We start from the raw sequence: 72089 nt of genomic DNA, 5'->3' as shown, positions 1-72089 counted from the left end.
CCCCAGGGTCTGGTCGACTGTCAATGAAGATCAGCAACAAAGAGGATGGCAGTTCGAAGAATGGTTCGAAGGTGGCGGGTGCAAGTTCAATTCAGGGTAATGACACATTCAGCTAGGGCTCTGCAGCAGCAAAGAGGTTCAAATATGCACTTCAGTGGTTTTAAGAGTGGGTGAGTGCCAAATGCAGCTCCGGAAGGTCCTGATGGTTGCATGTGGACGAATGGGCTTGAATAAACAGAATTGGTTCGATGGCAGAACACAGAGATTCTGGATGCCTGACTCTTGGGGTGTTGTGAGTCCTACTCCATGGACTCAAGGATACGATGTAGTACTTTTTCTCAGGCTTTTACACACATAGGAGACTGGTCCACAGTTGAAGATTACCCTCAACACGATGAGTATCTGTATACCAAAGTGGCTAGCTTAGAGGAAGCTATTGTCCAAACAGCAATTCAACCCCAATGATCCCTGGGGATAGTTAGGGTATAGAGCTTGCCTGGACACATAGCCTTTATCTCCCTGGCGACGGATTTTAGAGAGATCAACTATGCCAACTGAGGTCCAATGAAGTTGTGTGGGAGTGAGGGGCCAACAGGCCCCTAGTTGCCGTCACTTCTCAGTACAAAACTCGGACCAAGTGCCTCCAGTAGTGGGTACGCCCCTCGCCCTTATGCGATGTTAACTTTGGGTTACATTCGCGTAGATGGGACCACTGAGCAGGACACAGGGCATCCATTTTTGTACACCCCTTTCGACTCCATCTTGGTGACCAGGCCTCACTGCAAAATGTCTCTCTCTCTCCCTTTCCCCGCCGCAGCAGGTCGGAGCACACAGCCCCCACCCTCGTTCCCACTCTCACTGGAAAACTCTGCAGCTCCATTCTCACGCTGAAGCCGGAGATGCTAGCAACAAATAATAAATGTAACTCATCTCTTTTCCTCTGAGATCGCTGTCCTGCATGTGAACTACCATGAGCTAAGCACATAGCTCGTCCATCTCCACAAAAGTGTCCTTGCCCTCTTACCCTCGCCAGTTTAAATTATTGCCATTCTAACCCTGTGTCCCTGCAAGATATTCCTTTCATGTGCCAGACCGCTGACCATGCTATGAAGCCCACCCAACAGACCCCCAACTAACATTAGACCCCTGCTGCAGTATATGGTGCCTTATACTAACAAATGCCACATACCTGAGATTCTTGTGAGACTAACCCCACAGTTCAATGAGAGTATTATAGTGGTCAAGACCCGTAAACCTTTGACCTGTATAACCCAAAATGTTATAGATGATATAGATACCTGTGTGATTTGTATAGTGACATGATAAACTACTGAGGGTCTTTTGATCAACCATTATTTAGTGCATGTATTATTTAGAATGTATTCATTAGCTTAGATAGATAGTGACCACCGTGTTTCACAGCAACCTGACCTTTCCCCCATCTGGAGCACAGATGTCTGACGTCAATACTCCGCGCCAACCAAGCAACCAACCCGGAGGAAGAGATGATGCCCACCCCTAAAACACCACCCTGGCTGACCTATCCGGGTCCAACGTAGCATCATATGTTAGATATGTCAATGTGTTTATATAATGTGTTGTAACCTTGATGTGGTCAGAGCATTCTCAGAGATCTAGATAAACTTTTCCTTGAACTCTCGCAGCCTGCTCTTTTGTGCTTTATTCCCTGTCCAGGGAGTGTCTGTTTATTCATTTTACACGTGTAAGTCAGGGAGGGCACAAACATTTGGTTACCACCTGCGACGTGATCGGAGAGGTGCCTCGAGGCCGGCGCTGTGCGGTGAGATCCAGGATGCCCCCCAGCAAAACCATCGCCTCCGCGGCCGACCAGCCTGTGCGCACTACGAAAAAGGGTCAAGGGTTCCCGGTTGATGAATACCCAACTGAAAAGCTGCTCGCCGAGGCGGGCCACGGCTTGGTTGGGGTGCGGACCTAACTGGGGTCGGACTGCGAGCGGCGACCCTCGGGTCACCTGACTGAACACGTGAGTGCCGGTTGCGAAGGTTACCAAGGAAAGGTAAGGGGAAACAGGAGGGAACAGGTGGTAATGGGTTATAGGGAAGAGTAGGGCCTGTGTGAGTGATGATGAGGCTTTTCTGATCTATCCTTTATATGGCCATTAGGTTTTTGTGAGAAGTGAAGAGAAGAAGAGAAGAGGTATCCTAGCCCGAACGGGGTAGAAGGCGGTGCCACGTAGCATTGTCTCGTCCAGTGCAGAATAAATAAGTGAAGATACAGAGAAAATAGTAGGAGTCTCGTATATTGAGTAGACTTGGAGTAGTTATTTAGAACATTCTCTTTCTGGGTACGAAAGAATTTTTGGAAAAGAGTAAGAGGGTGTAAGAGGTGGGGAGTGAATGAGAAGAGTAGGTGGAACGGGGAAGGGGTGATAACAAGGACAAAACGGGAAGTAAAAGCGCGCAGGTAGTGCATGTGCATGATATGTGTTATATGTCTTTTGTGTTCTGTCCATTTTTGTCAAGGATATCCAAGTACTGTGATTGATTTGTGGGTAAAGTGGCAAAATATGCAAAAATGAACTGTTGAATTTGAACATGCAACAATTATAAGGTTAACATTGAAAATTGATTTGTATATATATTCAGTGAAAAAACTTTGTTAAAGGGACGTTATGGTTCCAAGTAAAACCGAAAAACCCTTGAAATTCGCCAGTTATGGTAAGCTAAGCAACGATAACTCGCGCCACCACCGTGCACTGCTAAGACTAACACCCAGGACATCAAAGATGACATCACAAATGTGAATTTCATAGGTTTTTAGTAGCGCAACTTAACCATAACGTCCCTTTAACAAAGTTTTTTCACTGAATTTCATAGTTTTTTAGTAGCACAACTTAACAATAATGACTTTGACTTTATATACATGTCATATGCAACTGACTAGATCTCTTCTTATGAACTTGATGTCCGCGAACTTATTTAATGTTCGCGGACATGTTCGGAGAACAGTACCACTACCTAAAAACTGTGTGGGGGGGTATGTTTGATTGTTATATCATAATATAGGAACATTTAACAAATTCAAAAAGCAGCACACAAACACATTATATATAGTAATACATAAGAAATGTAACCCATATATGTAACACACTAACCATTCATTTAAATACAATATGTTCTGAAATGGAATATACCACTAGAAGATAAATTGGCTTCCAACATAATTACCTCACAGACACAACAGAACTGAGAACAAGTCCAGACCCACTGAATACATAGGACTTATCTTACCAGAAATAGTAAGTGTACTTCATTTTACTCATATATTTATAAACTTTCTGTATTAGATTAAAAAATATATTATCTTTTTTTTTTCTCACAGAAATGTCTAGTACTCTGGAATGGCTAGAGGACAATTTCCCACATGAAGAAATGTCACAAGATAGTGAAACTAATGGTAAACACTTTATAATATAAACCATTTAAATAATATTATTTTGTATACATTTAACATATATATATATTTTTTGTACAGAGCATAACAAAATAGAAACTACCTCTGAAGAAGCTGTTATGGAAAACACGCTTGACAACATAAAAGAAAAAATTGATTTATTGTTGACCAATTTTAATAATTTGAAAACTTTTGTTGAAGATCATTTTAAAACAAAAACGTCATACCATTGCCCCACATGTACTTGTCCCTCCTCACCATATCCCAGTCAATTATCCCCAAACCCTCTCCATAATCCAAAACGTTTTGATGAGATTTCCATCCCTTCTTCACCTAATACCAATCATGTTGAAACCCCAAATTCTCCTGTTTTTGTTTCTGTTTCTGCCTCACCTTATCTGTCATAAATTATTAATATATGTTAAATAAAGTTTAATTTTTATATTGTATTGTGAATAGTTTCCATTTTTTTTTTAAAAAACAATAAAAGTGTCCGCAGACAGTGCGAGTGTTCTGAAATGTTCGTACATAAACGAAAATGGAGGTGTCCTGAAGAACACCACACCTGTTCGTACTGTTCGCTAGCAAGTTGAAACTGTTCTAAGAACACAAGTGGTGTCCTGAAATGTTCGTAAAGAAACAAAAATTAAAGTGTTCTAAAGAACACTATATCTGTCCGTAGTGTTCGCTATCAACTTAAAACTGTCCTAAGAACACAATTGGTGTCCTGAAATGTTCGTAAATAAACGAAAATGATGTGTCCTGAACAACAGAAACTGTTCTAAGAACACAAGTTGTGTCCTGAAATGTTCGTAAAGAAACAAAAATTAAAGTGTTCTAAAGAACACTATATCTGTCCGTAGTGTTCGCTATCAACTTAAAACTGTCCTAAGAACACAATTGGTGTCCTGAAATGTTCGTAAATAAACGAAAATGATGTGTCCTGAACAACAGTACAACTGTTCGTAGTGTTCGCTAGCAACGTGAAACTGTACTAAGAACACACGAGGTGTCCTGAATTGTTTGTAAACAAATAAAAAATTAAAGTGTCCTAAAGAACACTATACATGTCCGGTACTGTTCGCTAGCAAGTTCAAACTGTTCTAAGAACGCTATTGGTGGCCTGAAATGTTCGTACGTAAACGAAAATGGAGGTGTCCTGAAGAACACTATACCTGTTCGTAGTGTTCGCTACCCAATTGAAACTGTTCTAAGAACACAATTGGTGTCCTGAAATGTTCGTACATAAACTAAATTACACGTGTCCTGAAGAACACTATATCTGTCCTTACTGTTCGCTACCAAGTTTAAACTGTTCTAAGAACACACGCGGTGTCCTGAAATGTTCGTTTCACGTGTGACGCACTTTTAATTACTTCAGAACCCAAACAGTGTCCGTAGGACATCAATGCGCATGCGCTAACCAATCTCCGTGCACTTGGTGTCCTGCGGACAGGCGCTTCCTTCGCGGACTAGTTCGCGAATGGATCATATGACCGCGCCCACGCTCATCGTGTGTCCTGAAATGCGGACACTGTTCGTGTCCCCGAACAATTTAAAAGTACATTTTCAGTTAATCCATAATATTTTTCAATAAAATCTCACCATGGCACAAGTCCCACATAGCAATCTTGAGTTTCTATATACCTTTTGAAACTTTCCGATCCTTTTTTTGTGTTCGATCTGTCCGCGGACAGTGCGCATGTCCGCAAACTGCGCACAAGCACCCCTATAAAAGACCACGCCCAAGAGCTTATTCCCATTGTGTTTCTGGCTATTCTTCAGAACACAGTGATTTTTGCTGCCACCTGCAGACTACACCATCATCGAGATGGCATCCTTGGCTGCTGAACTGCCACTTGGTGCTGCACCTGCTTCAGCACCACCCCCACCCCCTCCACCACCACCACCTCCCCAAGGGCCTGAATAGGGGAACAGGAGTGAGGATGCAGAGGAGGAAGAAGAGGATGATGAGAATGAGGTAGAGGAAAACCCTACTACCAGCACTAGGCGTGAGTCTTGGGTGTGGCGGTTATTTACCATTCATGGTAATGTTCCTAAGGCTCGTGCGAACTGTGTTACCTGCAATGAGTGCAAAATGATACTCAGTCGCGGGAAGCACGGTAAGTACAGCTTTGGGACCACTACTATGAAGCAACACCTGAGGTCATTTCACTCTGGGGCTATTCGCAGGGTTGTACCTTGCGCAGAACGTAGCAGGTTGATTTCCTCTACTTCATCCTCTGTTTCTGATCCTGTCACCACAAGGACCACCTCTGTGGGACAGCGTCTTCCTCAAGCTGCCTCACAGGCCATACAGAATGCTGATGACCCTTACCTTTCGAGGGTCACAGTTGTATGTATGTACTGTGACACAGTACTCTGCAGAGGGGAGCGACTTCGGAGTGCTTTTGAGACTATCGTCTCAGAGCACGAGAAGACCTGCTCACTACCCAAATAAAACCCACTCTACAACTTCCTCTGTCAGCTCACCCTTTCTTATCCCTGTGGTTGGTGTCCCCCCCCTTTACCCTCCTTTACCCTCCTCTCCTACCTAGTGTGTCGTGTCTGAAAAACCAAAAAAAATACAAAATTACAAAAATCAAAAAAAATAAGGTTCTTTTCAGAGCCGTCTTTCCCAGTTAAAAATAGAAGTGAAAATAAATGAAGCAGGGCTCTTTGTATTTTTTAGAAGTCCGCGGACAGTTCGCGAACATTAAAAAAATTGGGTTGCTACTCCATCACAAACATTGTAATTTTCACTGGAAAGAAGTGGTGGTTCTGAAAAGAGCCTTTGGGTGGTGTTTGTAAGTCAAAAATTGTAAATGCTTAACATCTACTTCAAAATCGTTGTTGTAATTCCAAAAAAGGTCGCAATGCATTTTGTACATTTCTCAGAAAAATCTGATTGCCAGCATAAGTAAGATGGACTCCATCTCTGCGAAAAATGTATGTACTACAAAACATAATATTTTCATTGTGAAAAGACGACATGCCAAAATCTCTTAGAAAGGCACAAACAGCCTTATTAACATTGCGCCTTGCTTTTTCCATTTGTAGACCAAATGAAGAAGAACAAAGCCACATTTGTCTCTGCGCAATCCTTGAAAATATCACTTGAGAATTAGGAAACATGTCGATAACCTTCCTAAGTCCTTCTTTCATAGCAAATTGCAAAAAAATTCCAGTCACATGTCCTAAACTGTTCCCTCCACAATGAATTACAATTATGTCTGGATGTTGCTCTGTCTCCAAAGTAGCACAGAGAGGTAGCAAGTCCAACCACTTCATTCCACGTACTCCATGCCAGTGTACTTCCACATGTGGGAATCCAAGATCTACAGCTACTCCACAGCTTTCTGCATGCACCTTCAGCCAATGTATCCACGAATCTCCTAAAATCCAAACTATCTGTTTTCTGAAACACACAGCCATAGCTATCTTTTGTTCTCTCAGCAAAAAGAGTATCTGAGAAAATCTCTCCTGGCAAAACACACCCACCAAACTTTCCTGACCAATCCCTTTCAGTGCTTATTCTCATTTGCATGACTTCTGAACCCAAAAATCCCCGGATGTAACTCCCGATGTCCGCGAACTACCGCCATGTCCGCGGACATATCGTAACATGAACAGCCCTTCTACCATTTCCACTACACTCTCTCTGCCATTCCCTCATTGGATGTTCCTCAAAAATCACATGACCATGCACCAATCACATTCAAGACCTCTACATCTAACTGCATCATCATAGATCAGCACTGCAAATGTACTCTGAATCTCTCTGAGTACAAGTGTCATATCATTGGCAAGCACCATCTACCAGAAATACTGTACAAGTCTTCAAGATTTCTACTTGCAGCTCCATCCATATCCATATGCATGAACACAAACTTCAGGTATGCATATTTTCTGTATAGTAGATGAACACATTTTCAAACAGACTTTTACCTTGTAAAATCTGTAAAATGAATTTACTGTACTTTTTTCAATTTCCTAAAATCAACTATAACTTATAAACCTTTATATTATTTACTTTCTTTATACACACACACTCAAATCATGTTAAACTAACATTTTTTAAATGAAATATATAGACTACATATATTCAAACAAAATTGCATGCAAACACAATCTATGTTTAAACCTTTATAAAAATACTTATACAATTTCATATTTTTTGTTTTTATTTATTTATTTACTTAATTACTTTAAATTAGACATGACATTGAGGCGCTATTACCTAGAACAGTTTACTTACATAAATAGTGGCATTCACTAATATATTATACATTTCACAAGACATAGTAAAGATATTTATTTTTTTGCTACAGTTAGTCATTCAATACAATTTGTTAATTAAGAACATATCATAGGTACTGAACTGATGCAATGTATCTTATGTAAATAAATTAGTTTAATGGTTTTACAGAAGGCACTGAGGATTTCAAATAAAAAAATCAATATCTAAATTAAAAACAGTGCTATATACAAACAAAGTTACTAATTTGAAGCTTTTACAATTGCAGGGAAGACCAGTTTCCTGAAAAGAAGCAGCCGAATTCGAAGAAGAAAGAAAAACTAAGAAGTTACCCGTTAATTTAAAAAAAAAAGTAAGTTAAATATCACCATAATATTTGTATTATTGATCAAATATACTATAACATTAATACGAGCTATATCGGTTTCTAAAAATAGAGATTTTGTACCATTTTGTCCAAAAATGTCCATGTCTTAAACAGCGATTTACAGCCAGAATGGCCCACAAATTTCTATTTTTGGACACACAAATTACCCAACTGAACCACTACAATTTTCATATTATAGAACAAACAACTGTTTTTATTGTATACATTAGATTTACTTTTTGTACTTTTCCACACCACTAGCTTACTTTTTTTTTTGTCATCTGAACCCCAGTTTAGTAACACATACATTCAAGAATACCTATCCCTACTAGTTTTAGTTCCCAATGCACAATCACACACCATTACATACATCTTTATCATCTTACTCAAACACACAGCACACATACATTCCAGAACACCCCAACCCATATCTTCTTTATTTTTTTTCAACAGACCCTAAAGAATGCCTACCACAAGTCAAGTCCGTATAAAGCAACGCAAAAGTAGAGCAAATGAAAATAAAGGTGTCCAACATAAGCATCCATCTCTAGCAGAATTTGTAAAAAAAAGTTGAAACAAAACAGCTAATACAATCATTTAGTGAAACACAAGAAGTTTCAAGTACAATAACTTCGCTTCCTCTATCAAAATGTAAAACAAACCAAAAAACAATTAACAGAAAATCAGCTATCAGTACAGATAAAACTACTTCTTCAAATTTTAATGTAGTGCAAAGTAAGCATACCAAGAAAAGTATTTTAGCCAAAATATACCGTCACAAAGTCCTTCAAAATCTTATAAAAACAGGAGAGAAATCAGGTTCAAAGCTTAAAACCTATCGTAGGAAATTAATCTTAGAAGCATTGATGGACAGTGCAATTCTTCTCAAAAGAAATGTATTTATTTTACTGTTAAACAAAATGAAACCACTAACAAAACTAATAACTAAATTACAAAAAAGACTTCTCAATAAGCGAAATATCAACAGAAAGAACTTCTTAAGTATCTGCGGAGGTGAATGGAATCACACTACAAGCACAGAACCATATTTTAATGAAGAAGCGTACAAACAAAAGCAAACAAATACAATTGCCATAAATAGCAGTGGTCGAGGTTATGAAAAAGTGAATAATACCATAATGGAACAAGAAGTACTCCTTACAAAAATATGCCCTGAAAACTTAGAATTACCCCTCCATTCAACTGAATCAGAACGTCTAGTGTACAAATGGCCATGCACGTCAATGTGTAACATTCCCAAACAATGTTTCAAATCTTTACGCCAATTCCTCAAATATGTAAGAAGCAAAGACAAAATCAAAATTAAATTACTGCAAAATATAGATACCTGTCCAGTGCGCAACTACACAGGACTACAAGGACATTCATTGGCCTGCATTACAGGACCTACTTGTAAAACCACTTTCCATGATATCAAAAGGATATCAACACATCATTCAACTATAAGAAATCTAGTCTATAAACTGTACTATGCTAAAAGCCCTTCTTTAGCACTAGCAAAGTTAAATAACATCCTTCTACATGGTACAGCAAAAGACCTACTTGAAGAAATTCACTATATCCAGAAAAAAATATTTTTGAAGTGAAAGCCAATTACAGAATGAAATAGCTTTAAACCAATTAAGCAACGATTCTACACATGGCAACCTTTTGCTAAACACATACAAAAAAGAAATACTAAAATTGAAAAGTACATCAGCTGAAGTACCAAACCATGTATGTGTATGTTGCCGTAGAATTTTTTATAAAAGTAACACAAAAACTGTGGACCTATCATACAAAACAGAAGACAATGAAGATTCTAAATGGTTTGTATTAGCTCTCTACCTTGTAGCAGAAAACAAATATGAAATAACTGAGCCCTTAATACTTTGCAGTTATTGCACTACAAAACTTGACAACAACCAAACTCCTTCACGTTCTATCACAAATAATTTGGATTTATACCCAGTTCCAAAACCTCTACAACAACTTAATTTATATGAGAGCTTCATAATTCAAACAATACACCCATTTCAAGCAATAATACGCCTTCAACCAAAAAAAGCAAAATTACCTCCCTCTGAATTGGTAAAAGGCATTCGTGGAAAAGTAGTTTATTTACCATTAAATCTAAAAGAAAATGTGCATACTCTAGGAGTGCAACGTCCAATGAAGCAATCTTTAATTATATTAGTAAATGGAGTACCTACAAAAGACAAAAAAATATGGCAACAGCTGGTAGATTTATATAAAGTTAGACAAGCCTTGCAATATCTTAAAGAGAATAATGAATATTACAAAGAAATTAATATTGAAGAAAACTTGAAAGATACAACTGAAATAATTCAAGAAACACAAGAAGATGGTCAATTTGAGCTACTAGATCCTGCTACAATATCAAATACTTTAGACCATTATACAATTCATCCTTTGCACTGTAATGACACCGTACAAGATGTACTGGAAACTTAGCAAATGCGTCAAACAAAAGGATCGCCAATCAGTACATGGGAAAAAAGTATAGAAGCACGTGCTTTTCCTATACTCTTTCCTACTGGCAAAGGAGGAAGGTATGATGATAGACCTATTCAAATATCAGCTTCAGAATACCGCTCATTACGGATGTATTCTGAAGATCCCAGATTTAGACAAAATGGGGAATACATATTCCACCTACTCTTTGAAAGTGAACTAGCAACTTTGTTACGGAGTTGCACACATATTAAAATCAGGATCACACTTTCAAAATATGACAGCTACACAATTATTAGAGAAAGTGCAACAAAAGGATGAGGTTTTACAATCAAATATTACAAATCTATTAGCAAATATGCGTGGTACTAAAGAGTTCTGGTTTCGACGTCATGGAGATGTACGTTGTATGATCAGAAACCTTGGCCCACCCACTTGGTTTGTTACATTAAGTTGTGCAGAATATGCATGGGAAGATTTACATGATTTCCTACGCATATCAAATAAAAACAAAACAAACATAGATATTCTAACACCTGGAGAACTTTGTTCTTTGGATCCTGTTAATGTTTCAAGATATTTTCACCATCGCTTCATTGCTATGCTACATTTTATTTGTAATAAAACTGTTCCTCCCCTTGGAGAAGTGCAACACTTCTTTTGGAGAAAAGAATACCAAGCCAGAGGAGCACCACATATCCACATGCTTTTATGGATTAAAGATGCTCCTAAATTTGGTCAAGACAGTGATGCCACTGTTTTACAGTTTATTGAAAAATATGTCACTTGTCAAATTCCATCAGAAGCCACAAATAGTGATCTTCATGCACAAATTTTACAATTTCAAAGACACAAATGTGGAAAATATTGTCGTCGCAAATACAAAAACAAAGGCAAATACTACACCAAATGCCGATTTGGTTTCCCTAGACCAGTTACAAATACAGGTCAAGTAAACAACCTCATGGCTTCAGTTAGACATAGTGTTAAAGGTAAGTCACCTACAAATACATATTACATAAAAAGAAAAGAAGAAGAAAAATATATCAATGATTATAATGCAATCATTGCCCACTTATGGAATGCAAACATAGATGTGCAGTACATAGCAGACAATTCTACTGCAGTTGCACGATATGTCACAGCATACTTAACTAAAGCAGAAAAGACAGAGCTCCAAGACCTCTGGAATGACCTGTCATCAGATAAAACAGTATCTCAGAAATTATACAGCTTGGGCATAAAAATGCTCACTCATAGAGAATGTGGATCTTATGAAGCAGCTGATCGTTTAACTGGTACTTCATTGTATGGTAAATCTGAAAATATAGTATGGCTAAGTCCAGCTAAATCTAGAAAAAGAGTTCTAAAATCATATGAAGATATAGAAACAATAGCCAAACATGATCCCAACAGCCAAGACATTTTAAAAAACAATTTATTGGACACATACTACCCATACAGAAGTAATACTTTGGAAAACATGTGTCTATACCAAATAGCCCAAAACTACACATACAAAAATAATATGAAACCTGATGGAAAAAAAGGTAAATATAGAGTGACAGACTGTGAAGGCAGCTTAGTTAAACTCACTAAACCAAATTTAATTAATCATATCAAATTGTCATTGAAGACTCCTCAACATAAAGAAGTATATTACATGTCCCTGCTACAACTCTTCAAACCATGGAGAAAAGAAGAACAATTACTAGATAACTATGACTCATATGAGGATGCTTTCAAAGCAAATGAAAGCACTATAACTGATGTAAACTTTACACAGTACAAAACAATGTTGCACAATGAACAGCAACATGAATAAGAACTCCAAGCCCAACTAGATAAGGATACTCCTGACAGTAGTCAACCTTCTGTAACAGGAAGCCTAGAACCACTGGGGGAACCACTAATAACAAATGAGGCAGAATTAGCTATGATAGAAGTAGAAAACACCATGTGTCAGTATGAAGATAAGGAAGACTTAACTATACTACAATCAAAACTAAACAATGAGCAAAGTAGCATTTTTCAAGAAGTAACAAAACAAATTGCACATGGTGTAAAACATGAAAATAAAGAATGTTCCTGCCATAATTATAAACCTATACTACTGTACGTCAGTGGTGAAGCTGGTTCTGGCAAAACATTCCTAATCAAAATCATTAGTAAGTTCCTTCAACAATTGACAAACAACAAACTGTCAGCTGTTGTCACTGCCCCCACAGGTTTATCTGCCTACAACATAGGTGGTGTTACCTTACACCGATTACTACTATTACCAGTAGAACACCAGAACAAATTAGACTATTACAAACTTTCTGCAGAAGCTGCAATGGAATTACGCAGAGTATTGAAACAAATGAAAATGCTACTAATAGATGAAGTGAGCATGGTCTCCAACCTGATGTTAGCTTTGATTCACCTCAGATTACAAGAAGTACTCAAAACAGACTATGAAGAGCTCTTTGCAGGAAAACACATTATTGTTTTTGGAGATCTGTTTCAATTAACACCAGTAAAAGGTGAACCTATTTTTAAAACATTAGGGCACAAACTCTGCCGTAAAACTGTTGGCAGCATTGGAAATGTCAACCTTTGGCAACATTTCCAATACAGAGAATTAACAGAAAACATGCGCCAATCTGCAGAGCTAACTTATGCCAACATTTTAAAAAGTTTGAGAGTTGGTATACTTCCTAAAGAAGCAGAAGCAACATTGAAAACCCGGCACATTAATGCACTTTATGGCGATAATGCATGTGCTACAGATGTTATGGAACAATTAGCCCACAAAAATGTCAATTGTATGGCCTTAATGCCAACTCTTGCAAGCTGTCTCAAATTCAATGAAATAATGTTAAGTAAAGAAATGCAACCAATAATGGAAATCAGCGCCACAGACAAACTAGATGTACATGGTATGACACTACCCATGTGTGACCAAGCCACAACAAGACTAAATAATTTAGAAAAATCAATCTCAAACACAGCAGGCTTAGAAAAGATGTTAAAATTATCCTTAAATTGCAGAGTAATGCTTAAACGTAACCTTGACGTGGACCAAGGACTAGTTAATGGAGCACTGGGTACATTTGTTGGCTTTCAAACATACCCACGTGACAACAAACTTCAGTTTGTCAATATACTCTTTGACAAACTTTCAGAAGTAAAACGGATAGGACGCTCAACAGCTAGATTCCCTCTCTTCAAAGATATGTATAATAAGTATGTATGCAGAGAACAATTTTCTCTAACTCTTGCAGACGCCGTCACGATTCATAAATCACAAGGTCTTACCCTAGACAAAGCAATGATAGATATTGGTAACACAGTCTTTAAAGAAGGCATGAGCTACGTAGCACTATCACGCTTACGTACACTTGACGGTCTATTTCTAATCAACTTTGATGCAAGTAAAGTAAACGCTGATATTCCTTGCATTTTAGAATATAATAGACTTCGCTCACTATACACTCCCCATCTAAACACATATTCTGTTCCACAAAAACTAAAACGTTGTAAAAGAAAACTAAATCAAACAGAAATGCAACAGGACGTCACTGCAAATCCTCCAAAGAGAGTAAAAGAAACTAATACTTCATCAAGTACCACAAACAAAAAAGAATCAATTAGAGAAAGTAAACCAGGTACTTCTTTAAAGAAGGAAGACAAACTCCAAAAAAAGCAGTTAGATACAGAACTACCTGGACCATTTAAATTCTCAAATATAGTTGGTGTAAGTTGCTATGCAAATGTAGCAATGAATATACTATTTCAATTACCACCAATTGTTGACAACATTTACTTACACAGTACAGACCCATTGTGTTTGCAAATGTTAGTACTTCACAGAAATGCAGCAAACGATCCTGACAACACATATAGTGTTTTTGGAATAAGACGACAATTGGACTACTGTGCTGGAATGGTGAAATTCACTATAAACTCACAGGAAGATCCACAAGAATTTCTAATGTACTTACTTCAAGTACTGGAAAACAAAAACATACCTATAAATGAAATCTTTCAGATTTAATACATGTGGAAACATACATGCACTCTCTGCAATAATGTGACACAAGAAGAAATCCCCAATGAACGCTTCATATATATATCAATACCAAATTGTGAATCCATTCCATTTCAGCAACTTGTACAAAATGCAAACCATGGTAGATTATGCTCTACCTGCAATTCAGATAATCGCTCCACGTTAGTAATACAAACACATAGTAAATACGTAATACTAATGCTCCTACGTTACAATGCAGATGGTACCAAAAACAACTGCAAGCTGACTGGATTCACACATGGTCAAATATCACTTGGTAAGAAAACCTTCACAACAATAGGTATAATCTACCACGCAGGAGCCACAACCAATTCAGGGCACTACACTGCATATATAAAAAAGAAATGTGTCTGGTTTGAATGTAATGTTAGTACCATTACTCTAAAGCAGAGATTACCAGCAAATCTTACAAACGCTTATTTGATGTTCTTAAAACCAAAATTTGATAAATAAACTGTATTTAAACCTTTAAGTAAATTTGTGTTAAAAAAATATAAACTGTTAGAATACTCCAAAAGCTATCTAACTGCTCAAAGATTCTACAACAACTAATCAGATAAATGAATACCACTAAATTCGACCAAAAAATACACAGTTAGAATCCGCCAATTGGTATCTAACTGTCCCAAAATTATAAATTTGTGTTAAAATAATATAAACTGTTAGAATACTCCAAAAGCTATCTAACAGCTCAAAGATTCTACAACAACTAATCAGATAAATGAATACCACTAAATTCGACCAAAAAATACACAGTTAGAATCCGCCAATTGGTATCTAACTGTCCCAAAATTATAAATTTGTGTTAAAATAATATAAAAAGTTAGAATACTCCAAAAGCTATCTAACAGCTCAAAGATTCTACAACAACTAATCAGATAAATGAATACCACTAAATTAGGCCAGAAAATACACAGTTAGAATACGCCAATTGGTATCTAACTGTCCCCATAATTTAACAATATCCAAATGGATAAATCAAAACCACTAAATTATTTTAAAAAAATAGACAGTTAGAATACGCCAATTGGTATCTAACTGCTCCAAAATTTTATAATATCAAAACAAATGAAGAATCTGTTACTGCGCCAAAAAAAATACAACAAAGCAAAGTATAAAGCATTAGCCAGAAACAAAAAGTGAACATTGCAAACAAAACAAACAAATAAACTGTAGCATAACAGAAAAAGTTTTTTTTTTTAATCCAACATGGTTTTTTTTTTCTCCCAGAGACCCAATGATTTTAGCAACAAATACAGAAACTGAGCAAATTGCACAGTACTCTAATTTGTACTCTACTAAATATGAGGGTTGAAAAAAAATAAAAGTATATTGCTTATACAATGTAATAAGTCATTACAAAATACTAATACTGACATGCTATTTTCTTTTATCACAGAAATGAAGAAGAAAAACATGGACTCCCATTACTAGACCAAACAGTAAGTATACAATAATGACAACCATAGCAGCATAACACATCCATGGTATCTAATACTTTTGTTCCTTATACATTTGTTTTTCACCCAAAGTTATAAGCAAATATGAATGTGATATGCTGCGGTGGTTGTTGCCAGGGCATAGAGTCTTGGCCAAATGGCCATGCACCCAAGACTCCATGCCCTGGCAACAAGCACCGCAGCATATCACATCAATAGAATCAAACATTTCAACTATGATCTATGGGAAACTTTTAATGTCCGCGAACAATGTGAGTGTTCTTAGAACACTTTGAACTTGCCAGCGAACAATACGTACACCGTTTTCAGGATACCCCCTACGAACATTTCAGAACAACGCGATAGTTGTTAGAACACTTTCAACTTAACAACGAACAATACGGACAGCGTCCTAAGGACACCCCCTACGAACATTCTAGGACACCGCGAGTGTTCTTAGAAGCGTCTTCAGAACACCCCCATTTTGTTTATTTGCGAACATTTCAGGACACCGCGGGTGTTCTTAGAACACATTCAACTTGACAGAGAACAATACGGACAGCGTCCTCAGGACACCCCCTACGAACATTCCAGGACACCACGAGTGTTCTTAGAAGCGTCTTCAGAACACCACCATCTTGTTTATTTGCGAACATTTCCGGACACCGCGAGTGTTCTTAGGACACATTCAACTTGACAGAGAACAATACGGACAGCATCCTCAGGACACCGCCTACGAACACTCCCCGGACACCGCGAGTGTTCTTAGAAGCGTCTTCAGAACACCCCCATTTTGTTTATTTGCGAACATTTCAGGACACCGCAGGTGTTCTTAGAACACATTCAACTTGAGAGAGAACAATACGGACAGCGTCCTCAGGACACCCCCTACGAACATTCCAGGACACCGGGAGTGTTCTTAGAGGCGTCTTCAGAACACCACCATCTTGTTTATTTGCGAACATTTCAGGACACATTCAACTTGACAGAGAACAATACGGACAGCGTCCTCAGGACACCCCCTACGAACACTCCCCGGACACCGCGAGTGTTCTTAGAAGCGTCTTCAGAACACCCCCATTTTGTTTATTTGCGAACATTTCAGGACACCGCGGGTGTTCTTAGAACACATTCAACTTGACAGAGAACAATACGGACAGCGTCCTCAGGACACCCCCTACGAACACTCCCCGGACACAGCGAGTGTTCTTTAAGCGTCTTCAGAACACCCCCATTTTGTTTATTTGCAAACATTTCAGGACACCGCGGGTGTTCTTAGAACACATTCAACTTGACAGAGAACAATACGGACAGCGTCCTCAGGACACCCCCTACGAACATTTCAGGACACCGGGAGTGTTCTCAAAAACGTCTTCAGAACACCCCCATTTTGTTTATTTGCGAACATTTCAGGACACCGCGGACAGAGAACAATACGAACACCGTCCTCAGGACACCCCCTACGAACACTCCCCGGACACCGCAAGTGTTCTTAGAACAGTTTCACTTTGCTTGAGAACAAAACAGACACATATTGAGTCCTTAGAACACCCCCCAGTCAGTTTATTTAGAACATTTCAGAACACCCGTGATGTCCGCAAACAAATCGAACACAAAAAGGACGTCTAACACATAAAAAACACAACTTTCATCCTATCTCATACACTCCCACCCTCCCCAAACACTCCTACACACCAACACACTCTACAAAATACACATTTTGAACAAAGTTTCACCGCGCTGTCCGCGGACGTCCGCGAACCAAAGATGGCGGGCGCTACCGAAAAATCTGACGCGCTTCATGCTCCACGCCGTCCAATAAGCGAACACGTTGCATGTCCGCGAACATCACGCAAGACGATTGGCCAATCAGGACACAGTCTGCGGAGCGAACAGGGAAGTGTGTCCGCGAACCGAACACAGATATCACTAATTTCTTTTTACCTACTTTTTCGTCATTTTAAAAAAAAAACTACTGGACGGATTTTCACCAAATTTGCAAAAGCACGCTTTCGGGACCAAGCCGCTGCTTGGTCCTGAAAATCCGTCCAGCGGTTTGGGCTGTAGGCACGAGCAACATTTTTTTCCCATTCAGTCTATGGGGAAAAAAAAAGTTTTGGGACCCCCCCTATAACTTTGCCCCCCCTGGACGAATCCTCACCAAACTTTGCAAAAAAAATTCAGAGTGTCCCAAATACTTTTTTTGCAAAGTTTGGTGAGGACCCGTCCAGGGAGAGCGAAGTTATAAGCCACCCAAAAAGTGCTCTTCCTATGGAAACAGCAACTTAACCATAACTACATGGCCACTAAAGTGGCCATGTAATATATTGATACACATATGTGCATACAAACTACAAGTAATTGAGAAGGTTTGTGGTATATTGTCCAGCTAGGAGGAAAGAAAGGCAAGTGGAGAAGTGATTAGAGGGAAAGAGAGACTGAAGGGCAAGTACAGACAAAGGGAAAAATATCGACATGGGGGGGAATAACACCACTAGCTCATATTTGTCAGCACCTTCCGTTATACAGTGAGAAGATACAAAAACACCACGATCAGTGGTTGACAGAGATAAAAGGAGACAGTGTGACGCCAATTTGGTCAGAAGGTGGGTCATTTGATAAAAGGGTGTTGGCACTTGTTGGCAAAGTATAAGAGGAAACAGTTACAGAATAGAAGAGAAGTACTAGACTTGTGGCGAATGTTTGAAGAAGTTACGCCTACAGCAGAGGTAGGTAAAGAAAGAATGAACGAAAACCAGAAAATGCAGGAAGAGGTAAGCGGAACGCCAAAGGGCAAGTGTACAACCACTACAGCTGAGGGCGATACAACAAAAATATATCCCTTAATGTCAAGGCCAGCAGTAGGATACAGCGAGCCCCTGTACACACCAGCATGTCCCACCCCACACCCTCAACCGGAGCAGTCGCTACGGCACCGCCGCCCTATGATAAAGGAGGTTTGTATGGTCCAACAAGAGCACCCCCCGTGAATTTGGCACACTTAACCGGAGAATTAGACCGCCAGCTAGCGCATGCACAGATGGAAATAATGCGGCTAAGAGCATTGTGCGATAGAGGGCAAATGCTGCCAGGGGGAGGAGAGGTGCCACCGTTATCCATGGCAGATCTCACGCCATCATTAAGCACAGCAATCTCAGAGCCAGCGAGATCAATATCATCACAAGGAACATGCATACCACAAGGGCGAGAGAAAGAGTGGCAGTCAGGGGAGTTCAGGTTTCATCCAAATGACAAACCCGTGAGGATTATACGCCCACCCACCCCAGAAAGTGAGAAAGGAGAAGGACATGAAGACAATGAGCAAGAATCAGAAATAGAAGAGATATGGAGTGACTTAGACGAATATGAAGAGGCAGCTGCCGAGACCGGGTCCCCACTGCCGAACCACCGTTACCCAGATACACCATCGCCACCACTATGGCAGGGTAGATTAAGACAGCGAGGAGGGAATATGATGGCAATTAAAATAAAGAAAGGTGCGGTAAGTAAGGTAGGAAAGAAACACAAGTTACAAATGCCATTGATACATAAAGGAGCACGTAGCCCACACTACATTCCATGGGCTCAAATGGATAAAAACAACCTGCTGAAGGTCCTCCCCCCACTATCGGGAGAGGCTGGGAAATGGATACACGCCTTTGAGAAAAACACGGCAGGAGTGCCACTAACAATAGCGGATGGGAAAAGTTTATTAGTGTCAGCAATTGGTGACAAAGCAGACGCAGTGTGGGAAAAGGCTGGATTCCCCAGAGTAACGATGAGTTGTTACCGCCACGATGGGTCAGCGTTCAACAACGTTCAAGCACAAGTGTGGGATGCATTGCGGCGCACGTTTCCAGATATTCCAGATTTACATTTAGTGATGCAGTGTACAATGAAGGAGAACGAGGATCCTACGCAGTTCATACTGCGGGTGCAGGATTTGTGGAGAAGCAAAACTGGCACGGCGTGGAACCTGTCCACCGCCTTGTTCTATTTTATCATCAAAAAGAGGCTCCCGAAGGAGGTACAGAAGGCCTTAGATAAAATAGCTGGGATAGAAGCCAAGGGTTGGCCCGAAATACAGAGCATAATTGTGCACCACTGCTGGAGGATCAAAGAGAGAGAAAAAGAGATAGCATAAAAAAGGCTGGCAGACGAGGCGAAGCTGGTACAGAACAAATTAGTGAAGGTCGCCGCCATCAACGCCAGCGTAGCCACAGATAGAGAAAATGAGGGGGATGAAGGAGTGGGAAACAGACCAGTCACAATAGCGGCACTGCGGGCAACAGGAGGACAAGGACAGTGGAACGGAGAAGAGCAATACAGCGGGCACCCATGCCAAGAAAGACCAGCAAGAGGAAGAGGTGGGTACTGGGGCCAGAGAGGGGGGTTTGGAGGTATGGGGAATAGAGGATTTGGTGGTCAAGGAATGAGATGCGGACCACAAGGGTCATGCTGGAATTGTGGGAGATGGGGACACTATTCAAGCGATTGTAGAGTGCGGCCTTCAGGGTATTTCCAGGGGCAACAGGCCATAGAGAACGAACAAGGCTGGGGGTGGACTACCGATGGGAGGAGGGAGACAGCAGGACCAGTACTATAACGAACCTCAAATGCAGCAAGGACAGCAACCACCGCCACAACCTATGGCAAGACAAAACGCGGTAGGAAACGCAAACAATAATTGTTTTGCAACAGCTGCAAACGGTGGGCCCGCACCATACCGTGGCGTGACACTGGTTGGAGACAATGTCTTTTCAGTACCAGGACAAGAAAGACATTCAGATTAGGACAGCCCACAGGGAACACTTGCGTGTCCAGTCCTATCCACCACCCTACGTGCAGAAGAGGAACCACTAGTGGGGGCAGAGATAGGAAACAAGCAGTTTATCTTCATGGTAGACTCAGGAGCAGAGAAGTCATGCCTCATGGAAGGGCTGTTTCCGCTCTCAGGCAGGAATTTGGAAACGCAGGGGTTCTCTGGGGCTATTTTAAAAGTTCCTTACACTAAAGATCTTGATATAACAGTGGGGGGAAAAACCGTGCGTGCACCCTTACTGTACCACGAAGACGCGCCAATCAATTTGCTGGAGAGAGATTTGCTGAGTAAATTAAATATGACCATCTCGTTTACAGAACGAGGAATAGTATGTTCAACCCCAGGAGTGTGCCCAGTACGAGCCATGTTGATGATCAGCACAGTGATGAATGAAGTGGTGGTGCGAGGAATACCCATTGATATAGGTATGTTAATTTATGGCGTCAAGGTATTAGCATGAGTGGTACCAGAGGTAATGAGAAAAGAATGGAGAACACCATCATATTTCGTATTCCGCCCATTTGCACACACAGATGTCGTGCCAGGCACGATCATGTCCTTAGGCATCGAGGCAGTTCAGGTATCCAGCAAACGTATTGTGGTCGTAGGACTGGACGCGCATGGGTGTGAGTGGAGAACTGTGTTATGCATAGACCCAAACATAATGCTAAGAGACATAACAGACAAGGAATTATTCACGGACAGTGACGAAGACGGAGAAATAATAATGGAAATAAGTATACCATGTGATATTATGATCAAGTACAGAGAGGTACACAACCCACTCATGGATAGCGTTAATGCCCCACTAACTATATTTGAGGAATACATGGCAAAGGTAGCACCTGAAATTTGGACCACAGGGCCCCACGATGTAGGGTTACTACATGAGGTGACACCAATAAAAATAAAACTCAAGCCAGGTGCAATACCGCCAAGGGTAAAACAATATCCCATATAAAGAGAAGCAGAGGAGGGAATTAGGGAAACCATAAATGCACTCCTAATACAAGGTATCATAGTGCCATCAAACTCCCCGTGTAATACAGCAATTCTCCCGATCAAAAAAGCAAAATGAGGGGCGTGGAGGATGATCCAAGATCTCCGCCGACTCAATTACGTCATTCAAAAAGAGTTCCCATTAGTGCCTAACGCGGCATCAATATTGTGCAGCGTACCGAAAGAATCAACATGTTTTACGGTAATTGATTTGAAGAATGCTTTCTTCTCCATACCACTCGACCCAGGATCTCAATACCTGACAGCGTTCACATTAGGGAACAACAGGTATGAACATCGCAGACTCCCACAAGGGTATTTCGAGAGCCCCAGCATTTTTAACAGGGTACTACGTGAATACATTGGAAATATAGATGTAGAGAGCACCATTATTCAATACGTAGACGATTTACTCGTCTGCAGCCATACAGAAAAAAAGTGCAGAGAAGACTCAATAGCACTACTGAATGTGCTCGCTACCAAGGGGTACAAGGTTGACAAAGGAAAATTGCAATACTGCCTCATCGAGGTTGTATACCTCGGACAGTTAATATCAAAAGATGGGAAGCGAATACTCCCAGACAGAGCAGCTTCTATACGCAACATAATAATATCAAAAACTGTGAAAGACATGCAAAAGTTTCTTGGCATTTGTAACTATTGCCGAGCCTGGATCCTTGATTACACGGTATACACACGTCCCTTACTACAAGCGTTAAAAGAAGCACAGAAAAATAGAGCCACGATAAAATGGACACATGAAATGATGACACAGTATTTTAAACTAAAAGACCTCATTGCTGATGCCCCAGTTAACGCGAACCTAGATTATGGAGGGAATTGTTCTTGTTTTCACACTGTAATGGAACACTGATGACGGCAGTACTGACACAAAAAACATCTTTAAATCACAAACTATTGGCTTATTACAGTGGGACACTAGATCCAGTAATGCAAGGCCATTTCGCTTGCGAACAGGCTCTCGCAGCTGCGGCCTTCGCAATTGAAAAGAGCACCATCATTGTCATGGGATGTTCAGTAACGCTTTATGCGGAGCATTCCCTATTCGCCATTCTTGAGCGATCAAAATCAACACTAACAACACAGAGAGCAACAGCATATGAAATAATAATTTCGATCCCCAACTTACATGTTGTCAGGTGCAAAACAGTAAACCCAGCAACATTCATCACAGAGCCATGCACGACAGAGGACATACAGGAACACGATTGTGCCACATATGAGGGGGAAGGTGATGACATCCCAAAAGCAAGTGAAAATGCCCTAAAAGAGGGAGAAATATATTTCATAGATGGGTCAGCATCAATAAACCCCGAAACAGGGGAAAAACACGTAGGGATGGCGGTAGTGCGCATGGAGGAAGATGACTATGAGACGATTGTGCAAAAGCACCTCCCATCCCATTACTCTGCACAGGCAGCCGAACTAACTGCGCTGATCAAAGCACTGCACACAGCTAAGGGATGTGCGGTGACAATATACTCAGACTCAGCATATGCAACTATCCCAGTCCACTCATGGTTGTCAAGGTGGCGTAGATGGAGATTCAGGAGGGCGGACGGTTCTCCAGTACAGCATGCAACATTGTTGAATGAGTTAATAGATGCATTAGCAGTACCATCAGTAGTGGCAGTGGTGAAATGCCAAGCCCATACCAACAACACAGATGCAAACTCATTGGGAAACGCGGCAGCCGACGCAGCGGCAAAGGAGGCCTCGTATTTCAATGTAACACCAACACTCAAATGCGTTGTAAAGGCAACCATTACAGAACCACTAGAAGAAGCCTACAGTAATACACCAATAGCGCAGATAATAGAGTTACAAAGAAGAGCACCACAGGAGGAACAAGAATTGTGGAACAAACGGGGATGTACACAATCAGCCACAGACCTCATTTGGAGGCAGGAGACAACAGGAAAGGTAGTAATGCCCGTAAAATTACTAGAAATAGCATTCCAACAACTATATTTCCCCGGCCACGTAGCAAAACAACACATTGCTGCAGACATCCAGGAACGTTTGTTTGTCCCCAATCTACAGGAGCATCTGTCAAAATTCATTGTAGAATGCACAACATGCCAAACATATAATTCAGGGATGGCATTGAGAACACTGAGCGGTACCCTGCTCCGACCAACAGGACCATTTAGCGAGCTCCATATAGACTATGCTGATATGGGAGAGTGGTGTAATGGAGCAAGATATTTGATTGTAGTGGTATGCCCCTTTTCGAGATGGATGGAAGCGGGTCCATGTCCCCACCCAGACACGTAGTGTGCGGCAAAGTTCCTTGTTCGGGAAGTGTTTTCCCGATGGGGAATATGCGATGTGATAAGATCAGACAACGGTACACACTTCGTGAATGACCTCTTTAAGGAAGTAACGTCACTCTTGGGGGTAAAACACAAGCTATGCTCAATTTATCATCCGATGGCGAATGGAGTGGTAGAAAAGATCAACGGATTGCTGGAGAGTAAGCTATCCAAGTTGTGTAACACACTGAAGAAGAACTGGGTGTATTGCTTGCCCCTAGCACTGTTCCAACTCAGGACGCAACCATGTAAAGACCACCATCTGAGCCCTCACGAAATTGTAACTGGGAGGCGAATACACACACCAGTATCCCCGATTAGAAGAGCATCGGATGCGCACAGGGCTGCCACAGTGCTGGGGGAAGAGTTCAAGGAATACCTAACCCAGTTGACACACGCAGTACGCAGCATAGCATGACAAATAGCACCACCTTTTACTGAAAATGTGGCGACTGATACTACCACACCAGCCACAGACAGTCCAAGTTGGCCACTGATGCCAGGAGCACAAGTGTACGTCCACAGCTTTGTAAGGAGGTAGAATTCACCGAGGTTTCATGGCCCTTACGAGGTCATCTATAGTACACCCACTGCAGTGAATGTGAAGGGATTGAAGTAATGGGTGCACTTATCAGATGTGAGGAGGGCACGCGATAGTACAATCCCCCAGGAGGAGCAAGATGGTGCCACTGGTACCACAAATGAGGTTGAAAAGGGATAACAAAATTGTCGGTAAACAGAACATACAGAGATAAAAGTTATGATATGCATCCTGTTCTGCATGACTTATCTCCTACTTCCTTCTTTTCCATTTTTCCTCTTTTTCTTTTTTTTGATTGTTTGATATCCTCTCTCTCTCTCTCTCTCTCTTCTTCCTTTCGATTATTGTTCCACGCTTTTCTCCATCACTCTTTCACTCTCCTCCTCTCCATAGTAAAAGTAAATGTGTAATGGAGAGAATGAGCAAACATGACTAAAAATGATGATTATGGGGGTAATTCATGGAATATTTGCGCCGAATAAAACAGGATTTTTTGCGCCATTCTGGCCGCAAATCCCCATTTGTTAAACAGGGATTTGCGGGCAGAATAGCACACAAATCCCATTTTTTTTTTGCGCAAATAATCCATGAATTACCCCCTAAATATGAAGTTGAACAAGAAATGTAAATACATGTATATATTGTAGTGACTTAACGAATTTATATCGCCCATCCAGGTGACAAATGCCCCAATGAACCACAATCGCGGAGAACAGATTAATGTTAGATAGTGATAGGGATGCCATTAGGGCTAATAGGTTCAGTAATGTTGAATGTGTTTTAAAATGCGCTGCAGTTTTGTTCTCAGTAATGTTGTTCTTTATGGCTTGGTATTTTACCCTTCTATCCTTGGTTAATGAGATGCACAAGTGGGGGAGCGGGGCTAACTTGATACGAGAAGGGTCGCACTTGATATGGACTGGGGTAAAGATGATGTGGAAAGAAACATATGACACTAATGCCAATGGTACAATTGTAATGCAACCGTCAGAACACGCCACCACAGGCCCAACAAGTGTCTCCTTGCTACTTCCTAATATAAATATGAGTAATGATTATGAACTCAATGAATATGATGGTGATTACTACTGGCCAAACGACATAACTAACACTAGTACACGTTCACAGACAACCATACACCCTACCTCACACGACACTGCTGCTACTGAGGAAGATACACATGCCATATTGAAGAACAATGATACAACCTGGGCTGGAATGTTTCCAATACATTACAAAAAGTTGAAGAACAATAACAAGAAAGGGAGAAGGAGGAGAAAAAGGGGGGCAGCAGGGAAAAGATAGAACATTTATCATGACCTGGGGTTAGACGAAATAGAAGATCCCCGCCACCCTGATCAATCAAATAAATGGTATTCAGACATGAGTGCCACGGCGAAGCAAGCAACAAATGAAAGCTGCTACGTGTTTTCACTCATTCCGCATGCATCAGGAACACCGAAAATGTTAATACCGCAGGAAGTGCCCTTGTCAGAGGCCCAATGTTTGATTCATCTGGTTTTGTGTTCGATAAAAAGCACGTTCCAAGCACACACCGTCACAATGGAGAAGCTGGAAAATGAGAAAACGTGCACCAGCAAACGTCAAGGAGTAATTTGCCTCAAGGAGCCATTTCTTATTATCAGGGGTACAAGGTATGCGGAAAATAAATGGCACGAAGAAACTATACAGTGCAAAGCAGACGCACTCAGAGGGCTATCCAACAATACCTTCCAATGGATAAAAGAAGTATGTGGCCCCATCTGGTCGCAGCATGTCAAAAACTTAACGTGGGTCACAGCGTTGGAAAAAATTATCAAAATACAGAAAGAAGTACCACATGAACTGTGTTTCCATGGGGAAGGAAGAGTGAACATGGGGGAAACAAGGAAATGGAACAAAACGGTAATAATACCTGACATGAAGAAAGGCACCGCTGCACACATGGACATGTACTGGATTTGCGGCAAACAAGCCTATCTACGCCTCCCAACAGCATGGAAGGGGGCATGTGCCTTAGCCGCTCTCCACACAGCCCTGATGGTAATACCTGAAAGTCATATCCAAGGGACAACGGGGAAATCGGCTGGCATATTGGCAGCAGGGCAATCACCTGAACAATCGACAGCGCCCCAACAAATGAAAACAGAAGCTCCAGCGTATGAACTATTGTCAGAATATGAACTGGAAGAAAAGGTTAGCATGAAGTAAAAGGTCCTCCAATAACATCTCATCCGAATCATCGAAACTCCTTGCTGAGATCCCGCAGAAATACAAGCTCTTTTCATCAGCAGAGACATTTTTCGCCTCACTCCTTGTCCCGGGACTCCAAGAACGCCAAATGGTTGCAGATAGTGCGCTGGGAGCTCATCCAACTGGCTAACGACACTGAAGAAGGGTTCAACGTGATAAAAATAGAGCTCCACACATTGCGCCTAATTACATTGCAAAACAGATATGTCCTAGATCTCCTCATGGCGATGGACGGTGGGGTTTGTCGAAAGATTGGGGGGGGCGTGTTGCACATTCATGCCAACTGAAGATGCTGATAACGGGACACTCTCACATGTGATAACAGCAGTAAACAATCTAGGAGAGAGAATGAGAACAGAAGGAGGCACAGAAGAAAGCACGTGGTTCGACAATCTGTTCTGTTGGATACCGTCATGGGTAAACGTGGAAATGAAAATACTCATCCCCATCATTGTCTTTGGGCTCTTATTCTTCTGTGTGTGCCAACTGGGACTGCAATGTTGTGAAAAAAGTATGCCTACCTCAGCTATGATGATGGTAACAATGGGCCACCTGACAATGGTAGCTACCATGATAGACGCACAAATACAAACAGGGGAGTACACTACACCGCAGTACAGGATGACAGCTATTTACAGGCAATATGGGGACAGTGTTGATCATTTACACCATACAACAATAAAGGAACCAACGGAGCTGCAATGGTACAGAGAAGTATGGGTGGACTTAGATGGAGATGGCGGGATTTACTTAATGTGTACACCAGACAAATATGCCAGAAGAGGAAATAGCTTAAGAAGTGTATGCCAATAAAAGGCACCCCCGCGTGGGATGAGGCTGTGGCGGAGGCTGAGTACTACCAAAGGGAGAATTAAAAGAATAAAAAATAAAAATATGTGTTACTTTAGATGTAAAGAAAGGGGGGAATGTGTGGGTGCTAGGGGCCAACAGGCCCCTCGTTGCCGTCACTTCTCAGTACAAAACTCGGACCAAGTGCCTACAGTAGTGGGTACGCCCCTCGCCATTATGCAATGTTAACTTTGGGTTACATTCGCGTAGATGGGACCACTGAGCAGGACACAGGGCATCCATTTTTGTACCCCCCTTTCGACTCCATCTTGATGACCAGGCCTCACTGCGATAATACAAAATGTCTCTCTCTCTCTCCCTTTCCCCGCCGCAGCAGCTCAGAGCGCATGGCCCCCACCCTCATTCCCACTCTGACTGGAAAACTCTGCAGCTCCATTCTCACGCTGAAGCCGGAGATGCTTGCAACAAATAATAAATGTAACACATCTCTTTTCCTCTGAGATCGCTGTCCTGCATGTGAACTACCATGAGCTAAGCACATAGCTTGTCCATCTCCACAAAAGTGTCCTTGCCCTCTTCTTACCCTCGCCAGTTGAAACTTATTGCCATTCTAACCCTGTGTCCCTGCAAGATATTCCTTTCATGTGCCAGACCGCTGACCATGCTATGAAGCCCACCCAACAGACCCCCAACTAACATTAGACCCCTGCTGCAGTATATCGTGCCTTATACTAACAAATGCCACATACCTGAGATTCTTGTAAGACTAACCCCATAGTTCAATGAGAGTATTATAGTGGTCAAGACCCGTAAACCTGTGACCTGTATAACCCAAAATGTTGTAGATGATATAGATACCTGTGTGATTTGTATAGTGACATGATTAACTACTGAGGGTCTTTTGATCAACCATTATTTAGTACATGTATTATTTAGAATGTATTCATTAGCTTAGATAGATAGTGACCACCGTGTTTCACAGCAACCTGACCTTCACCCATCTGGAGCACAGATGTCTGACGTCAATCCTCCCGCCAACCAAGCAACCAACCCGGAGGAAGAGATGATGCCCACACCTAAGACACCACCCTGGCTGACCAATCTGGGTCCAACGTAGCATCATATGTTAGATATGTCAATGTGCTTACATAATGTGTTGTAACCTTGATGTGGTCAGAGCGTTCTCAGAGATCTAGATAATCTTTTCCTTGAACTCTCGCAGCCTGCTCTTTTGTGCCTTATTCCCTGTCCAGGGAGTGTCTGTTTATTCATTTTACACGTGTTTGTCAGGGAGGGCACAAACAAAGTCTAGCTAAGGTTTTTGTTCAAGAGTGAATCGAAGAAGAAGCGGGGGGCCCTTTTTTGTTTAAAGGCAAAAGCCCACAGTTGATTGGACTAAAGCTAGCCCAATTTAGGTGTCAGATCACTGTTCTTGGACTTTGCCTGCTGAAATCACCCACAAAGTACTTTGTGCTAAATGGAGTGGAGGGAACATTGTCTCGGGAGGATAGCTCAGGGGCAATGCTCTTTCCTTGGAAGCAAGACGATGCAGGGCAACACTGGCACGATCTTAGAAACCCCTGCATTATAAGTGCATTATAAATAACCAATTAAAAGGAGACTTTACAATTACAGCAAGGAAAGATTGAGGAAGAGAGAAACAAAATGTTGGAACCTTTCTCCATCTGTAAACATCTCCCTCTTCCTGCCACGTTCTTTCACAATAGGATCAACAGCCCTTTTGGTATGCAGCACCCTCGTGTGAGGTTAAATATTTTGTGAATGAGTGTGCCCTTTTATTCCTGTTTCCAGTGCAACTTTCTATTGAGTGGCTGTCTCGCTGGGGAGGGTGTTACCTGCCACCACAAAGGAACAGAGAGAGGCAACTCCTAAGGCTGCATTCCTGCTGGCAGCAACAATGACGGCGTGCCTTTGGAGAATACATAAGACCTTCCCCAGCTGATCTGGCTTCATATGGCTAACAAAAGTCTGATATCAAATTGATGCGGCTTAGTTTGCAATGAGAAATGCTGGTCACCATACCTTAAACTCAGATATGGGTTATGTGCAACCAGGACAGCATACACAAAGTTATGCCATTTTTGGAACAGGGGTCATATCATTAATGCAGCACCTGCACTGCAGAGACTTGGCTGTCACTGCAGCTGTCAAATGGGCACCTTTGACCTCTGAACCTGCTCTGAATCAGGCTACTAATGCAACAGGGCACAGGTGTACAGTATGATTTTGGCTTATTTAAGGGAAATCTGAATGGCAGATTGCCCTTTCAGAGATGGAGTTACCTGTATCATTGTATAATTTAATAAAAATAAAAAAAGCCAGGGCTTAAACCCTTGCCAAATAGCAATCTATCATACCCACTGTGGAGAATACCCGGCACTTACTGTGCTCTCTTGGACTCTCTCCTTCCAGCCACTTGGAATACACTTGAGCTCAGGACTTGCAGTTAGTGATCAGTCTCACTCATCTTCCAAATTAGAAATTCGTATTTGTACTACGTATGGGTGGATGTATTTGATAAGGTGAGGAAAACCCTAATAGTTAAGAGGTCCTGGGGGATTCTCCTATGCCACTTCCTAGGGCCACATCCTGGAGTGGGCAGAATTCCCCTAGCCTCAGGGTCTCTCTCACCCCATTTGCTGACCTCGTACCTCTGATTTTGTCAAATATCCCTAAACCTTCAAGTGATGGTGAGGCTTTGTACCTGAAACAAATGCATGCCAGGCTTGCAGAAGGTTATTTTTTGTCTGGGTGTAAAGATGTACCCCTGCTGTGTTGCGTCACCTTGAGAAAATAAATTATGATCTTACAAGTGTCATGCTAATTATTCCCAGTGGTGTTTACCACTGACAGTAATGCAGTTCTACCAGGGTTACCACCCTGTGAAGCACTCTCTGCGGAGCAGTTATTTACCACCGGTAGTATTTGTTACGTGAATGGCCACTACATGATTACTTGTGTTTATTTTATAAATGCACATTTCAGTAGAAGATAAAGTGCCACAGAACACAACTACCATAAAAGTCCTGCAGTTCACATTCAGAAAGAGCCCCAGATTCAAGTACACTGCGGAGCACCTGTTTCCTACGAGCCATGTACATATTTCACTGCGCACACATTTGTACTACACAGAACCTGAACTTGCCTCGTGGAAGGTTTCTGGGAATTAAGCCCAGACCTGCCACATCCAAGCCAGACAGCTAAAAAGCGCTGGGCGCCATCATGGGAATGGCATGCAGCAGCTACACTTCACTAAATATGACGCCATGCTGAGAAGGGCAAAGTTACTGCCTGTGGGCAACACGTTTCACACATTTTCACGCAGAGGGCAGTCGTGTTGTTAGTTCATTTTTCGGCTTATCCACAATAAGGAAAAGGAAACAAAACTTGAGAGAGGCAGCTCATCAAAATCTGAGATACTGTATTGGGTAGTGGGTCCTCTGCTATTGCTTTTCATAAACAGTCATCCAGAGCAATGCCATGTCAAACTCGTGTAGGGGTTTTTTTTTTGTGTGTGTGTGTGTGTGTGTGTGCGCGCGCGCGCCACATTAACTCTGGTTAACATCACAATGGGTCTCACTAGTACACCGAGCATGCAATGAAAAAGGAAAAAAAGAAGAGGAGAAAGAAATGATGAATGAAAGAAATACTATAAAAAAATGGAGTCAATACAGGTGCCTTACACTGGAGCAGGCTTACAACCAAATCGCAAAGGCATTCAATCAGAGCGAGCACACCTCCCCCAGCTCAGCTCCAACAGTCAACCACTCTGCAAACCCCCCTCCACCCTGCCCCCGCCATAGCATTCTAGTTATCTGTCTCCGTTGGGCCAGCTCACTACGCAGGAATGAATGGGAATTGCAAAGCATGCATACAATAACCCATCTCACTCTTATACTAAGCAAAAAGAAACACAGTATTAACAACACAATTACCGAATGAACACTTCTGCACCAAAATGGAAAAGCAGTGCACCACAGCAAGGTGATGCTAGATCTCAATAACTCGAACAATATTGGATGTTTGCAGTCACTCTTCTGCACCTCTTCTATCTGTCACTCATATCCTCCTCAGATTGGCTACACAATGCCTTTCCTCGCAACTCGGTCACACCTCATTGCTAGAATGCCTCGTCCTTCATCCTCCAAGGTTCTAGTCCACTCTTTTGAGACTCCTTGGACACTTCCAGATGCATCTCGCATACCCGTAGGAACCAGGGTACTTCCAGCAGCCTCTGGATTTTTCTCGCATTGAGCCATGCTATTCTACTTTGCTCCTCAGCTTGCCATTCTCCAAAGGCACTTAACTGGCACCCACTTTGACTGCAGCAGCAGAAAATGCATCAATCTCCTTGGTCACCGAGAAGCCTGGGCGAACTTTCGCAAAAGTCACCTCTGGGCTTACGCAAATCTCTTCAGAGATTTGGGTCGTTTTGCAGGTTATGAAATATTTCGATTCTAGACTGAACCTGTCCACATGTTTTTTTAAGAGGCTTATCTCCAGGGAAGTTTGGGCGATGTTCAAGCAGGTACGGGCTGATTTGAGGGAAACAATATAAACACAATCATTTAAATGCTTTAGAAAGGGATATACATATTAGATGAATGGGAGGGGTTGGGTGAGGCTGAGTGAGAGGATTAGCAAGAGGAAATTGAGTCCTGAGCATGTGGGAATGATGTTATTCAGGTAGTACAGCACGTTATACTCTGCAGTAATATATTTCAGTAGATTAATGCACCTTCTGCAGAGATCTATGTGTATACTGCAGGTCCCAGGTTTATATCTGAGTAAAAATAACGCAGTCTTTCATCTTTTCTTAAGTTGATCAAATTAGTAAAGTTGAAGAGGGGAATTGAAAGATTTCATGCCAGATCAGCAGGGCCAGTCACATTTTAGGCACGGCTGGGTCTGAAATGTATCATTCAGAGCTTGGCACAATGTGTATTATTGAGGTTTATATAACAATTTTGGAAATGAACAATATACATGGACCTCTGAAAATCCTGAGAAAGAGTCAGTCATGCATTATGGGTGCATGATGTTTCATCCAGCGGAATTTGTTTCTATTGTGATTATTTAATTATTTATGTTATTTGTGTTATAGTTTAGTTAAGCAAAATCTTTCACAAAATGCAGCAGTCTACGTAGACATATACACACACATTATTAAACAGATTGAACATACAATTCACTCATAAAATACATCACAATAAAGCATTACAGTCCACTAAAAAAGATAAATAAAAAAATGAATCCTTTGCTTTATGATCCATTATAGTTTATCCTTTACTATAATTTCTGCTATCTAAGATAAAAAACACAGTGCAATATGACAGAGTAACAAATGCTTAAAATGACACAGGTTAACTAGATCTTATAGACTCACCCTAGTCCTGAAATACTTCTTGTAGGAAGGAAACATGTGCAAGGGTTAGGGATCATTGTTTCTTGTACATACATCTAGCCCAGAATTGTTCCCTACACAAAGATTCTCTTGCCAACACAAAATGCAGAAAGTGCATTGCAGGCTATCACCATGTGTTTTAGAGTCTCTTTGTTGTCCCTCTGTGTAACCTACAGATCCTGTCCGATTCATCCAGACTCCAAAGAAGGACTACAGTGTCAAGTGTGTTCAGTATTTTTAATTGAAATCTAAGATACCAGTTCCAATTAATGTGACACAGACATTTCTTTAAGTAGGCCATAGGTTGGGTGAACGGGGGTGGCGAGAGGAATATTTAGCATATTCATGTAAGCTGGAGTTAGTATTCAAAAGTGACTTATTTTCTATTATATTCCCTTGCTTGATTTTGTATTTAACCAGATCATAATTCTCTAAAAAAGTGTGTGATTCAATGTTTATTTTCTTGAGGTATCCTTCAAATGAATACATAAAAGAATGAGCCCCCAGCTCCTTGCTTTGAGCAACCATTCTCCCCAACTCTCTGTACAAATTATTTTGATTAGCTGTGGCTGAACACATTTGGAAATACATATTCATCCTGTTCCATTTTGCAATGGACAACGAGGGCCTCAGTGCCAATTAGGATCTTATTACAGTTACTGGTAGGGATGGTGGTAGTTTCAAACCTGCCCACCACAGGCGCTTTACCAACGTCGTCAGTTGGTATAACTTTAACTTTATAAAACTCAATCAATGTTTGCATGCAGAACCGTCTAAGTTTATTCAATATAATATTAATTTATGCAAAACAAGCCTCCCTCAGTACATACAATTTAATTCTGATTTGCAATCTCTGCTTTGTTTGAAATAAAAAAATCCAGGTATACCAGTAAATTAACTTCTTCAAGCCCATTGCGTTTATGGTCCATTTAAATCCCTGACATTTCTTCTTGTTGGAAAGAATGACCTTTGTTTTTGTCACATTATTTTTCTCCAATAACTCCCGCTAGCAAAATTAACAAAGCAATCCAAACTTCTCTGCAGGCCTATTCGGGTGGTATCCAATAAGAGCACATCACCCACACAGGAAAGCCCTCCTATGTGTAGATGATCGAATTTGGGCGGAAAAGCCCTGCATTTGGACAGTGCCTCTTGAATATCTGACATATAAAGATTAAAAAGGCAGGGGGCTAAAACACAACCCTTTGTTGGCCCTCTATATGTGTTCACCTCATTAGTTAAGGAACCCTTACCATCCAATCGTATCTGCAGTGAAGTGTTATTATGGAATAATATTACCATGTTCAATAAATCAGACGATATACCCTATAATGTCATTTTTATTCCATAGCAGGTTCTGATCGACACAGTCAAAGGCGGCTGTCATGTCTAGACGGACTGAAAAAGGAGATCTTTCTGCCCGTAGCGTGCTTCTGACAGGAATGGTAAATACATTTGCTTGCTGATGTCCCCATTGTTTTCCTAAAGCCTGTTTGAAAAATACTGAGGCGATTAGTTGACTCCTTCCAGCAAGTTAGATCTTTCAGAAAGAATGCAGCTAACACATTGCTCCTGACATTGATTAATGGAATTGGTCTGTATTTCAGTGGCAAAGCCCTTATTCCGTTTTTCTTAAATGGGCACGAATATGTCTTAGGCCAGGAATTACGAAGCTGTGAGATGAAAATACCTGCTGGAATAATGCCATCAGTATATCGGCCGAGATGTACATATCACCTTTTAGAACTTGATTGGACAACATTTCAGGCCCACTGGCCCTAGACTTATTTAGACCACATGACATTAACTGTAAGTCTTTGCTATCATAATTCTGCTGCAAAACCGGAGGACTTTCTCAAAAAGGCTTGCAACTACTTCAATTACTAGCATAACACTTTTTCAAATGTATGTCCCAGCTCTTGGCTTTACAATTAAGCTTGTTTGACATTTGGGGGGTAATTCATGGATTTTTTTGCGCTGAAAAAAAACAGGATTTGTGCGCCATTCTGCCCGCAAATCCCCATTTGTTAAACAGGGATTTGCGGGCAGAATGGCGCACAAATCCTGTTTTTTTCGGCGCAAATAATCCATGAATTACCCCCTCGATATTTTTGGTCATTGCTCAATAGATGTCATAGGCCTTTAACATCATTTTTTAACACAAGCCCTCCTACCGTCTCTGATCTCGAGTTTTATTTTATATCTTTTGCGCCAGTTCTTATAGCTTTGCTTCAGTTGTCTTCTAACATCAAAGCCCAATTCACTGGCCAATCCCAACTCATAGCAGACTTTTTTTTAGGGCAGCTCTCAGGGCCCTTTTCTTATACCTAATTAGATTTCAGCATAGGGTTTTGCTTTTCGGACTAGGTGACTAGTCAAGTTGCTTTGCCAGTGGTTAAAGGTTTTATTAAAAGATCATGGATCAGAACTTTCAAATTTGTTCTCAAATCACCATGCGCTCCAACTCCTTTCAACAACATAATTAAAAAGACCTTCATTCTTTGATTTACATTTCAAGTGAATCCCATGTTTATCAACAGCTACATTGTTAATTTGGCTGCAGCTTGGACCAATCTTTGCCAGGAATAGAGACAGCCATCAGCTCATGCAAAATTGTGGAAACCTTCACATGAACACCACTCGATAAACGCACTCTACGTCCAGAAAAGGATTGCCCTGTCTCTTTAAATTCTCTCCACTTGCAATGAAATCCTTCCCTTACATGCAATACCCAAAGACGCTCTTCTCGTTGACATCCTCCAACATCACCTGTTCATTTATCGATATGCATTAATTCTCTAAAAAATCCACCACCCAAGTGTCAGCTTCACATTAATACTCCACATTTTTTGAAACTGTTGGAGAAGTTGTCATGTCGAACAATATTCTACTCCATTACGATTTCAAGGAATACATACCTTTCTACATTTAAATTCCTGTTGATTTGCCAGTCACCATATTATACGAATTGTGGCCATACCTCGACCCCTAGTGGTGAATAAACCCCCTATATAAACATTCAAAAATATGTTGTGGTCTAGTAGCAGGATAGCATCTCTGCCTCTCAAAAATGGAATATGCTTTCTTAGGACCTGATTCATGGAATCGTGGCCATTTTCCCATAAGTCCTGCACGCCGAGAACAAACCTGCACGAGCCGGCGTGCACATAAAAATCTGCGCATTATGCATATTCATGGAATTATATACGCATTATAACCCTTAACGCAAGTCGCGGCCAGAGCTTCCCCGATACGCCCACATGCAGAAACAAAACAGCTAGAAACTGCCACATTTACGCGCACACAAAACGCAAATGCATGCTCCCTGAAATCAATTCCTGGGGTCCCCCGCAAGCAGGCCTGCCCCTCGGGGACCTTGCACAGGGTCTCCTGTGACTGTCACCAGCACCCCAGCAACATGCGCAGCATTTATCATGACTCATGAAAACCTGCGTGCGAACCCCGTAAACCATTCCTGCGCCACGCTAGGCTGTGTACGCACCCCACAAAGTACAATGAGAACCCCTGTCTGCTCGCACGCACCCAGGCCTGCTTTCGGTTGGCTTAGAGTTTGAGGGCTGTGTGTGGGTTTTTTGCAGGTGGGTGGATGCACGGTCAGATCCAAGAATTTGTTTTTACCTGCGCTGTTGCGTGGTGTGCGAGGGACTGCCTGCACGCCGTCCCTCGGCACACCCATGTTTCAGCAAGTTCTTCCCCATTTTCTGTGTTCCACCCAAGTATAAGCCCTCTCCGCATGCCTCGCCCACGACCTGGTGGAATGTCTCGCGCAAGGCCCTTGACGGCTCGCACAGGCGTTTTAGTTTGTTTGATCACAGACTTCTTTGTTGCTGACAAGATTTCACTTTTCTGACATCGTCTGTAGTGCATCCAATTAGTACTTTGCCAGTCAGGGATGAAGTTAGCACTATTTAATCTATTTTCATTTACTGTGCAGGTCAAATCATTGCACAAAATGTCCGCAAAACACATATAACAGAAGAGAGTTTCATAAATAATGTTTAAGAAAACATAAAGCTGAAATTATGTTGTCAAATTCAAATCTATTTTATGAGCCCAGTCGTAAATTAGTCAATCTACTCATACGCCTTTAGGGAACACTGTTGTTGGATTGGACTGTCCAATAGACTTCAAGAGAATATCAAGTGCATCCATCAGACCCTCTTTTCGAATATAAATGGTTTCCCTTTTACATGTTTTTCATTAACTCCCAACATTACTGACAGGCACCTGTTTAAAGGTACATTTCCATGCGAAGTGACTTGATTAGGGGCAGAGCAAATCCAATAAACAGTGTATAATTGTAGGATAAAATACATGGCTAGGTCCCACTTTGAGGTTTCCCTTAAATGTTGTTCTTCAACCATAGCTTTTTATGTTGCCTGTCCTTCCCCCTGCCTATGGTCCTCTAGCACCACTAATACTTTGCACTAGTCGGCAACAAATGTTTGGAAAATCCAAAAAACAAAATATTACTCATAAGATTGGTTTTACCTGGCTTTTTATCAGTTTTTGCTGCAGTTGCAATACACAAGAGTTGAAGAACATGGCCGGAAGTACTTCAATCAGAGCAAGCCCTAGTTGTGCCAGGCAGCTGAAAAGGTGGTCCAGGATGAATATAGGCACAAAGTTACCTTGGACACCATGCTCCAAAATTAGGTAGGTCAGCAAAATACATGGCTCCACTTACCCGGCCCATGTACTGTCACAAAGACTCAATGTTTGCCCTACATACAGAAGAAGCTGCATACATTGAATTCTTCCAACATGTAATTTCAAGCTTTAGTAGGCCTTACATAACCTGTATGGCTCTTGCAATAATATGTTTAATAGTACCAGCCACTTAAGTAAAAAGCAGATAACCAAATGGCCAGGTATTGATATGTTTTACCTTTTCGAGTTCTGCCATTATTACGTGAAATTGCTTTTCTCCATGGCAGCAATAAGATCTTTAGTTGCTTTTATTTTTTTCACAATCTTGCTACATGTTTTGTAACTTTATGATGTATTTAATTATTGGTGCAATGACCTAGGAATCCAGGCAAGTACAACAGTATGGTTTGCATCCTGCCAAACACCTGTCTCAAGATCAACAGCTTGTAGCAAGAAACATGCTCCCTTAGGCGTTATCATTGACCTATCATCCAAAACTAAATCTGTCATGAAGGCACAATCTTGCCATACATAATATGTATTAAATTGTAATTTGGTCTATGCAATATTGGGTAGCACAGGACAGATTGAACAATGTACTGCCCCCCCCCCAAGACAAACTACCCACTCATATTGGTCAGCCAAGAGTGGGAGACAGAGAGGATTCAATCTTCAAGGATAATAAAAAACGAGAGGCCCCAGCCTGCCGAGGTACAAAAGACAAAATATTATCCAGGGTGAACATGTGGTTTTATGGATAGTTGGGAAAGTGCTGTGGATCTGTTACTAGGTATTTTCCCAAAACGAGCCATGTGTCCCCACAGGGTGCTTCCCTACACTAGTGAAGCTCTCCTAAATTGGATTTCAAATGTAGAGTGTGTCTGAGCTTTGAAAAATGAATCACAATCACCAAAGGTGACACCTACCCTCAATGTGTTAGGAAAATGACCACTAGTAGAAGACCCACTCCAACCCCTGAAATGTATCCTGAACTGTCCCATATGTCAGATCTAATGTATTATTATTATTCTGTTCTACATTTCAGAATGAGATCTTGAAGACCAGGTACTGGTTCTGCTACATATGATATGATATGATTGGTTATTTATAACGCACTTAATACCCAGAGGATTCCAAGTGCAGACCCAGGGATCTAACCTGTGCTGCTCAGTGTTGTTTTGCTTCCAAGGCGAGCACATTGCCCCTGAGCTGTCCTCCCGAGACGCATAACAAGCACTACGGTGGTGGAGAGAGAAAGGGTTCAGAGAACCAATGAAGATACTGTTGTAATATCCTTTCCAAAAGTGTTCTAAAGTGGTGATACCATGAGAATTGTGTAGACCAGAGCATGATGCCGGGGAGAGATTTTAATGATTCAATAGAACTAAATTGTTTTCTACTATGTTGACTTTGACTTCCAGGAACAGCACAAAAGTGATAAATATTCATGCTTTGTGCAGATATAAAACCCTGTTAGATAATCTAACGTGTACCCTAATAAAATAGTTAGTTTCACCTGAAATGTATAAGAAATAAGCAGATGCATAGCCAGTCCTTGTGATACGATACTGTGAATAAGATAGATTTGTCCAGGCTCAGTTCACCATACCATTTTCTGCATTTCAGGCCATAACATAGTTCAGCAGCTGCACAGAGGGTGTCTCAATATGCTTGCAGAAGCCCTATGAGGAGTGATACAGAGGAAGAAAGAAAAAGGAAGCAGCTGATCGGGTATGGCATTTGGCTAACAGGGTCATTGTAGTTTGGGTATATAATCTAGAACAGGACTGCAAGAATTTTCCTTGGCCTCAAGCCCAGAGACCACAACTATCTAACCCTGAAATCTCTCCACTGGCTCCCAGTGGCTGCAAGGATCAAGTTCAAGATCCTCTGCATCATCCACAAGGCAGGGCTTTCTGGGGCCGGGGCCCACAATACATCCAACTCTCTCTTCCAAAATACCTTCCTTCTCAAGCCCTTCACTCAGCTACCTCCAACTCCCTGAGGGTCAGACGCTTCTCCAGGCAGAGAGTGGGGAATAGATCTCTCTCCTCTGCATGTGCCTCCCTTGGAATGGCCTCCCTGCCCATCTAAAACTTGAGCCGGACCACCTGAAGTTCCGGAAGCAGCTCAAGACCTTCCTTTTCTCCTCTGCTTTCTCTCTCCCTCCCCTACTGACCTTCATGTCTGCTGCACCGACTAGTCGCTTGGTACCCTCAGAGTCTCACTGGGTATCAGGATCCACCATGATTAATTTCCCCAGCACTTCCCCCAGGCCTATTACTCACTTAGTGGCTGTAACTGCAAACTCTACAGTCCCCTGCCTCCCTGCACTTACCCCGCATGGCTGCACTCACTCAGAGCAATGCTGCCCTGATTGCAGTTCCCTCTCCCTCCCCCTGGCAGGTTAGCTTCTCCCTTCTCCTTGCAGTTTGCGCTGTTGCACTTGCACGATCTGAATGACACAAGGCCTAGTAATATTGGTTGTCTTGCCCTCCCTATGTCTTCCCTCCCTTGTCTTGTTGCGCCTAGAATCCCTTGTGTACAGGCATGTTATAAATGACATATATCATATCAGGGGGCCAAAGCTTGATGGCCGCTTTGGCTGATTAGAATAAGCAACAGAGCTTTTCTTTGGGGCACAGCTCACCAACACAAACACCAATATTAGTGCACTGCACATAACTAGGGCTTTCCGCACACTCCCAAGAAACACACTGATACAATTAACAAATTGAGTGAGTTTCTCTGGGCCGAAAATCCAGTGGGACATTGTCAGTGAAGAGGTGCAAGACTATTTGAGCACTGAACTCCTGAGCATCCGTGATGCCATGAAGCATAATAGCTGCCAAATATACATGCGAAATGAGTTGGACAATCTAGGGCCATGGAGAGGCTAATAACAGTAGAGTGTATGGACCTGTGGATGTCAAGAATGCACGTTCAAAGTGAAAGTGTCTGTGAAAGGTGTTTGGGCTACTACCAGTTGGGCTGGGTGTAACTAGGACTGGGTAACACACTGAGATGTCTGGGAAGGGTGACCACCCGGTGATTCCACCAGTCACCTGACACTGCCCCAAGGATAACCTCTGACCTATAGTTAGCAATTGGTTATTGGTTCCACTTGGAAGTTATGCCCCCTGCAACAACCTCCTCTGCAATGCCTCAATAAGTTAGGAAATGGTCAGGTGTTATTTGTGGGCAACATGATTTTATGGGATGCAAAGAAATGTACTTTGTCTTTAACTGGCAGAGTCTTGTTTAAGGGAAAACATGTGTGTTTGGTGTGTTTCTGTTCCTACCACCAATATCCATTTTCTGTTACAGACAGATACACCCATCTCTTCAGTCAGATAATCTTAATGTTCTCACAATATCCAAAACAGATAATTTAATCTGCGACAAAGGGTTGTCTGCAGGGACGTCATTTCACCAAAATGCCAGGGGTAGCGGAAGTGACATCACACGACCCTTGACCCCCTGATGACATCACAGGAACTGATATCATTTGACCCCACCCCGAACTGATATCGCGGGAAGCGATGGAACACGAACCTTTCACCCGTTGCCAAAACAGGAAGTGACATCACAGCATTGTACAGTACGAAAAATATGGTTACGATATCACTATAATGTGATGTACATTTCATGCAAGAATGGATTGCCATATGTAGCGTTAAGGTCAGTGTGTATAGGCCCATATTACCAAATTACTGTGAATGCAAGCAGACATCCATGACCAAATGATAATGATGTGTTACTATATAGCACTTACACTTAAGCGCTTTATATAGAAAAAATATACACCCAATATCACCCAACCTGTCTTGGTACTCATTTATCGACCTCAGAAGGATTAAAGGCTGAGTTGAGGCATTTAAGAACAGACTAAATCAGTGACGCACCCCCTGAAGTGTGCCTGAAATAAACCTTTAATGAGTTTAGCAATTATTGTACAGAATTCCAGAAAGACACATTATTTGGTTTCCTATTCTTTCTTATTTAGGGTCAGTGCTGAAAGTGTTAGACTTGTGGCACTCCTGTTCTTATTTGTCTTATTATTTTTTTTTAAAGGGCCTGAACATGAGAGCCAGCCATTCCAGGACCTTGCATTATAAAAAACGAAAAAAAAAAAAAAAAAGAAATGTTTTTTTTTTATTTCTTTTTTTTTAACAGAGGTCGCAAGGGAGACCACAGAGGTCGCAAGGGAGACCTCAGGGGTCGCAGTTGCGACCTCTGGCGACCCCCAAATGACGTCCCTGGTTGTCTGTCACCTAGTCATGCACATTACTTGCCTACCATCAGTGCATTCTAGGAAAGGGGGAATCATCTAAAAATTCGAAAACTGCTGAAGACATAGGGCCTGATTCATGGAAGCATTTTATAATGACACAATACCATAGGAAAATGTTCTGTGAATCAGGCCCTTAATGCTTCCCAAGAAAATAATCTCTACTATCTTCGTTAGATATTAGACACAGCTCAGATTTGCCAGTGCAAAGGTGCCTTTCTGCCCTCTATAAAAAAGCCTAAGCAAATGACCCTTCCCTTTCATAACCCACTTTGGACAATGATGATTAGCTTATTACATTCCTCCCAATTTTCCAAATAGTTTAACAATATTCAAACAGGATATGTTTGGGACAGTATTAAAAAGGCAGAAAAGCTAAGTAGTGTCTATGGCTTATTGGACTCCCTCTTCTGTCCTCTTTTTAATAACAGCACAACAAAAGAATATCTCCACAAACTTACAATTCCAAATTTACTTTTAACCCCTTTGATGAGGTAACACAATAACTGAGACCAAAAGTCTTTGTTTAACTCATAATTGCTGCTAATTAATAACTCTATCAGCAGTCCTAGTATTTTTCTTAGACAGCATACACTTACCCATCTCATGCAACCAGCAGGGTTACCGCCGGACTCATAATGCAGCCCCTTGCCATTAGTTCAAGTATGTTTTACATCCTTTCCACCAAGATCCTTTATATTTAAACAGCTCACGTTGAATACGTTCAAAAGCTTCATCCACTCATGCCCCACAGAACATTTAATGATTCAAGAACATTTATTTTGGAATTCTAAAGAAAAAAAGTCTACATTTTTTGGGATCAAAATATCTTATCTTATTGAACCCACCAAATATTATGAACAAAGTTCAGACATTATATTCACCTATACAAATAGTATACATTTTTACAAATAATTTCAAATGTTCACCAAAACACTTTTGCTCTCACTGAATCAATAGCTCTCTATAATGGTTAAAATTTAAATATTGACACCTTCACCATAGTTACCAGTTATGGAATGGTGATGATGCTCTGGCATAATATTTATTAATAGCCCTGTATCATACACATACCAACACTGTGAGCCCAGGCCAGCCAGAGACAGGCTCTGTGTATTCTCCCTTTAGACTTTGTCTCTGCTGCAACCAACAGAACAATATCCAGCGGGAGCTGCCTCTCTTTGAACCTTTGTGAGAACATATAGCACCTCTCTCCAGTCCAGGAAGCTCTTGGCAGGAGCATCCAGGGAAGCAGGCACCGAGGAAACACCATAAACTAATGGACTAACCTCGAAACTTTGTGTTGACTATCAAATGGCATATGACGCTATGGGCTTGAGAAGGGTGCAGGTTTAGTCTACCCAGAGGGAGCTCAGCATAGTTGTGGAAAGATTCCAGCATATTGCTTTTCTATTTATTTCTCCTTCCTTCCTGTCTCTTACACTTCCTTTAGCATAAAGCACTTAGGGCATGATGCGATGCGGTAAAGAAAACTTGTTACAAGGAAAGGGAATCAACTCCTTAAAGCAGGCATTATTTCCCCAATCCCATGTGCCTGGGTGCCTATAAAGAGGGATCTTTCACTACTTCTTTGATTCCTTCCTGGACTGCAAAAATAATTCATTTGGACCTCTTTTGGGAGAGCTGGTCTTTCAAAATTCCTCAGCTATTGAAGTGAAGAAGGTGAGCTCCAGTGCAAAGCAAAGCTGTGCTCCCTAACCCTGCACATAGCCCATTGCACATTAGGGTGAACTGCTGATAGAGCAATACCTTCCCCTCTGCCAGCAACACCAGTACCCAGGGCCTCAATGGAAGTGAAGGACCCCTGCAGTTGTTAGGTAGTCTCCCCCATATTTGGTGATTGAGAACAAAAGAACAATGAATCTTGTTCCTGAACCCCTGTATTTGGATTTAGCGAACGAAGAAGCAAAGCAGCTGGTTTCCTGCATTCTTCTACGTCAAACCAGTATCAAATCATTGTTAAGCACATTCAAAGACAACTGAACCTATGCTGCTGCCTTTGGTACTTGTTTGGACATATTCAAACCACATTTGCTGCATCTGGAAAAACGTTTGGTGCTGCATAGCACCAGCTGTGTGCCTCAATTGCCCAGGCTTGAACAAGAAGCTCTGTGTTGAGGAATTCTTTGAACTGCGATGTTTCCTACAGTGCCTGCAACTATCAACATCTTCATCACTGACACATGCTTGATAGAGAAAACCACTCTGGTCCCCTTTGACATGCTTCTTTTGAATGTCACATAAAATGCAAGGAGCCGCAGATAGAACTCGAATTATCACCTGCTCCTTGTATGGATCAACGTTACTAGCTACACACAAACTTGGTTCAACCCACTCGCACAACGAGAAGAATCATGGTTCAACTCAGTTAAAAAGCCAATTATTAAGAAATGTACGGTCGGAAGACCCCAAACTGCCAGGTCCATCTGTTGGGACCCTAGGGACTGGTTAAGCTGCTTGCTGGACCTTGTTCCCAAAGGTATATCCTTTTTTTACCATCATTGAAGTGATGTATTGCCTTTTCCTCCCTGCTAAATATCCAGAGTACTTGCTTCATTACATTCTGCATTCATCTGTTTTCCTTTACACTGGGGGTTTTTGTTAGCGTTTTTCCAAGTACCTTTTATTGCATGTTGGTGTGTTTAATTAAAGTATACATATTTTTATAGAATCTTCATTGGACATTCCCTTATTTCTGACTTTTGTAGTATTACTGTTTTGGTTGCTACTGTCTCACTTTCAAACCCCTCTTAATAGTATAGCCTCCACTCAGCCCATGCTACCACACAAGACGAAGGAGGTATATAAATTGTATGTGCCATTTTCACCTTTATGATTGGGATCACTGTTGTTTTGTAGAGGTGTGAGTGCTAAGTAGGCCGTCTAGCCTTGTACTACTTAACTCATCCTTGTACTTCTGAGATCAAGTAGTCTTTTTGTAAAGCACATGTCAGCATTCACAGCTGCCTGCCTCTTCTGCTTTATATTCTTAACTCCCACTGCCAGCAGTTTTAAATACAATTAAAGCACAACTGACCCTTTGTTCATTATTCCTCTTCTTTCTTCACCACTCATCTTCCAGAACGTACACCTCAGACATCGTTAAACGATAAATGTGCTCTTTCTTGAACTTCTTTTATGTCGAAAATGTCTAAATGGGTTTGCATTTTTTATTCATGAATTTGATTTATGAATGAAAATAAGATCAGCAGCAAGTGCGAATCACAATATTTCCCCTGCATGTGAAATACGCTGTCGAAGCACCAATCCTTGCGTCACACAGAACTGTTGACCAGGAAAGGAGGGCTGATGTCCTCCATTACAACCAAAAGTGTCTGGTTATATTGCTTAAGTAAAATAATCTAAACGTATGTGCTTCATTAACATGTTATTATAATAGCACATCCGTTCAATTTAAATGATCGAAAAACGCGTCATCACTAGCTGGTGCTTAAGGCCCGCAATATAATAGTGGAACTAAATGTGTGAGTTGCATTTGGGACAATTCTGACAAGCTCCCAAAACTTGTCAGAGTAAGAGGTGGCAATGGCAAAAGCCATAGAAATGTTACTCCATTTTCACTGCATTCCAACTTGCTCCAGCTCACCCTCGCAAACATTGTTGGATCTGCCTTGCAAACCAATTCTCTTACCTTCCGCCCTAGTTGGGCAATTCATATAGTAGGGTCACTAAAGCTCTTAATTTCATAGGTGCAGAATCTCTAGATATACATTTCTGGGAAACAATATCAGTTCCCACCCCAGACGCTTTTTTCACTATTAGATTGTATCCCAATCTAAGAAGGCCGCATTTACAGTTTAGTACAATCTTCAGACACATCATGGACCATCTTTAATTTCCTTAATGTGTGTATGCTTAATATCCTTCAGAAAACATACATACCTTGGGGGGAACGACATTTGTTCACTTCAGCAGGGAGGACAGCATTAACAGTTTCAATAAGCAGGGGTCTGCAACCTTTGGCTCTCAAAATGTTTTGAACTCTGACTCACATCATTCTTCACTATTGAGTGTGCTGGGTAGGATGGATGGGAGTTGTAGTCCAAATGATTTGTAGAGCCAAAGGTTGTAGACTCCTGTTTTGATATTTATTTTATAAAGTTAAATGATGCAAACATACTAAATTCATGCAGAAAGCTGATATGTGCTGTAATGCTTTAAAATATTCTAACCTGATTTTGTTCGCCCTGGTTTTAGTTGGCCTGGGACCCACAAGAGTGGTGGATTATATACAATATTTATTATGACTAGACATGGGCAAACATTTTCCAAAAGATGTTCACCTGCCTCTTGAACTTTCTTAAAACACATTTGATGAAGTTCGGGGAAGTTCAGGGGTTTGAAGAACCACTAAAATGCCCACAGACTTTGACAAATATCCCTGCAATCTTCAGTCCTCATGGAAAGTGCAAACGAGTAAGTTTGATTCAGTCTGACCGAGTTAAGCAGTGCGATGCCTCACTAGAAAATAATGTGTGCATCCCATAGTCGACGTATTCAAATACATCCTGAGAATAGTCACACTTGCACTCTTTTGAAGTCGATATAATGAGCACCACTGACTCTGATCATTGTGGACTCGGGACGAAACCCATGCACCACATGCGTGTGCAGGTTTCCTTCATATCCATACATTCTGATCCCATTCTCATACATGTTGGTGCAGGTCTCCCAGACTCACCTGAAAACCGTGCACCAGTGACAAACATTCCCAAGACATGAGGAATGGCAATTGTACTTCCCCAAATAAGGTTCTTTTAGTGGACGATGGCCTCATTCTGAGGTTGGAGGTAAGGGGTTAATGGTGCCGGTAAGGATGCTGGTGCCGTTAACCCCTTACCTCTGCATTATGAGGTCCTTTAGCGGGTCCTGCTAAGGGCAGCTGGTTTTACCAGGCACCCTTAGTGTGAGCCGCTAAAGGACCAGGGAGCTAATAACGGGCCTGTTATTAGCTCCCTCCCCATTCCCATTGAGCCCTATCGGGGCTCGAATGGGAATGGGGATGGGTATTTTGAATGAGGAATTACCGGGTCCTCCAAAGTTGGAATGGCCCGGTAATTCCTCATTCAAGGAACCCGGACCCGAGTTTGGAGGCAGCCATGGCACTAATAGCACCATGGCTACCTCCAACCTCGGAATGACGCCCTGTGTCTGGATATTCTGCACCTGTAAAAACGAGGCACAGCATGCTGAAATGAATGTATTGCTAGTAACGACCTTGCTGAGGATTCCAGTTGTGCCCTGCTCGTGCTTCTTGCTTCTGATTGAGTCAACGGAACACAATCCAGAGCATGAGCTGCAGTGGTGGTAGCCATTCTTGCGCACAGGCTTTTCCCTACTGCTTCATCACTCTTCCACCATGCTGACGGCACTTCCACATCTAGTTTTCGCATGGAGCCATCACCCATGCTCCTCGTTCCAGCAGGGAGATCTTTAAAAGTTACTGCTAAGTTCAACTGATCAATGCCTGACTGGGAAACTATCCCAGGGATCCGATCCCTGTACTAAAGGCCTCTGTGGCTCAATTTGTGATTCTGTGGGTTAAAGATTAGCATTCCATCATATCCAGACAGAACTGTAATACTAGCCTGGGTCATATCCAGACAGAATTGTGAAGATTAGCTTGCATCATATCTAGACAGAACTGTAATACTAGCTTGCGTCATATCCAGACAGAATTGTGAAGATTAGCATTGCATCATATCTATACAGAACTGTAATACTAGCCTGGGTCATATCCAGACAGAATTGTGAAGATTAGCCTCTGTCACATCTAGAGAGAATACGAGCTTGCATCACATCTAAACAGAATTGTGACGACTAGCATTGTGTCATATCTAGACAGAATTGTGAAGATTAGCACTGAGTCACATCTTGACAGAATTGTGAAGATTAGCATTGCGTCACAGCTAGACAGAATTGTGAAGATCAGCATTGCGTCACACCTAGACAGAATTGTGAAAATTAGCATCATGTAAGATCTAGAGAGAATCATGAAGATTAGCATTGCATCATATCTAGACAGAATTGCAAAGATTAGCTCACGTCACAACTAAAAAGAATTGTGAAGATTAACATTGCGTCACATCTGGACAGAATTGTAATACTATCTTGCATCATATCAAGACAGAATTTTGAAGATTAGCTCAAGTCACATCCAGATAGAATTGTGAAGACTGGCAAAGCACTACAAACCGAACGCACTTCACTACATCGCAACAACAAAACATAACACACATTGCCTCGCATCATATGATGGCTACCAACCGAAAAGCACACCTAAGCTCAGCAAACGGGCCTAACCGAACTGAGGCTGCCAACAGCACATCACAGCTCCCTTGCTCTTTTTCCTGCTCAACCTACTAAGCCACCCTCTTTCCTTTTCAGATCTGCCAGCGTGCCAGGGGACCACTACGGTGGTGATAGTGTGCGGTATAAATATCCTTTAACATAACATAACATGTGTTGTCCTTGAATGAGTGCCTACATTTCCAGAGACTAAACTAAATCATGGTATAACACTGTCACCCACGAAATCCCCCTATCTCTCTGTAACCACTTTGTAACCCGCATTCTGGTTTCCCTAACATCCCATACCCATTCCCAACATTTCACTAATGCTATTGCCCCTTTGGCTCCCCTCTGGTGTCTTGTGATAATAATTGGTGATATCTGGGCCCTCTAAGGTTGGAGGGTTCTATTATTGAAGCTTCCGTAGTTGAGGTTGTGGCATTGTTGACTAAGATAGCCCCTGGAGACTGAGGAGAGCAGGATTAGGAGATTGGAAGAGCGTCCCAGAATGATTGGGTAAGAAAGTGAGGAGACTGTAAGGGAGTCCCAGGAGAATTGGAAAGACAGACCATGAAGCTGGGGAGTTATGATGCCTGGCAGACTGGGAAACAAGGGAGCCACATACTGGGGAGATAAATGACCAGAAGGTTGAGAGGAGAGTGAGAAGAGCACTTGGAGCAGACATATCCAGGTGGGTGGGAGGAGAAATATTTGCGGGCTGAGAGAAAAATGATTCAGAGAGCTGGGTAAAGAAAAACCCAGAAAGGGAAGAGTTAGGAAGAAGTCCAAACAAGGCAGGGACCTTTGATAACAAGGGGTAGGGAGATGTTACATAAGCAGAAAGGTGGAATAACCGCAGCATGGAGACAAGGAGAACATGGTGGACCCTCATAAACAAATGGGTTAAGCCTACAGTAAGAGGGTTGGAGGTGTAAGCTCATAACAAGATGTCCAGGAGGAACAAGAGAAGATCATAAGAGAGAGAAACAGAGAGTGCGAGTAGGTTCTAATGCAGAACCACCTAAGAAAAATACTTGAGGTCATATGCTTAGAGTGGGAGGGACAGGAGCAGGTGGCAGAAGAACCAGGAACCTGAGGAGGAAGGAGTTGGTAAAAGCACTAGGAAGTACCCTAAACAGAGCTCAGGGCATCAACCAATCCCTTTGTTGCTCCAACCCCAACCCCAGAGGGTGATAACAGATGTCATTATGGCGGTACATCTTTGGCATTGGCTGCTCCTTGTTAAAGTCACTAGAAGAGTGCAGATCTTCTTAGACCCAAGACGAAAACTAAGGAGAGGGACACCCTGAAAATACAACAAAAGAAGTGTGCAGTAAACCCTTAAACCTGGGGCTGTGAATTAAGACAGGAGTCATCCAGAGAAAAATGCACAAGACAGGTGCAGCAATAAGTTAAACAAAAGATTGAAAACCAAGTGGAAAGACTCCCAATAAGACCATAGGAGACGGATCCAGGAACCGTTTAAACCCGAGAACCAAGTAGAAAAGAACACCAGAAAAGAATTGTGCACAAATCACTTAAACTGAGACCATTATCATACAGGTTAGTGTGGTAAACTGCCAGGTGAGACACAGCACTGGAATAATGGAGAACTGCTGAACTTTTTATTTGGCCACTATTTAAATTCCGTGAGAGCCTCTTTCTTTTTTTAGTTGTTCTGATACACACCCACATCCTGATGAGTCGTCATCCTGGCAACTTTGGTTTAATTAAAAAATATCTCTGCTTTTCATTTCATCCCTAATTTGTGCACAGCCCCTAATAAAACCTTCATCTGTCCCATTCTTGCATGGAGGCATTTGTGTGTCAGTCATTAAAGTGCCCACCTGAAACTTCCCAACTCAGTGTTATCCATTTCACTAACTTCAGAATTATTAATGGGTGAGTTCTCTCTGCTTGTATTTGGTACGTTGATTGTTTTGTTGCAAACACATGTCTACAGTAGGTTCATTGTCCCTCTGAGCTACCATACCAAAGTGTAATAAGTAGAACTTTATATTACTATAGAGAAACCACTCTCATTGAGCATGTGTGTCATCATGTACATACCCACTAAGCTGACATAATAGTAAATGGGCATGCATGCATTGAGGGGGTGTATGCATCATGATAGTTTGTTATCATCGCACCAGCAAAGTTTGTACTTCCAAAATCTTTGGCAGTCTTTCACCGCTAATTTTCTTTAGAGTATGTCTCTTAATATACTCCTTGACTAACGTGGTCATGTCAGGATAATAATGTATTGTCAGCAAAAGCACGAGTGTCAATTTGAATGATGATTTCAAACGGATGATTTGATTTTCTGTTGGCGTAAGCAAGGACAAACATATACACATGTTGTACAATTTTTGAAGCCTTGTATTTTGTCTGCAGTTGGATGTTTGTTTGTCGTTGCTTAAACCAAATGCCAAAAAGAAAACCCTGTGATTAGGCTTACAATTGACACTGTTTTGTTTTAGTGAGCTCCTCTGAATCCCCCGCGCTTTGTTCACCACATTTTTAACAGTCGAACAAGCATGACATTTTTTAACATGACAATTCATGAGAAGTTACACCTGCTCAAACTTGCTGGAAATGCTGCAGTTCGAGTTTTGGTTGAACTGGTTTGAGCATGCTTTGTTTTGATAGAGTTCTAATGCGGGTCTTCGATTTTGTGAGTTGTTGGATGGAAATATTGATGGTTACACCCTCATCTTATTCATTTTGTCTTAATGGTTTTATAAGAATCTTATAAGATATTCAGTAACTCCTACTTCAAACTGATACGATTTTTATCAGAACTCAATAGCTATTTCTGTGTCATATATACGTTCATGGTAAGTTCTTATTATTGTTCTGAAAAACCCAATAGTTTCTCACAATGTTTTATAAGCTCCTTATAAGACTATTATGAAACATTTTTGTTTGGAATTAGGCAGTATTGACAATAATAGCAGAAACATATGCAGGGATATCATTTAGGGGTCGCCAGAGGTCGCACATGCGACCTCTGAGGTCTCCCTTGCGACCTCTGTGGACTGTCTTGCAACCTCTAAAAAAATAAAAAATAAAAGATATATTTTTTATTTTGTAATGCAAGCTCCCTGAGCTGTGGTTCTTTATTATTATTATTTATTTATTTGTTTATGGTTTATATAAACCTTTACAAAATAGAACATCAATACAAAACGGAAACTACATTTCAGAATCAAATAAAAAACATATCGTACATTTGATACATAGTTAAAACAACAGACATTATAAACACCTTCAGATAAAATTTCACAGTTTAAGATCACAAGATAAAAACAAACAAATAACAATTAGCTCATGAAAACCATAATAATTACGAAGCGGATCAGAAACAATTCATATAAAGTCGGTCCTGTAAACCTTAAAAGAATTCTTAAAATTCCCAAAATATGTCAGTTTGTTTAAACCGATATTTCTTATTTATATATAAGGTTTGAACATAAGGTGAAAATTCATTTTAATAATTTAAGATAAATCACAGAAATTTTTTTAAAAACGCCAAAATTCTCAATTTTAAGACAATCGATGTGTTATGTCTGATTTGATACCATAAAGATTCTGTATCAACTGCATGAAGATACATAACAAATTGTTCGAAATATAAAACCCTTTGTTTTAAAAGAGCTGAACATTGTAGTAGTATGTGCTTCAAAGTTTCTTCGGTCCTTTCTACCTTACAGTATTTACACCACATCCATTCGCCGTTCAATAGGTTCCATCTTTTTAAAATATAATTTGTTTTTAAAATATCAAAACGGAACCTCATAAACGAGTTTCTAAAATTCCGAGAAGGGTATTTCACTAAATAATTCTCAAGAACGGGATAAAATTTCCAAAAAGAGTGTATCTGATTAAGGGTTTTAGATTGCCGGACCGAGTCCAAAGTCTTTTGCCAATCATTACTTTGAAGTATAAGTTTCACTTTTTGCGGTTTATTTATCAACATCTCTATAGTTACTCCTATATTCAATAGTGACTCATCAATTACAGATTTTAAATTCACACAAAAAGGGTTAGAACGATCTTTTGCTGCAATCGTATATAGAGATGAGGTATCATTCATCAAACATTTCCTCCATAACAACATTTTTCTCCATATAATAATTGAATGTAAGGATTGCAGACCAAATTCATATCTAATCGCGTGAATGGGAACGCCTTTGGGGATGAGAAATAACACACCTTTCCACATATCTCTTTCAATTTTTTTCATGAAATCAGAGCTTTCAAGTTCGTAAAATTCTAAACCATATGTAAGTTTAGGGATGCCCGAAATAGTATAAAAGCGTTTCAATGGTGTTGCAGTGAATCTGCCATATTTGGCGTCAATTTTCGACATCTGACGCTTTATTATTTCTGCTTTAACTTCTAACTATTTTTTGATTATTGGCATCATACTATTTGCTATAAAATGGTATCCTAGATATTTCAGAACCGGTTGACTTTTTAATCGTTTCCCCTCACAACACCATGTTGAGGAAGATTGTTTTTTATTAGGTTTTCCCATTCTTATAATAATAGTTTTCTCTGCGTTAATTTTTAGGTGTAAGCCAGCAGTAAATAACACAAAAGCATTGATCAATTTTTGCAGACCGATTTTAGTCCGATCTAGTAATAAAAAATCATCAGCATATGCTACCCACTCTATTGCCGTTTCACCTAGTTTTGGTGGAACCAAACCTTTACCCGATATTGCTTTGGCAGCCTTAGAGACATATAAGTTAAATAAAATGGCGGCTAACCTACAGCCTTGTCTCAGCTCATTAGGTATAGGTATTTTGGAAGAGAGGCGCCCTGCAGAGTTGAGTCTTACCTTGATCTTGGTGTTAGTGTATAACTCAATAATCATCTCTAATACATGTTTAGGAATTGAAAGATCTATAAGGATTGACCATAAAATATGCCTGTCAACAAGATTGAACGCTTTAGAAGGGTCCATTGAGGCCACAAATATTACATAGCCCGAGTTCTTAGCCATTTTTGATTGGAGGCTTTTTAAAATCAGGCCTCCGCAGTCCGTACCTACATTCTTTCTAAATCCTATTTGTTTAGCATCCAATATGTTGTTGCTAGTAGCCCAAGCATCTAGTTCTTCCAAAACAATGGATGTAAAAATGTTATATTCAGGATCAGAGATTGCTATTGGTCTGCAGCTTCCAGGGGCATATCTAGGACCATGTTTAAAAATAGGAATCAATATCGCCAATCTCCATGAGTTCGGTATTTGATTAGTTACAAGAATATTATTAAACAACACATGCAAGATGTCGCCCCATAACAGTGGATTTATTTTTAATATTTGGTTAGATAAGTTGTTAGGACCCGGTGCTGCCAATTATTTTGATTTAATAATAATTTTCGTAATATTTTTCGAGGATATATCCAGTGTCCACGTGGATTTTATTGTACGAGCTTTTCTGACATCATAATTGACATCGCCATACATTTTTACAAAGTGGGATTTCCAATTTCGTTCGCTGATCGAAGTCAGTAGTATCTCTTTTTGCAAGAACCGGGTCCCATTAATCATCTGCCAAAAGGTAGAAATGTCTTTTCCTTTTATAGCCGCTAACATATTTTCTCCATCCGTTTGGTCTCTTGCTACTCTATTAGCTATTAGCCAGTTCTTGTAATGCTGTTTAGTGGTTCTTAAAATTTTCTCTCTTTCACTTCCAATTTCTGTTGTTTTTGTAATATCTCGTATGTCTCGTCTTAGCTGTTGTTTACGTGTTAGAATATCAAGGTTAAAGGAATGTGCGTGGTTAGAGGAAGTCTTTATCAATTTCTTCTTACCACATGCCAAGATTGCCACATTACTAATATAGTTTGAGAAGGAGGCTGGTGTATAATAATATTGACATTCTTCGTAAAACATAGGCCCTCATTACAAGTCTGGCGCTGGACCATGGTGATATTAGCACCATGGTCCATGCCGGACTCCGGCATGGTGGATGGCCGAATTACCGCCCCATTCCAAGGTGAGTGGGGCTGTAATTCCCCATTCACCATTTGCCCTTCCCCATTCCCATTTTTGCCCCATAGGGCATAATGGGAATGGGGAAAGGCGCTAAGTACGGTGCCACACCGTACTTAGCACCAAGGTCAGCAGGCGTTAAAACCCGGGACCTCTTAATCAGGTGTTAAGGGTTAACTACACCGACGGCGCCGTTAAACCCTTAACGCCTGACTTGTAATGAGGGCCATATTCTTTTGATGTTTTAGTAGGACAGATGTAAATCTCTTAGTGTTAGTATACGACCAACGTATCTGAGAACCATTTGCATTAACAATCAAGCCAGGATTATAAAATACATCATCATCCGGTATATTGGTGTGCATTATGTAAGTCGTCAAGAGATTATGATCGCTGGTTATCATTACTTCTACCTTTAAATTAGATATGTATGCATCCAAACCATAGGAGACAAAAAAATTATCTACTATTGAACTATGCCCTCTCGCATTCCAGGTTTGAGTGTGGTTTGGTAGTAGCACTAGTCCCATGACCTCAGCAAAGTTCATCCAAATGGCCCCCCTCAGTTTTGCGTTATCTTTCCAAATTTTGGGTTGCTTAGAAGCCACATCTATAGTACACATCAGTGAATCAATTTCGTTGTTATCAATATTGCAATCTGCATTTAAGTCGCCAGCCATCATAATCAATCCATTGAGTTTCACTTCACGCCATGCATCAATTTTAGCAGTAACCTCTGATAGTTCTTTAGTTAGCTGAGACACACCAAATTTCAGCGGATTCCAATATATGTTTATAATACACATATCGTTCAGACTGCTTCCTACTTTGATTGTACAAGTTACTGCAAGAAAAAATTTCAAGTTCAACCATGTCTCGACATTTCTAGCTTCAAGCGTGTGTTTACAAGCAGTCAACAAACCTCCCACGGGCCTCCCTTTCGATCCTTTATTGGCATTTAATTGCCAGATGTCATAATCTTCCCAGGTAAAATCTGATTTTGCCCATGTTTCTTGCAACAAAATCAACTCAAAGGATGATAACAAGTCTGTAACCACAGTATTGCTTAATAGATGAGCGTATCCTCTAGAATTCCAAGAGGCAATCGAGGTTTTGTTAAGAGTGCTAAAGCGGTACAGCCAACGCCTGCAATGATGAAATAGCATCTTTAAGAGCCTCTCCACTCTTGTTTTTCAGTACCAAAACCTTCAGTATTATTTATATGTGTTTTGGTATATTCATTACTAGAATTCCTCCCTGCATAATTTGGTATTTTCGGAATATCTTGTTTAGACTCGATGTCTGAGGATGGATAAATGTCGAATCCTTTGCATTGCAGGGTCTCAACTTCTTTCAGCAAAGTGTCTCTAACCAGTGGAGACGGAATTACTAGATGAACATAATCTAATCTTTGTTTATGAAGAAAATCTATCAGCACTATATCGTGCGAAGAGACCAATGTCAGTGAAGGAATCATGGAGAATAGAGAAATAATGTATGGACGATTTAATGAAATATGTTTGCCTTCGGGAAACAGTGTTGTCATTATTAGGCTAGGTATCTCCCTTAAGGCAGGATTTTTTAACTCGTATCTGTTGTTAGCCCGGCCTGCATTTTCGTGTTCCTTTTGTGTTTGCCTTCCAGATTCATAATTAGTTTTATTTCCAAAGGAAAGGTGTTTATTATTGTTAAGTTGACCGTCTAGTATCTTTTTGACAATCATTGCGATTTCATCTTGTTTGACTACACGTTCATTCTCCACACACTCGCCAATTCCAATAATATCCTGTTCCGCTTTATGGGGGAGGGTGATAAAACCATGTCCAACATTAGCATTAGTAGTCTGGTCGCAAGACTGACCTTCAATTGTCTCCAAATCATCTATATGTCTTTCAGATGAAGGCGGGCAGTATTTGCTACCCAGGTCATCAGACAGATTACTAAAATTGTTCTCTTTAAAAACCACTTGCTCAACTTCTTCTTGAAGAGTATTAGCAGCTAGGTGAGGTTGTTTTAATTGCAAGGTGGCGACATGGCAACTTGATGATTTTGCCAGAGTGGGCTTGGTGTTAGGATTGTGTACGTTCTTTGGTTTGGACATCATTTCTCCCGATTTCTTTTTGTTTTCGTTGCATATACCTGCTGCATTAGCTTTAAATATTTCAAATATGTCAACTAGACCGGTTTTTAACGATGATAGTTGTGAGGCAATTTCTACTATCTCTAATTTGTTTTTTAACGTTTCTGAGATTGTTTTTTCGGCTTCACTATACTCATTTTGAGTTGTTGTTTCTACTAATTCTATGTCAGTTCCTGTTCCTGACATTTCATTTGCTCTATAGTTGTCCTTCTCGTTAAGTATCTCAATAGTACCAACCGAGTCTTGTCTTTCTTCATCTATTATGTTTTTAAAGTTCATATCTCTTAGATATTTCCGCGATGTTTTACTTAGATTTTTCTTTTGATTTATAATTTTAAGTTGTGCTTGTTGTTTTTTCTTCTCTTTTTTTGATAATTTTAACTTAGGTATTATATCTAGAGGGTGCGAGATAGTTACATTACTCAAGTTGTCATCTAGAGTAGTTTTCACCATTGTTTCTGGTTTGGCAACACTAGCCGCGTTCTGTGAGTCTTCTATGGTAATAGCCTCAACAACAAGAGCCTTTCCTTTGTCAACCGTTTGAAATTTTTCGGTAATTACGATTCCAGGCTTAACGATATTATTCTTGTTTAGAACTGATAATATTTTACTAGTGTTCTTGTGAAGTAGCTCATTAAGGCTCGCAGGTACCTGATTTATGGAAGTATTTATTTGATTCAATATATCAGTGTGTTTTCTTAGTTCATTCAACAGTAATCTATTGAATATTCCTAGCAAGGTGCATACATCAGTATTATTGGAGTTATCCAACGCGAACCCTTCAGCAATCATTTCTTCCCCTTTATCAATGCAATCTACATTTTCTTCGCATTGAAATATCTCTACGTTTGCAGTTTTAAAGATGGTAGGAGTGTCATCCAAAGATTGATTTACTAGTTCGGATTCGTTCTGGGTTGTGGCTAGTTCGCCCCAGAAAGACTTCAAAGTATCCTTCTGAGGGTGAATTACAACCTCTTCCGCAAATAAAGATTGCGACGATTCGTTACCTTGCACAACATTATTTTCCAGGTCGTTGTTTAGCTTGAGCTGATTTGAGCATGCCTGTGCGCACAGCAGTAACTCATCCTCATCCTCACAAGGAGGGGCTCGGGGGAGGGCTGCAGCACGCGCAAGGCTAGCCAGCCGAGTTGAGACTGCATTAAAAAATTCAGCTTGCGGATCTTTCAACATACAACTAGGTTTCATTTTTTTGCCTTTCATTTTAAGCCACAAGCCACCAGAATGTCAAATGTCTCCAACAGAAATCTTACCTCCGTGTATTTTTAGTTTGTTCAATTACCCAAAAGAAGACTCTAACAAGGAATTAGTGTCAGGGCTACTCAAGCTATAGGTTATCCATACCTCGCACCGTGCACTGTTCACAGTTAACAGTAAACAGTGCTTGCTGGTGCTTCCGTGGTGCGCGCGCTGGTGCGCTGCACTATTGGTAGATGTAGGGATCGGGCGGGGACACTCAGGGGCGGGACCAAGTGACGCTTTCTGTGGATAGAGAAACAATAATTTAGACGAAGCTAAAGTAGTTCATAGTACACATCAAGACAATACATAAGAGTCCGTGATGTTAGAGTCCGTGATTCTATAGAGTCCGTGAGAAAAAAGAGAAACAGCGAGCAATCACCTCCAGGCAGCTTTTGTGTTGCAGCCAAAGACTTCCTCCTGCTCACAGTGCAGATCGCGGGCTTGCCGCAGCATACGAGGCGGGCTCGTACGGGCTCAAACAGCTTCAGCAAAGTATTCAGAGACTACCGCCAGTAAACAGTGCTTGCTGGTGCTTCCGTCACTTTACTTCTGGGGTTGCTGGCTTTCTTGTTCAGGCCCCTTAAAAAAAAGAAGAAAAATAAGAACAGGAGCGCCACAAGTCTAACACTTTCAGCACTGACCCTAAATAAGAAAGAATAGGAATACCAAATAATGTGTCTTTCTGGAATTCTATACAATAATTGTTAGGCTCATTAAATGTTTATTTCAGGCACACTTCAGGAGGTTAGTCAGAGTCACTGATTTAGTCTGTTCTTAAACGCCTCACTCAGCCTTTCATCCTTCTGAGGTCGATAAATGAGTACCAAAACAGGTTGGGTGATATTGGGTGTATATTTTTTCTATATAAAGCGCTTAAGTGTAAGTGCTATATAATAACACATCATTATCATTTGGTCATGGACGTCTGCTTGCATACACAGTAATTTGGTAATATGGGCCTATACACACTGATCTTAATGATACATATGGCGATCCATTCTTGTATGAAATGTACATCACTTAGTGATATTGTAACTATATTTTTCGTAGTGTGCAATGCTATGTGATGGCACTTCCTGTTTTGTCAACGGGTGAAATGTGAAATGTCGTGTTCCATCGCTACCCGCGATATCACTTTGGGGTGGGGTCAAATGACATCACTTCCTGTGGTGTCATCAGGGGGTCAAGGGTCATGTGATGTCACTTCCGCTACCCCTGGCATTTTGGTGAAATGACGTCCCTGGACATATGATTGTGAGTACCTACATTAAATAAAATAGTGGTAACCAGTTTTTTCTAGTGGTGGATCGCATAGCACACCTGAAGGGATATCTTTGGAGAAGTCTGTGATTCATCATCAGTTATATGTTGTTGTTAGAAAACCTTACTTCTTTTTACACCATATGTTATCATTGGTACTCAACATTATGAGTAAGGATTGCAAGTGGTACACAAACGGTAATTGTTCATGAATTTACCTTCACCAAAATGGTGGTCATAATTTTGGTTGCTGAAAACGTGTTCTTTTGTTTTGATAACTATGGGGCTGAATAAGTGAAAGCATGTGCAAGCAGAAACATGCATGCACCCTATTCGTAATAGACACCATAATTCATCCTTTGAGATTCAGTTGTTCTACCCGAGTGTGCAATCACACACAATGGAAGGGTCGGAGGTTGGTTGCAATTCCAGGCATTCTTATTAACCTCCAATATTCACTTATGGATGCACATTAAAATCCATAAAGAAACAAAGCATTCACCTTTGGACAGACACAGAAGGATGTGCAATGCATGCATGGAAGGGTTATTTGTGACCTTACTGTGCCTTTATTTTCCCAATGAAGAGCAGCAGTATGTGCCAGTGCTGTCATGCATGGATTTACTTTCTTTTCCCAGTGTTGGAAATACATTCATGATATTTCACCATTTCATACAAAGCCCAGATAATTGATATGTGTCAGGATATGTTTACTGCTTGTGGTAGTTCAATTTTACAAAACAGGCAATTTTAGTTCTCTAGCAGTGGTAAACATGTTTGGGTCCTCCATTGACCAACCACAATCTGTAATTGTCTTAATTATTCACTCAATATGATTAAAGACCGGGCGTTGGGTTGCAGACCACCACATAATGTCAGCATAGCAATTGCCATACAGTTGCACAATGTGCAAACGTTTGCCCCTTGTAACAGTACACAAATGACTTCATCTGCAGATCTCCCTCTGTCCCCATGGTTTTACTAATGAACTTGTATTTTTTTTATTGTTAATATAATTCACTCTATCCATACACCTTCGCAATACATGTTTAGTGGCTATATGATGGGCAGTTGGAGAAATATCTGCCACAACCCCAGTCTGACATCCCATTTCAGAAGCCAAAATATGCTGAATACCTCATAAAATGTAACGATTCAACTGCATAGCACGGAGAAAGGATCCAGCGAAACTGAAGGGATCTCAACCTCTCTGCATCCTGAAGCTATGACGAAGCTCTTCTGGATAGAACTTCTCACCCGAAAGCTGAAACAATACGAAATAGAACAGGGTGGGTGGGTGGAATAAGAAACAGAAAAAAACAAAGGGGGGGTGGGTGATATAATACTTGCCTCCTGTCTTTAATAGAATCCAAACCCCCTGTCACATTAGTGAGGGGGATTTTCCATTCTATGGCATGACAGGAGGCTTCATATTATGCAAGTTCAAAGCCCTTGCATCCCAATCCCAAAGCCAACCTGAGCAATACACTTGTGATACAATAACATTATTCCAATTATTATTCCCATGACCAATCAGCTCCTTTGATAATTCCCTCCCCACAGGAGAACGTCCTAAACACTATAGCATCTTCAACTGAAGAACCAAAGGAGCAATTGACTACCTCTCTCTGCAAAACCTACTTAATCCATAAGGTCCAAGGGCAGGAGACCGCGCAATAGTGTACCCACAGGAATAGCAGCTGAGAGGTATTAGGGGTTAAGTCCAACTTAAGCATTTTAAAACACTTAATAACACATTAATTACCAAATGTCCTGGAAACCTGGATAATAGATGGAGGAAACCCAACGGTTACCCCTTCTGGCAATAAAAAGGTGATTTCCCCACCCCCCGGGAGGAACATTCAACTGTCCATATCTAAAGGACTGATACAGGAGACGCACCTTAACAGGACAGAAGAAACCACATGGAAACAGTTGTAGCACAGACAATCCTTCCTTGGAAAGACAAAAATGTGGCAATCCAATACGATGTGATTGTTGCCTATAAGAAAACACCTAGTTAAGGTGGAACCCCAAAGCCAATAGACCTACAGGTCCTGCGCACCAAGTACTGCAAAACCACTGTTTTCACCCCTAGCAACCATGTCTCGCTGAGATAATGGCAGTTAAATGCAATGATTGAAATGTAATGTTACCCTTTGTAAACAGCCCCACCAGAAACCCCTATTTCTGCTAAGGGAGAAACAGAAGCGAAGAATTTGAGTCACATACCTATTCCCCGAACAGTTGCCAGCTAAAAGAACCGACTTATTAAAGGCTATCCCAAAGCCCTTGATGACACAGATAGAAAACCTTGGCAGCCCCAGTAAGAGATGAAAATATATTCTAATGAATAACAGAGAGGAACCTTCGAAGGACCCATTTATAAGAGAAAACCTTCGGGCAGAGATAGGCCATGGGTGGAGAGGGATGATACTAGAAAAATATGCACTGTAAAATCCTATAGGGATGGGAACCACTTCCCCCGAGAAGGCCAACACTAGTTTCATCGCCTGCTTGCGTAGCCTAACTCGCAACCCTTGCCATCCTGGCAAAGGAGGAAAGACCCACAAAAAAGAACTGAGCAATCACGGAGGAACAGACCGAAGACAGTGCACTGGCACCCACATTCTCACAAGGGAAAAAAGATCACTCAATCAGAACTCCAACCGAACAAGATAGTGGCAAAGAGAGTCAATAACTTAGCTTTTATATAGTGCTACAAACCCTCAGGTATCTGAGCACTGTATGTTATTACACACGGAGTGTGGTGCTCATTTATGGAACTCGGAAGGATGAAAGGCTGAGCTTGGTCCTGCCGGGATTCGATCCTGCATCAGCAGGCGCTAACAATTCCCAAAGGCTGATCTAAATGCGAGAACGCTATTCTCGTGAAGATGTTCGGAACCATGACACGGATGGAGCTGGCCATCTGCCCATCCAGGCTAGCTAGCTGATGGAAACAAACCCCCCATTTCTAGGGGAGGAGATGGATACCTCCTTACTGAAGTAGAGTCTATCATCCCGAAGGATAAGATGTAGCTTTAATGTTGTTCTTATAACCAAGAACAAACTCTGTGATCGTGGAAGGGACACCTCTAACTGTATCCAAGAAAAAATATTAACCAGAACCCCTTGGAACTGAGGGAAGTTACCTTCTTCACTAACTTGGTAACGCACCAGGGGGCTGATGGGAAAGGCCAAACCGAACGGGAATTTGATAAGAGTGAACCCATCAGTGGAAATGAAGAGGAAAATCCTGATAAGGAGGAAAAACAGGAACCCCCAGCACTCATCCCCGAGGTCTAACATGACCATACCCTCCGCCAGGAGACAGGAAACAACAAGCAAAATAACTCTTCCATATTTAAAAAGGTGCCACAAATAGATGTTAAGACTTTCAAGCTAATTAATGGAAGTACTCCATATGCCCACTCCCAATAAGTAGAAGCAGAGTTATCTCATTCTTAATTGAAAAATTGTGAGGGAGGCTGGTATCACCGCCCCTTCCAAAAATGTTACTTATGTTAGTGACCACTGGGGAAGGAGGCAAGGGAAAACTGACAAAGTGTGCAAATTGAATCCTTGTTAACCCACAGCAGCCCCCAGGGGTTTGAGGTGAACATCATTTACGAAAACTTGGCAAACACCTGAGGTATTACAGAAGATATCCTAAGACTAGCAGGACTCCTGTCGCACAATCCCTCCAAAGGAACAAAAACACTGTGCTGAAGTCCCTCGAGCAGAGGAGTAACTGTGCGCACCTCTTGATGTGCCCTCTACTGGATAGGTAGACTTTAGGAAAAAACACCCAAAGGAGAGGGCTCCCTTCTCCCGAGGGGAAAAGATCTTAATAAAAGCCACCTGTTCAAAATAATTTGGGATGAAGTCGCACGGGAAAGGGTTTACCTCATCCTGTGGCCGCCATGAAGGCGTTTCATCGATGCCGAGCAGGCAATCGCTCTTATAATCCAGCCCTTCATGATCCGCACATTTTCAAGTGCTAGTATTATAAACCGAGCCTTGATTGTATTGTTTTACCTCTCAGAGGAATGCGTTGCCCTTGAGCCATCCCCCCCTCACATGAGGGGTAATTACGCCGCTCCGTAAGAGAAGAGGCGTCGTCGTTCCCGAGCAGGCAAACATATCTCAATCAAGTAGCCCCGTACTTGAACATCAAATAGGGAAAATAGAGGTTACATCCCTCTTTAGCCAGTTGAGCAAACTGGGTTAAATATGGCTTAAATACACAGCTACCATTCTTCCTATGTAGTGTCCTTCCCCTTTTTTCCATAGGGCAAAGAAGGATACCAAGGACTGTCCAATCAATGTCGAGAGGGTTAGCTCACAAAACAGAAAGGATGGCACTGCCTCCCAGGATCGCCCCTTTGATGAGGGAAAGAAGGCTAAGCTCCTTAGCGCCTTAGGCTATGAGGAACAGACCAGAACTGTGGGTACTCCTCCTAACCTGTGTACCTGACCCCTTCAGGGGAGGAGAAAAAACCTAAGGAAAGTAAACGGACTGAGTTGTCCTGAACCTACCTAATGGAAAAAAGAGAGGGGAAACTACCCAGACATGTTTTCCCCATAAAGGGACATGAAATATCATGCTAGTACAGGATTGCTCCTGAATGATGGCTGGAGAGGAAGGCCTAAGCCCCCTCTAGGTCATTTAACGACCTCCTCCACCAACCCCTGTCTTTTCTTTGAAGGATAAAATGAGAAAAACTAATAAAACAAAAATAATTCTTTGAACAAAGGGAAGCGGTAATGCTTCACACACAGCTTAACAATTGCTGTAACAAAGGAATACGCTGAGCAAGCGCACCACAAGCAGCACGCCAGGGAACAACCCTTGCATGCAAACTCAGGTGAAACCTGAAGCCGAGCAGGCAACGGCACTCAAAATAAATGTGCCGAAATTCAGACACAATATACCCAAAAATAGTGAGAGACCCTTTGTAGTATTTTGCATTTCATTTCTAAAATGTAAAGGTGGTACATGGCGCTCCCCTCATCTGCGCATCAGTAAGCAAAGCTGTCGCCAGGGCGCGTGTGGGGATTGAAGTGGGTGGCTCATTTGTGGAAAGCCTGCACTCTTCCCATAATGTTTATGGATAAATCCTTGTATCTCATTGGGTATAAATTGGACAAATTAGCATTCATAATTCAGCATTTATATAGCGCTACAAACCCACATGTATCAGAGCGCTGCACAACCCTACTCCTGGTCCTGGGGTAGCGTATAAGAAAGGAAAAATTCCCAACACTCTTGCACCTTATTGTGAATAAATTGAACAATTTAGCATTCATAATAAATTGACTCATTTGTCATTCATAATCCAGCATTTATATAGGGCTACAACCCACAGGTATCAGAACGGTGCTCAACCTTATCCCTGGGCTGGGGCAGTGTAAAAGAAGGGAAAAACTCCCATCACTAGCCCCCCCCCCGCCGCGACGGGAGTAAAGCAAAGCTTCCAATGCCCGAGCGCGAGGTGAATGGGGAGGAAGGGCCGGTCGGCGGTTATTTTTTTTTTGCATCAGCCTGTGCGCGCGAGGTCTGAAGCAAAAGCTTTAAAGACCTGCACGTCATAGCTGACAGCCTTCACATAACTCATGCGTGACAGGCCTGAAGCTAAAGCTTCCAAAAGGGCCGCACGCGACTGACAACCAAAGCCTGTGCGCCGCTCGCACAAAACTTATGAAGAAAATTAAAATAAAATAAACACACAAGAGCTCGGCACTGCCAGGCGCCCCAAACCCAGGCTTGACGGGAATGAAGCTAAAGCTTCAGGCAGGCCCGCACGTGTTGGGACTGAAAAGCGAAATGCTCGCTTCATAAAGGAAACACACTGCAAGAAAAAAGCACGGGCCCATTATTTCTGTGAGACGCCACGAAGTAAGTGGCAGTTCATACAATACAGCAAGATAAAAATAAAATAAGGAAACCCAACTTCCAAGGTGAAATCAGTAAAGCACATATTATATATGCAACACAAATTCATAAGGCAACCACTGACTTAACATGCAAAGCACAACTAAAAGGAGTGACTTAACTGTGGTGTCAGCAGCAAAGAAAGAGGAGTTGGGTTTAAAGTAAAGGACATATATAGAGGAGAGTCCCTGCTCATTGGTTCCCTGCAGGGCATGACCTGTCCAGCATGATGGATTGGGGAGTCCCTCTTGCATTGACATTGAACTCTATTTAGTTCTGTTATTGAAACTTTTTTGTTTGTAAAAGTTTTTTCTTTGCTGCTGTGGTTTCAGAGTAAAGATTGTAATGCATAATATGAAGCCTCCTGTCATGCCATAGAACGTAATTTGTAGCCTCTATTCTTGATTGCATGTAAGCATGTGTGGAGTTCAGTCTTGCAAGCCGCCGGGCCACGGACACTCACAAGACCTGAGGGTTGCCTAACGAGTGGCTCACGGCTTGCCAGCATTCCGAGCACGTGGTGGTGCATTGAGCTCCCCAACGCTCCTCCTGATGAGTTCTGGCAACCATCCAGCCCAGCCAGGATAGCAGTTTTAGAGTGTCCTCCTGGACTATTGCATTTATTACACAGCCTGCAGTAGCAGTCCTTTGTTATGGTTAAGTTGCTCAACTCATAGGAAGAGCACTTTTTGGGTGGCTTATAACTTCACCCCCATGGACGAATCCTCAGGAAACGTTGCAGAAAAAGAAAATGGCCCCCTCAAGTTTGGTGAGGTTTCAAGCAGGGGGGAAATGTTATAGAGGGTCACAAAATGTGTGGATTTTCCAATAGATGCAATGGAAAAAAAACTATTTGCTCATGGCTACAGCCCGAACCGCTGAACGGAGTTTCACCAAATTTTCTCCAGGAGAGGTGGGTTGGTCCCAAAAGCATGCTTTTGTAAATTTGGTTTAAATCCATCCAGTAGTTTTTTTTTAAACTGCAGAAAAGTAGGTAAAAAAAATAGTGATGTCTGGCTTTGGTCTGTGTTCTCACCTCCCTGTTTGGTCCGTGGACGGGCCCCCGAATGGTCCAGAGGGCAGCGTGATGTCCACGGACATCGGACGCACTCACTGATTGGATGGTGAAAAGTGTGAGGTGCATCATATTTTCTGAAACACCCGCCATGTTGTATCCACGTACAGTCGCAGCTGACTGTGGCCATTGAGTGGGGAAAAAGTCTGGAAAACACATTTGGGGTTGGTTGGTGTTGGAAAGAGGGGCTGGGAAGGGCAGAGGATTGGAAAAAAGATGATATGGGGCTATTTTCATAGGTGTAAAAGGGCGTGCAGGTGTCGTGGTAGTCCATGGACACTGCAGTAGTCCGCGGATAGCTCCATGAATAGACGGCTTGGGAAACACATCTGAAATTTTTTGGTAGGTAAAAGTTGGGTTGGAAAGGGTAGGGGAGAGGAATAAAGATGATATGGAGCTGTTTCTAAAGGTGGAAAAAGGTTTTGTAGATGCCGCTGAGTCTGCGGTCAATTTCGCTGTCTGCGGACATAGTTTGCATTGGATGGGGGTTCTGGGAGAGATTGGGTATGTTAATATTTATTGTATGTACTTGTTATATGGTGTCATTATATTTTGCTGGTTGTGGACAGTGGCCAGATTCTTGGGGCCGCAGCCCATGGCCCCAATAATCTGGGCACTGGCCACACACACTATAGTAATATGTGAAAAGTAATTATAGGTACTGTAAGGGGAGTATACAGTATTTGTAATATAGTAGCATAATACATTTGAACTGTAGTACAATTGAGGGTAGTGGCCCTGCCTCCAGCAATCTGGCCACTGGCCACACACTATAATAATATGTGTAAAGTCATTATAGGTACTCTAGGGGCAGTATATAGTATCTGTAATATGGTGGCATGGAATCAAATCAAATGTTAGTGAATCCTGTGAGTGAAGAAAAATGGACCAAATACATCACTGAAAATATGTATATTGATGAATGTGCTCCTTTAGTTAAACAACGTAAATCAAAATGGCCCCTTGTGTATTCTAGGGCTAGTATTTTTGAGATAATTGGGAAGCTAAATAGCTCCCATGCACCTGGTCCTAATGGGCTGGCCTCATTGGTAGTAAAACAAGATCCTAACCTTTGGCCCAGGTCCTTTGTGTACTATTTCATAAGGCCTGTCGAGAGTGTAGTGTCCTTGATTCTTGGAAAACAGCTATAATCATCCCAGTATTTAAAACTGGAACTAGAGACATGCCTGAAAATTATCGCATGCTGTCTATTCTCAACACTACTAGCAAAGTTTTCACAGCTATTGTCCTTAACCATCTGTTAAACTGGGCTAATGCTAATTCCATCTTGCATCCGTTACAATCTGGCTTTACGGTTGGCACTAGCACTACTCACAATATACGTATTCTTGACACCATTACATCCAGAGCTAAATTTGCTGGTAATCCATATGTCTATATTACTTATGTAAACTTCAAGTCTGCATTTGACAATGCCAGTCGCTCAAAATTGGAGGTATTATTGAAAGAATTGCAATATCCTCTGTGGCTAATCGACATCCTTAAAGAATTCCATGCTGACAACACTGTGCAAGTCTGTCTGGACAACTATGGCTGTCTTACTAAACCCATTTACATCAATAAGGGGGTTAAACAGGGGTGTCTACTAGCTGCTTTCCTTTTTAATGTGTATTTGTCCCTGCTGATAGGACGTTTAAATGATAAAGCTGATTGTCCAGCCAAATTTGACACCGAGCGAATTACTGCTATATTATATGCTGATAACCTTGCGTTAGTAGACCATACTCTTAGTGGTATGAAGTATATTCTTGAAGAATTGGGTCAAATCACTTCTGAATATTCATTGGCCCTCATTACGACCCTTGCGGAAATCGGAAAACGATGGCGGAAATGCAATACCGCCATCGAATAGCGCTCGGTGCGACTATGACCCGTCACCGCAAAGTACGAAGCCATTAGCGACACCGTAGTGAACGCCAACGCTAACTGCACCAAGCACGCGCGCGCGCGCCATGCAAAACCGCAAACACCACCATGGCGCAAGGGTACGCCAATTCCGACCCTAGCGGACATGTACCTAACGCCATCAGGCATGGCGTAATGTACCATTCCGCCATGGTGAGAAGTACGGCATCGCGAATCAACCGTAAACGGCCCCACTGAGTGCCTGTACACCGCTCCCTGCCCACAAAGTACAACTCCCCGTAGGTGCAATGAAGTCACAATGCAACCAGTGAAATGTACAAGTCACCCATGCATGGCAACGAACAAAAGAAACACAAGAGGGGCCAATGGGAGCTGCAGGGCACAGATGGCACGAATACAGAAGCCATCCCAATGGACATGACCACAGTCCCCCACCAAGAAACGCACGCAAACACAGGCACCTGTGACCAGCAATATTCCGAGAATCACATCATTCCACCAGTCCACCTGGCTGACCGGCATCTGTTACACAAAACCCAATCCCCCGCCCCTGAGCATGACAACATTCAAACTGTCATATTGGCAGCCCCCATCCCTGACCTCACGGGCTTAGTAGGCAAACGCGCCCAGTACAGTACCACGCAACTAAACTCCGAAGCTGGAACCCAATGCAGATCTCCTCACAATACATCGCCCCCCAAATAGGCATATGCCACATCACTTGCAAAGAAAAACGCTGCACGGGCCAAATCAGAATAGAAATTTAATGCACATCAAAGTCACCAAGCCCATACAGCCATCAGGCCATGAACTCCAAAACACTAAGCACCATTGTGGGCTGCATCCGCAAGAAATGACCAGCCACTACTTGTGTGTCGCCATGTTCCCTCATGGTACACAGAGCCACATTCACGTACGAAAAGGCAACATGGAAGCGCACAGAACCGCAGGGCCGTCCCAATGGGGAGGCACTAGTCCAGCTGAAAGGCCGAAATGTTGCTCCGAGCCACCAGTACTGCGTAAGGGCATGTGGGCCATTGGCGATCGTCCCATAAGATCGTAATGCTGCTCCACTGATTAACACGAAGCAGCAGGTGTCGGGAGTAAAAGCCATCTGCAGGAGTGGCATACAGATGGCAGTGGCAAAAGGGGAGGAGATACCTGTCAACCAAAAGAAAAGAAAAAGAACAGAATGGCCATCAGAACCACATTCCAACAACTCACTTCAATGATCACACGAAATCCACAGCCATATGCATGCTCGCCCACTCCAAAGGATCATCACCACCCCAAAACCACTTGCGACTCATAACCATCTATATCGAGGTGCAAACACCATCACAAACGAGTGTACCTGTGCATGCGTCTGTCAAAACAGAATCCATCAGATGGGAATGTTAACGTGCATGGACACAAGTGTCTGAGGGCGCGTCGAGACAGGGAGGGCTCAACAAGGCCAGATAGACGATGGTCCCACTATGGCAGCCCTGCATCACATAGCGTAGGGGAGGCGGATAGATCCCAAGAAGCCCTGTACATGGCAAACTCTGTATCAAATCACCTGCCCATGCATCCATTCATCATTCCCTCATCCCGGGATCAAAACGCCTGAATAATTACTCACATAACATTAGAAACATCCATTGAGTCTGTGCGTTATGCAGCCTGCAAAATCCACAGTGCCCCAGCCCGTAATTCCAGTGTAGTGAAGTAACATGTATTTGGGAACGTCCGGCCTCATCGCCCACGTAGCAATTGCGCATCCCAAACTATTCATATCAATCATTGCTTCCTCGCCATGGGCCCTGTCTCAAGGACATTGAACAATAGAACGTTATATTTGCAGTCAGACCTGTGGGCATCTCCTCGCCGCTAGCTGGAAACCGAAAGCGCCGCCCTTCGAATTCCTCATTTGCAACATCACGCCAAAAAGGCATCTGTGGCCGTTTGAAATCACTAATTATTCCATCGAGTGCAGCTGTGTGTGAAAATGGCAACTGCCTTCACCCACAAATGGGACGCCCCGCCCGTCGTTGCAACTCGGTACAGTGATGCATGAGGGCCCACCGTTACTCGAGTACTACGTTCCACTGACCCATCACAAGTCTGTTCGCGACTGCACAGATAGTATGTGCAACAATGGGACCACAGCAGAATGAACATGTCAACCAATGTTACACGGCCATCGGGTACAAATACATGATTGCAATAGCAAGATGCCATTCCCCGATTTGCAGCGTTGTGCGCGGGACGTGCTCGGCCAAAGGGGAGAGCAGTTTGCACAGGTGGAATTAATCACCACAGGTGGAGGCCATACAGCCTGAAAACACATAAATTGCACAGCCAGTCTCCTCCCACAACCACACCGAAATGCTACCGGCAGGACTCGCGATGTTGGCCCTGGGGGACCTGATAGCACTGCAACTACTCCAACTCCAAGAAGAAGACGAACACCAACTACAACCGGCCGCACGGAGGAGACGCAGGAGGAGGAGGAGGCCAAGGCAGGGCCAGCAAGGGCCGCCAGCACAGCCACTACCACCACGCAGGCAGCCCGCAATCCCACGCCTCCGAGCACATCCGTTCAACCTCACTGCTGAGCAGATCCACACCCTCTACCGTTTGGACCGGGACACCATAGCCGCCATTGTGGACATGACACAGGCTGACCTTGTCAGCATGATAGATAGCCCAACCGCCATCCCACCCCTACTGAAGGTGGTGTCTGTACTCCACTTCCTGGCCACAGGCACCTACCAGCACACAGTCGGACAGTTGCATGGCATTTCTCAGCCACTGTTCTCACGGACACTATTTCAAGTGCTCGATGCCCTCCTGCAGCACGCAGACGACTACATCTCTCTACCACGCTCGGAGCAGGAAATTACCAACACAAAAGTGGGATTCCATGCACTTGCCGGCATACCGGGTTGCATTGGTGCCATCGACTGCACCCATGTGGAATTGGTCGTCCCACATGCCATGGAGGCCCAGTACCGCAACCGAAAACAATTTCATTCCCTGAATGTACAGATGGTGTGTGACTCCAACAGGATCATTACACATTGTTGTGCCCGATTCCCTGGATCAACCCATGATTCTATGGTCTTGAGGAACTCTACAATACCACGCTACATGGAGCGACACGCAGGGAACAGATCCTGGCTACTCGGTGAGTCTCATTACATGCATGATTATGTGGGGTATGTGATTTGGCAATGACCTGGCAGGAAGGGGCGGGGGTGTGCGTACGTAGCAATGGCATTCCACATCATACGTTTCTCGTCCACATACAGGTGATGCTGGATATCCACTGAAGAGATGGCTCCTCACACCAGTCCGGAACCCACGGGACCAGCATGAGGAGGACTACAACCATGCCCACTCACGTACCCGTGTAGTCATTGAACAGGCATTCGGCCTACTGAAGACTCGTTTCCGCTGCCTCAGCAGGTCTGGCGGGGCACTCCTGTACCGCCATGAGAAGGTTGCAAAGATGGTCATGGCATGTGTCATGCTCCACAACATGTGCGTACGTAGAAATGTGCCCATGCCCCCTGACGCAGAACTGCAAGCACCTGATGATGGTCATGATGAGGGTGGGGATGTGGCAGCACCTCATGGAGTCTGCGAGGCACCGGAGGCCCGTGACATTCGTCAGCATCTCATTGATGTATGCTTCTAGCACTCACGCCTGGTGGCTGATACATGGACACGGAACTCGTGGCACTGTGTGTGTCTGGGACATGCACAATATGGACTGTACGCCTATGATGGCCTAGTACACAAAGATCAATGTCCACACATCTCATTGGTTGATCGTGCACTTTTTATGGCATATGTGATGTCATGTTGAACACCCTATCGACCCGCCACCCAAGTGAGCCCAACACACCCCCTCCACCCTCCTACCTCCCCCCCGAACACCAGTGTCCAAAGATGCTCATTGTCAGTGGGCTGTCGCTATTGCAAGCCCCCTCTGCGGGTATCAG

Source organism: Ambystoma mexicanum, chromosome 4q (genome assembly GCF_040938575.1).
Source record: "Ambystoma mexicanum isolate Mex_15411 chromosome 4q, UKY_AmexF1_1, whole genome shotgun sequence".
In the NCBI taxonomy this organism is placed as follows: Eukaryota; Metazoa; Chordata; class Amphibia; order Caudata; family Ambystomatidae; genus Ambystoma; species Ambystoma mexicanum.
The sequence above is the reverse complement of the archived record's forward strand: the minus strand, read 5'-3'. Positions refer to the sequence as shown.